The sequence below is a fragment of the Pollicipes pollicipes genome, unplaced genomic scaffold, assembly GCF_011947565.3.
Source record: "Pollicipes pollicipes isolate AB1234 unplaced genomic scaffold, Ppol_2.1 Scaffold_6138;HRSCAF=7277_pilon_pilon_pilon, whole genome shotgun sequence".
In the NCBI taxonomy this organism is placed as follows: domain Eukaryota; kingdom Metazoa; phylum Arthropoda; class Thecostraca; order Pollicipedomorpha; family Pollicipedidae; genus Pollicipes; species Pollicipes pollicipes.
Window position 1 is genome coordinate 14,759,724 of NW_023596818.1, and position 68,265 is coordinate 14,827,988.

Genomic DNA, 68,265 nt, shown 5'->3' on the forward strand with positions numbered 1-68,265 from the left:
CCCCCCCCCCGTTTCCAGAGCACTTGCACTTAGCACCGCACACTGAACTCTCTGCTGTCTCTGCCCTGGGCACAAGGTGTTCCTATCTCCAGTGTCAGTCTTCACAAAACGATGAAGCGATTTGTGCGTATTCAAGACTATTGCTATCACATCCATATTATGTCAAATTGTATGAGCATTACAGTTTCCTCGGTATTATGCCTGCAGTCTGGCTTACGCGGTCGCGGCGATCGGTTGCTTTGGCCGATCATTCCACGATTCATTGGCCGCGAATGATCATCAGCTGATCATTCGCGCTATCTTCTTTCGTGTCAACCTACCTGTTCTCAAGCGCGTGACTGAAGATGTTCTAATTGGTCGGGCGGGGAAGTCAAGCAAAGAGCAAGCAAATATGGAAGGAAGGAAGCGTTGTTGCCTGACATGGTTGCAACTATCGGCATAATAAGGACTGCCTTTCCACGTAACATCATTGTCGATAGCAATGCAATGATAATATAGCGTGTAAGACACAGAGAAACTAGGCTCTTCCGTATGCTTTGTCGTCATAAACGCACAACATTACACGTGCAAAAGGCGTACCACCACCAAGCACATATTTCTGAACATTGCATCATATGAATTCACACATTTCCGCTCAAATTTATGGGTGGTAGGTGTCACTCGTTATAAAACTTGGTGCATAACTCAGCTGGACATAACGTAGGCCAGACTTTTTTGAAAAGAAACAAACAAACGCTCAAAAGTCTGCCGCGTTCACCGATGCATGCATCGGAGAAAACCTGCCGCCGACGCTCACGAGAATACATTATGTACCTGAGCATATGTGTGACAGTGTATTCGGGACATCATTTGTGAAAGGTTAATTCCTTCGTATCTTCGCATAGCCTGTCATGGGGTCAGTCAACGGAGACGCGCCTACTGGACGTAATTGTGTATAACAAATCCGATTGACTTGAGCTACGATGGCCTTTTACGCTAGGTCGGTACTAGACCACTTCTTGATGCTAAGTCTGATGCAAGGCATAGTCACATGCTCATTGAGTAGCGAAATTTATTTGCATACATATATACTTGACACGTCTGTTTAGAGAGTGGATCTGAATGTTCCAATCAGTTAGGCTGGTTTGATAAGCACCAAGGTGATGTGAGAATGTTTTCTACCATTTTCCTCTGGTTTCATTGTTCTGTTTTTGCCAAAAAATATTCAGTTTGGTTTAGTGGGAAAGACCAATAGCTCGATGCATTTTGTTCCTCCCTCCCCGCCCGTCCTCCAGGAAAAAGCACCGTAATATAGGCCCTCAGAAATGAGTCACACGGATAAGAACAAAGCAATAACAATGTGCCAATGTCAAATGCATGACTCTTTAGTAGCACGTGCCTTAACTTTGTTCGGCCACCTTATGATCGTTTCGGGTTGCTGTAGTGAGATGGCCAATCGTCGCTCACAGGCAATACTGGTGAAAATAATTTCCGTCTGCCAAAGGCTGTGACAGCACTTAACGCCATTTTGCCGGAACACTGAAAGTCGAGAAGAAAAGAACGACAGTTGGGATTAGCCTCGCTGCTACGCATGCGCGAGCGGTGCGAGTCTGTAGACCAGGGGTCATTGGTATTGTTGCTTTGATTATCTTCGGTTTATCATCTAGGATATGTGTATTCCTATGACTTGCGATCTGCGTTCATATGCTCTTGTCCATTACGAGTGTGTAGACCCGGGGGCGCAGCCAGAGTATACGACGGAGGCGGGACAACCATAATTTGCGGAGTGAGGTAATTTTTTCGAGCGAGTCCCGGCTCCATCAATAGTGACCACGCACTACGAACAACAGACTCCACAATCGCTTATAAGTACAGCACCTAGCGTATTAATCAGCTATCGATGTTGTTTTTCCCTGTGCCTTAGAAATTTGTATCAGCCGCTTACCGTATATAATCGCTTGGCTATTCGCTTGTCTTGTTACTATGTACGTCGGTGCATGCGTTGGCAGCGATCGCGGCCGCTGCCTCCCACAAGCGCGTCTGCCGCAAGAGCTTACGGCATGGTGTGGTGATACCGGCGCTCAAAATACACTAGACGGTGTGAAAGCTGTCCATGATTATTTTTCCGTGCGAGAGAGCTCTTGATGTAGATAAAAGGAGATGTCTCTGAAGTGCTGTAGTGATGCCTATATCAAAGGCACAAAATAACACGTATCTCTCACATCCTTTGCTGTTGTTTTCGTGCAATGTGTGCGTGAAGGGATATAGCGATTTATGCTCTTTGACAGATAGGTAGTTTTGGCGACTGGCTGAGCACTTCCTATAACGACGTGCTGTTCCGGGAGGGCTGCCGCTCTCAACTTTCATTTGCGTGGCAACACAAATTCGGGTCATAGGGTGGAAAAGAAGGGTTGGATAAATACCCCAAGAACATTCCAAACAGAAGTGGGTGCAATTAAGCTATGGAGTGTGTGACCCCAGGGCCTGCGCGTGATGCGCGTAGCATTTTCCTGCTGCGTTGATCCTCCTCTGTGTCGTCATTAAGCAAAGCATGCTGTCAGCCCCCGTCGCACGCTTAAACTGCATTCAGCTGTGGCTGAGCTGGCGGGCAAGGCTGTGAGAAGACCAGCAAGTTTGACGACTTCAGGGATGCGTTCCCACGCGTTGTACCTCACGTTGCGAAGAACGGACTGGCTGGATTGATTTGTCGCATTTGAAAATGGTAAGAGCCTTCTGCTTCCTTGCCACCCGGCAGCACTGCATCTGAGCGCTTCCGTAGGATCAGTACGCAGCTTCTATTGACCAGAAATAAGAATGTCAAGAGCTTGAAAAGAGGGAAGAAATGAATGAGAGGGGATTCTTCAGCTGCATGGGTGAAAAGCAGCAGCTGCGTGTTAAAGCATAATGGAGTTAATCAGAAATACATTTGACGTCCACACCGATAGCTCAGCTGGTTAGATCGCCTACCCTCCGATCCACCCACCTGTGGCAGGGTGGGTTCGAGTCGCTATAGGTACTCATTACCTTGACATGCACGGCCTGCGGACCTTGCCAGTGGCCCCGCTAAAGGTCAGTTGACGTCAGGTGGCAGGACGGAGTGTTGCTTGTCTTGCGGCACGGTAATATTGCGCCACCAAGCTCTGCCGTTGACCTGAAATGGCACGATCCGTGGTTGGCGATCCTCACATAACAAGCACCACTAATGAGAGTGAGCTACGATCCCAGAAATCCATCTTTTCAGAAATGGGCACATTAAATCTTTTAAAAGTATGCTTTTCATGGGAAACATGGGTTAAAATGTGCTGGACTCGTGGAGGGGGATTTGTAACCCTTATAAGTTTTCCAGCGCATCCCGAAAATGGAACCACGCAATGACCGCAAAATTTTGGACACCATTTTCTCAGGCACGTAGTCTAAATCCTGCCTGATGGGGTCAAATGCCTAAAAGGGAAGGACACTAAGGTCACAACCAAGAAGCAATGCTGCTGTCAGATTGACACAAGTGGTTTTATATAGAGTCATATCTACCCTGCAAATTTAGTGTCACTAGTCATCTAGGTTGTTGATGCCAGGGAGTTCAAACTGACATTGGTCAGTGATTTTCCATTCGCTATGCTGTTATTCGCATAATTTATCTTTCGGTACGCTGATTTTGGGCTTTCAACAAGTTGTTCGTCTCCAAAATAGCATGCCGTCAATACGCATTTCACCTTTCAGCCGTTTGTCTTTTGGACAAGAAGAAAAAGGCATTGCAACAAAATAGATACTCGGGTGTTTCACATTTTGTGGAATAGCACTATCCTCCTAAAATCATTCGGCAATTTGTGTTAGAACCAGGGCTAGGCCGGCTCGTTGGAGGGAGAAGTAAAGGGGGGGGGGGGGGGCGATATCACGTCGAGCGGGGTTTACAAGAAGTCCCCAATTTTGTCATGATGGTTTTCGATGTGAAATTGAACAAAGACTGTGCAAATTGAGGGGCCTATTGAATCGAACGTGATATAGAATATTGAAAATGAGCTTGTCGTGGTAGGCAAAATGAATCTAATGTTGGTGGTAATAGTTTAGAACATCTAGATTTCACTACTCAGGGCGGCCGTTTGGTTACATGATACGGAATTCCGATGGAAAATGGTGCTATTTTTTCCGGGCTTTCATTGTTAACGATTTTCAAAATTTGATCCACACCCTTTGGAAGGATGAATTTCTGGGATCAGCGCTCACGCTAAGCAGTGGTTGTTGTGTGAGCCCTGTCCCCCACCATCCGATCGCGCAATTCCAGGCAACGGCAGAATTTAGTGGCGAAAGTTTAACATGCCGCAATGGTCGGCACGGTCCGACCTGCCCTCTGACGTCACCTGATCTTTAGCGCGACCACTGCCACCGGCCGCAGGCCATACCTGTCAAGTGCAAATAGCGAGCGCCCTACAGCGACTCGAACCCACCTTGCCATGGGTGGATGGACCGGAATGCAAGCTCTCTAACCAACTGAGCCACCGGGACGGACTTCGGCGTATTTCTGTTATTGACGTCATCACTGACAGAAAATGGCTTGGCACAGAAGGTCGATAATGCAGTTCGCTCATCGCGAAGGTGAACGGGATAACGTTATACACTAAGTTGTGTCCAGATCAGAAATGTTTGGCATATGAAATTGTGCCTTTATTGGGAAAAGCGGAATAAGGACGAAGAGAATGGCAAAAAAACTTATTGAGGCTTTAGTCTCTCCCCACTTGACTGTGTGGGGAAGCTGCAGCAATGCTCAGCGGCATCAAAAGGTGACCAGCCACTGTGTGTGTATCGTGAAAGGTAAACATTGCTATGACCAGGTTTCACCCATCCTACCTGAGTTTAAGTAGCAAATAAATTGTTGAGCTTTTAATTGAACGTGTCCTGGCGGCAATGCATAGAATGCGCACGTCTCGCTCACCAATATCTTTGAAAGTGCGTGTGCTGTCGCGTCATGCAGTGCCAGCCCGTGTTACGTGTGGAACTACCGATGGCCTTCTGGAGCTGCCGAGGATGTGCACGGAGACAGCCGGCCCAGGCTCTGCTTTCCAGGCTGCGTCCGTGTGGAACAGGTTTCCTACAGCGGTACAGGAATCGGCAGCGGCGTCTTCGATGCATAACTCGAATACTGACTTGACATGGGCTTTGCCAACTGGTAGGATTGTCTGCCAGGCAAGGTCAGTCAAGTCATACCAGGTCTCATTTGATGAGCGTTAGAGGTCGGTGGTCGTTGTGGTGAACAGACATCCAAACCAAGGACTCCAATAAGAGGTAAAAGATATATGCTCCTAAGAAATAATTTCCTTCCCAGCGGGATAATTTTCACAAACAACTGGAAGGTATGTCAAGCTTGCGTGGAACAAAGCTCGCCTCTTTTATAGTGTTACCTCAAATGGCGTCAACAACATTTCTCGACTCCTTATTTGACGCGCCCTTGCTATGTTTTACCCCGGAATGATGCCTATCAGGATCGTTATTATGCAAAACTGCAAATAAGTACTCTCCTTGTTATTTCAGACATCGACCCTCGAAATACAATAAACTTTCATTGAGCTAACCCGAACAACACCTGACCTGGAGGTCTGCGACGCTGCGTGTGTGATGCAGGCCAGTGCCTCCTGTAGCCTTGGACGGGGTGTCCTGTGTATACCTGTGTTTCCCCTGCCGCTGTATGTCCTTCAGCCAAGCGCCGACCTGCGTCTTGTCGGTTCTGAATCACGGGTCGAGCCACGTTTGCAGATGGATATCTCTGGCGAATATCTCCCGCCCCCCCCCCCCCCCCCCCAACCGTCAAGGTCCTGTCGCTGAAGAAGCCTGGGATCGCGCGGACTTCCCCTCTCGGCCCCGGCCTGCGCCTCAGACAAAAGGCGTTCTACCTCGCCTCCCCCCCCCCCCCCTCCAAACGTCAAGGTCCTGCCGCTGAAGAAGCCTGGGATCGCGCGGACTTCCCTTCTCGGTCCCGGCCTGCGCCTCAGACAAGAGGCGTTCTACCGCATACAAATTGATGGCCGTCCGCGGCTCGAACCGGCGGGCCGACGTTTTTCATTGTGACGTAATAGAGCACCCTCGGGCTTTGGTCCGGCGGGCCGGGGTTGGGCGGGGATATACCGCTCGTGAATAAAGGCAGTCTTGTTCGATTATATAACCCGACCCGTGGGTTCTCCATTCTCCAGAGAGCAGACTAGATCTGACCAGAGGACACCCTCAGTGCGACTGGGATGAGACTGGTAAGTTGGAAGTGCATATTGCGCAATGAACAATCACGTAATGCCACGTGTGTGACTGTGTGACCTGCCCTGGCAAGCCCAGGTCGTGTGTTGTCTGTTGCGGGCTCACTTTATTTAGTCTGATGCTGTCTCTGAGGCCCTAATGGTAGGTTTCCAGCTTCCAGGCTACATAACAACATTCAAATTTTCCACCATATCATCTCCCGAGTTGTATTCCCTTGCGCACCCACGCAACACAGTCCGAGGTATGCATTCGACATCGCATCATGGTGTTACAGACGCTGCTGTTTGCGCTGCTGGTCGCTGGCCTGGCGGTAAGCTGGGCCCAGGAGCCTGTGTCTGTTGAAGATGATGCTGATGTGGCTGTTTCTGCCGCCGAAGATCTTCAGGGCGCTGACCTGGCCAGTGATGAGTCGCGCTTCTACGGACACTACTGGCGTCCGCGCTACCACAGGTACCCACAGGCATATCATGCAGTGACACGCCCCGTGTCAGGTGTCGGGACCAGTGGTCAGCTTTCGAGGAGAACGCGGCACGCTTGATCTTCTAAAGAGACGACTTTAGTATTGAGAAATATACCGAAGGCAAGAATTGGTGAATTCAGATGTGATTAACGAACCGCACACATGTTCGTAGAAGATATTTTTATCAACTACATGCTCATAACTGATCATCAGAGCCACCAATCTACTGTTACCAAAGCGAGCTATCGTACTTCCTGGGGCACACGTGGTGATCAACATCTGTCATAGATTAAGCAATTATGTCAAAGGTGACACAATTTCAGAGTTTCGCTCTTCTCACCATGCTTGCACTTGGGCACCATGATACAATTTACTGGTGAATAAACCAGGTAACAACCGTTACAATTACAGGCGGAGTTTAAGAGACTTGGGTTTGGTCTAGGATTCGATGTGTTCAGTTACATAATGTTCTCAGCCAAGATGCAAATCGGCACGGTTTCAGAACGCGCCATTCCACGGAAACCGCACGGGCTTGTATATCCAACCACTTCTAACTGCCAACGACCGCGGAGACATGCCATCGTTCTGTTTGCTTGGTTTAAGCAAATCATTCGTCCTGAAAGGCCACGCCAAAATACCGCCAAAGCTACGACTGCATAATACCGATGCGTCTTGGTTTTCAGCTTACTTCAAAAACCACACTCAAGTGAGTGTGAGAATATCTGACCGTTTTGGGAAAAGCAAACTCTCTTCTAAACTGCTTAACCGCATGGAAGTTTTTTCAGAAATGCGCGCTAGGCCCCCTATTCCACTACACACTCACGAATGGCCTTCGCAGAGGGTGCAGTCGTTTTGCAGTGTACGGACGGCACCCGAATTCTAGTGAGTGACATAAAACGCCAGTCGATACGCAGATGGAGCACGTCCTGGTCTCTCCCGGTGTATAGTTTTGCGCGAACAGTCTCAAAGTAAATGCTGAGAAGACACAGTTAATGTTGCTTGGAAGCCACAAAATATACGCAAGTCCCCTTCCCACGAAATTTCCACTGTAAATTCTTGTGAGCATGAGTTATCCCCTTTTTCGGAGGCGAAAAAATCTAGCACTAGTGTCTCAACTGGAATCCTTACGATTCTGTTTTCTGGCCGCTGCTTTGGAACCCTCTCTGATCTATCACATCTTAGGAACTACTTGCCCCCTAGTGGGGTCTCCACGCTGATGAGCGATTTGGTCCTCTCGCAAATGCGATACTGTTGTTTGATTGGTGAGAATGACACTCAAAAATATATCTAGGCTCCAAAAAGGTCATCAAATCTGCAAGCAAAAGTTATAATTGGGCGCATAAAGTTTGATCACGTTTCGGATCTGCTGGAGAAAATCGGCTGGCTCTCTGCGGACCGCCTTGTCAAATATCACATGCTAACGCTTCTTCACAAGGTGCTACGTTCTGGTGAGCTGGAAGCATGAGAACTTACGCTGGCCCGTGAATTCTGGGAGGTATCTCAGACCCGGGGTCAACATTTCTTCCTCCCTAGGCCACCCACTGAGATGGGAAGGAGGCGCTTGTGTTGCCGAGCTGCCACCCGGTAAAGCCCCCTTCCCCGTGACCTGATACGGCTCCCTGATGCGGGGTTGCCCGTGCACCGAAGCGCCACCTACTACACCGACGCCCACCCTGACCACGGAATGGTCCGAGCCGTGCGTGCACGCGCAAACGCCTGTGTCTGTCTGCATGCTTGTGAGCTGTGTGTGTGTGTGTGTGTGTGTGTGTGTGTGTGTGTGTGTGTGTGTGTGTGTGTGTGTGTGTGTGTGTGTGTGTGTGTGTGTGTGTGTGTGTGTGTGTGTGTGTGTGTGTGTGTGTGTGTGTGTGTGTGTGTGTGTGTGTGTGTGTGTGTGTTTGTGGCCAGTGACGCCTTGTTTTATTGCTGTGACAATAGGCTTGAATAGCCACGAGCCCATTGTGGACAGTCCAAATACACATGTACGGCCATGCCTGTGTGTGTGTTTTGCACGCTGTCTGACCCATGCGTCGTTGCAGGCGCCGCTACTGGAGGCCTCGTTTCCACTACTGGTGAGGCGGTTGGTGCGATCTTCCCCGCCGAAGCGGGCCGGGACGGTTCCGTCCAACCGCCGGACAGCGCGTCTCATCCAGGACCCAAGCGTGGCGCGTGATGTTGGCGTTCCGCTGAGAGACGCTGCTCTCTCATCGGTATGTTCGGTGTAACTCCGATTCAGTGTTCATTGCATTGGTACCTTCTTCGTCAGTTTTACGCGCTGGGCATTATTGTTGGTCGTACTGGTACCGTGATATGATCGCGGTACCAGGATGTGTGATCTCCGCCATAGTCATCGCTCCAACCAGAATACAACTTACATGACCGCCACAACTTTTCATAAAATTTCCAGTAGTCGAAAACGGCCTGACCTGACTGGCCTTGTCAGCGGAGATCAGAGCCCCGGCGCTGGCCAAGCGTGGTCGGATTGGAGCACCGTCACTGTGGCTCGGAACGGCGGGGAGGAGAGCGGGTGCCCCGTCACGGTTGGCTGCCGGCTTGTCACAGGAGCCTGGCGCGTGTGCGTGGCGCAGCGAGAGAGAGAGAGAGAGAGGGGAGAGAGAGAGAGAGAGAGAGAGAGGGAGAGAGAGAGAGAGAGGAGAGAGAGAGAGAGAGAGAGAGAGAGAGAGAGAGAGAGAGAGAGAGAGAGAGAGAGAGAGAGAGAGCGGGAGAGAGAGAGAGGGAGAGAGAGAGAGCGGGAGAGAGAGAGAGGGAGAGAGAGAGGGAGAGAGAGAGAGAGAGAGAGAGAGAGAGTAGAGAGAGAGAGAGAGAGAGAGAGAGAGAGAGAGAGAGAGAGAGAGAGCGGGAGAGGAGAGAGGAGAGGAGAGAGAGAGAGAGAGAGAGAGAGAGAGAACGATACCGCTGGCAAGATAATTGTGTATAATCAGGTCTGGCGCGGAAGTCTTGTTGTAGAGTGTCGCTTCGAAAGGACAGGCGGCATCCCCGCCAAGTCGGGGATCAGTTGCTAATCTATGCATAGGTAGGGATGGGATGCAAATCTTGCGAGCTAATAAATGACACCATGAATAGCGTAGTTACCATGAAGGATTCATTATCATAGAATGGCATCCAATAAAACTAAATGTGAAATTTCTGCGTTCAGTATGATGATCAAATCTGTTGCTAAAACGAAACACCATCGCCCCATCATGCCGGCCAGCGTGTCGGCGTCTGACCAGCGGTGCACAGCAGGGAGGGGGGAAGTTGCCCCCACTGCTATCTGTAAACAGGGTCGTAAGGGCATGTTTTGCACCCTCCAATTTTGGGAGGCCTCTTTTCCCAAACTTAAGTTGTAATAGCTGCACGTAGATTACCTAAATTCTGAGCAACGAAGCCTCATTATTGAGATAGAGGTACTAGACCGGGTTAAAAAACCTTTTCTGCATCAAGAGGCCCGTTTTCTGGATTATAAAATCTCAGCAGCCTTTTAACAGGTAGCAGCCTTTTGTTGGCTGCGAGCTCCAAGCTGTTCGGAAGTCCGCCGAATCGCACTGGGCTTGGGCCAGTGCTGTGACGGGTGCTGTAGATTCGACGCGCCTGGTCGTGATAGCGGGCCGGTGACCTGACTGAAATGGGCCGGTATGGTCAGTGTCCTGCTGTGACAGTTCAATGACCTCGAATCTTTCTCGGAGACTTGCTATCTGCACTCTGCATAGCTTGTCACCGAGGCACGAGTCCGGCAATCAAACGGTGGCCAAACATGACGGAAAAGACATCACTGCTCGGGACAACGGGTACCTTGAGCTTCACCGTGTGTGGCGTGCGCGACCGTGTCATATGTGATTACGACCATCTCTCAAATGTGCCGAAAATCGAAAGTGTCTCATACAGTGTAATTGTGTGTCTTTGCTCACGAGGAAAGAAGGGGAAAATCTCGCATTTGCGAACAATTTGCAAGAAAAACTAAAAAGGTGATTGCTTTACTGTGTACAAGCGCAAAACTGATCAACAAATGTCCTTCGGATTTCATTGGATTTCATGCTGCTTAGGCCTTGGATGGGGGACGTTTACTAATTAACCCTGCATTTTGATATACTGACTGCACTTCCAGTTCCTCCATCCTAACGCCATATATGCGGTACTCCGCTTGGTGCTGCACAAAACACATTGCTAAGCCCGATGTCTGCGACGACGAGTGCTGAGTGTAATGCTAAAAGTGTTACCTTTACTTTTACCGAGTGTCACCTTCCACGAACATCATGTATAAACATTAGACGAATGTTTCAACCACTCAGACTCACCTGACATCCAATGCACAGTACTGTCCTGAGAGCTGTCCTGACCTAAACATTCACGGATAAGCCGGAAGGTTTCGGTAGCCGGTATTGATATTGAGGATGGGAAAAACTCGCCAGCGGGGATCAGTGTTCCTAGAACGAATATGAGTAGACGCTAATTTCGAAACGTGCAGAATTTGAATAACTTTACCTAAACGAAGCCCTAAGACAACGTATGTGATTTCGTTTTGGACGAAGATTATGGGTGTGCAGCGACACTTATAGTTGGTAGATATATGTTTAGTACAAACATTTTGATTGGATGGTTTCTGAGATCAGAGCTCACGCTAAGAAGCGCTTGTTGTGTGAACCATTGCGCCATCATCTGATCTTGAAATTTGGGTTAAACGACAGAATTTTGTGGCGAAAGTTGAATGTGCCTTAATGTCCAGCACAGTCCGCCCCACCCTCTGACCTCATCGAGCCTCGAGGGGCTGCTTCCACTGTCAGGGCAAATAACAAGAGCCTGACGAGACTCGAACCCACCCCGCCACGACTCAGTGAATCGGAAGACAGGTGTTCTGAGCAGCTGCGCTATTAGATCGGACACTGGCACATGGAATCCCAGACGCCAGTTAAATACGCCGGGATCCCTCTGGTTAATTCAAACTACCTGGCTAGTCTATGGAGTAAGTCTGACTGAGAGACCGACTGAGAGACTGACGTCGTGCAAAGAGTGACGGACGTTTGTGCCACTATTGCTGAAAGTTGTAAGTGTATTGCCCTTGAGCGATGGCAAGTAGGCAGCCTGTGTATGTCGAATATGGTAGCGATGTATCCTGGCCACGTTCTTCCCTGCGGTATCTTGTTTACCCTAAGTGAAAGAAATGACTTTGCACGGCCATCGTGATGACATTTAATGTATCCCAGCCTGTCCCGGCTCAAAACGCTTGAGCACTTGATCTGCCAATTCCTCCGATCACAAATGTCCCGTCCCTTACTAAATTTAGGTACATTTCTGCCCCTTCCGTTGTATACATTTCAGGACAAGCGTAGCAAAAGCGTGTCGGTACGTTTGAACATGCACACCTCCGCCGTTCAAAGACAAACAGGTCTAGGAGCGATTATAACGCAGCACGTCTGCCTTTTTGCCTTTGGACGGCAGACTTGGCATCGCCTTATCGCGGATATCCAAGGCCTCCAACATGTTCTCAATCATTGGATCGGCGCTTTTATTATCCATAGATCATTCCGAGGATCCCGCTTTCCGGGCTCGGGGTCGTTGACCCTGGAATCCAAAATGCATGATTCCGCGTAGTAACAGAGAGCACCAAGCTCAGCCAACAAGCCTTCCCAACCAGAGTGACCGTTGCTCGACCGGCCAGGTCACAATCCTTCCAGATCACAACTCAGATGTGTCTGGGAGATTGCAACTCGATCTGTTTGGCCCGGGCATTGCTGAGGAGCTGCAACGGCAGGCCAGCAGCTGGTAGCGTTCCTACATGTCGCCTTCAAGCTGCGGTCGCTGAGGAGAACCGGTTCCGCGCGCGTGCCAGCGGTCTTTCGCGAACGCTCCCTGCTTGCGAGCAGAAGCGTTGCAAGATGCTGTTACAAGATGCCGGTCAAACTGTGCTGGCGTCAACCATGCAATGTTTTTGGTTGCCGCCCTTGTCCATACATCCCACATTCTTCGGTGCCACCCTGGAACAGTCTCCAGCTGCGGTCCTGCACGCGCCGTCTGCAGCCAAGCCGAGGATAATGCCCGATCTGCAACTAGCGATTACACGCCGAGCGGGCAAAAATTCTGGCCCAGAGACATCGGCTTTGTGGGCATGGCTGGAACTGGGATATAAACCCCGGTCGTCGGCTGCGGCACCCACTCAGAGACAGGGGACCAGTTGTGACCTGCCGGCTGCTGCACCCCTGCGCCATGAAACTGGTGAGTCTTCTCCATGAGAACACTCAGAATGCTCGGCAGGCTGTTAGATTTAAACGTTGCACAATTCATGTTCTGTGCTGGCAGATTTACATCGGTGGTATTGCAGGTATTACCTTGTATTTTAGAGGGAATGCTCCACATGTGATGGTACTGAAACGATCGTCAGTTTTGACCAGATAAGCTCATCTATAACTGTAAATGATCTTTTGAGTGGATAGGACTGCTCTTGACAACACAATTTCTCTTTTTCAGTAAATCATAATCGCGGTCAATCCTTGATGCGTCTTTGTTTGATTGCGTCATGGAACGTTTGCATGACAGCACTCACTCGAGGTTCTCCAATTGTCCGAGAGGTGGCCCGCGGCAGAGCTGGATATATGTGGAGCCGAATGTCGTCAGGTGCTTGTGCTTCGGTCCTTTCTCGTGGAGTTCTTGCAAATTTATCGGTGACTTTAAGGTGCTTAGTTGTATTCTCATACTCGGTCATGGCGCTACTCTTTGATGATTGGATTACAAGTCTTTTTCCGTAACAACTAGGAAGAATGTATAACGTCTTGTACTATGTGACGAAACAGGTTCCAACAGTGGTGCTCACCAGGCTTTCGTCAGTCGGTTCGGTGACCGAATACCCATCCGACACGACATCGGCAAGTGGTTTGCTCCTTTTGCGGCTCTCAGCCAAGGAGTCCTTTTTCGCATCGTCGATTTCGTCACTTTTCCGTTCGCACTAGCTCCAAACACACCTCTTCGCTTAGTTTTTGTTGTTCTCTTCTCGCTCCCCTAATATGGGGAAGCGAACCAAACGTAAGAAGGATGATACTGACACGGACTCGAACTCGGCCTCTGACCTCGACAATGCTCTGGACGTAGACGACGGAAGCGTCGTCAGCCCCGCTTTTGCTGCCGCTTCACCTGATGACCCTCGCGCGCCCCAGGCCATGACCGTTGATACGCACACTTCCACCGCGGTGGGTGGACAGCAGACTTCGTCTCCGTCCAACGCCCCCAGTTCCGACCCTCGCTCGTCTTTGACCACTCCGGTGCCCGCTCGCCATGATGCTGACCCTCGCTCGACAACGACCAGTGTTCGCCAGCCCTCTGAGCCAATCCTGGATCCTCTCGGATCGTACGTTGTCGTCCAACCTTGTGATGAAAATGTGTCGTTTCGAAAGATTAACGTTTTTTGGCCATCAAAGCAAATCAAGGCTATCTGCGGTCCATGCGAACTCAAGATTGAAGCGCCAGCAAACGGATCACTCATCATCAAAACAACCACTCGCGCGCAAACCAAGGCCCTACTCAAAACAGCTGAATTTTGCGGCAAACAAGTCAAAGTCTCGCTGCACCATGCCAGAAACACCAGCAAGGGCACCATCTTCGCGCCTGAGCTCCGCTTCATGACGGAGGACGAGATCCTAGCGGAGCTCAGAGATGAGCAAGTTTGCCATGTCCGTCGGCTGACGACTTTCAGAGATGGTCAGCGTCACGACACCAGCCTGCTTGTTATCACCTTTGGTACCACCCGACTTCCAGATTCGCTCACCGCTGGTTACCTTCGTTATAAAGTAAGAGTATTCATTCCAAATCCACTCAGGTGTTTTAAATGTCAACGGTTCGGACACGGCAGCAAGTACTGCAAACAGAGTGCCAGATGCTTGAAGTGCGGCGAGACTCCTCACGAGGGATCTGCCTGCACATCACCCCAGAAATGCCTGAGCTGTGGAAGTGCTGATCACGCCGCCAACTCTTCTCAGTGTCCCACGTGGAAAAAAGAAAAAGAAATTTGTTCTGAAAAGGCAAAGACAGGTGTGTCGTACCCCGAAGCACGGCGCACCGTTGAAACTAAAATGTCGTCGCAGCCCAGCAAAACATATGCCCAAGTAGCAAAAGCCACGATGGCCACATGTGCAACACAGACCGACCCTATCACCCATCTGCCTCCTCTGAAACTTCTCAACCCTCGCCCCTCGGTTTCAGTTGAATCAACTACGCAGACCCAGACGAAAAATGCCGTTGAGTCGCCCTTGGCTGGACGTTCGGATGCCCAGGCGCCCGTGCACCCCTGTCCCCAGGTCGGCCGGCGTTCCAGCCCGCCGGCTGTGAGTGATTCACGCGCGGGTCAGGCCGTCCGGCGTTCTAGCCCCCCGGCTATGAACAGTCGGCGGCCCGGACCCTCTGGCCACCACACAAACATCACCTCCCCTTCCCCCACCACAACACCTGTCGAAACACGCCCGAACGAAGACCGCCGGTCCCGTCCACCGGTGAGGGTGGCGATGGGACGGCCTAGGTCTGTTTCGTTCGGGCGATTCCCATCAACCGGTGGGAATGGATCCCTTCATCACTAAATGTCTTTCATCTTACAGTGGAATTGTCGCGGTCTCATTTCAAAATGGTCCGAAATGAAAGCACTTTTTGCCGTACTAACTCCAATCATCATTGCCGTACAGGAAACATGGTTTCGTCCCACCGACACATATAACTTTAAAATGCCAAATTACTCGTTATATCGCTATGACACGATGGACGGTGAGCGTCGCCAAGGTGGGGTGGCGCTGTACATCAGTCAAAAATTAACACACACGCCACTCACTCTTAACACACCTCTTCAGGCTGTTGCAAGTTCAGTTCGACTGCATGGCCGTACCATCGATATATGCTCAATATACATTACACCAAATTATAATAATACGGAGCTCTTACGGCAACTTGACCAACTCGTTGCTCAATTTCAAAACCCTTTTCTCATCCTCGGCGATCTCAACGCTCACAGTCCAGCTTGGAGTAACGGCACCCAAGCCGTTAATCGCCGAGGACATTTGGTTGAAGATTTTATTGATACACACAACTTAGTCCTGTTAAACAAAGGCAATAATACTTATCACCACTTACCCACTGGTACAGAAACAGCCATCGACCTGTCGCTGTGCTCTCCCTCAATAGCAACGTACTTTGATTGGACTGTTGAGGGAGATATACACGACAGCGACCATTTTCCAATTAAACTTTACACCACTTTTGACGCAACCGCTGACGAAGTTTTGCGATCCATACCCCGCTGGAATTTACGAAAAGCAGACTGGGCCAAATTTCAAGAACTTTGTTATGTGAACCGTGACTGTTATGAATCACCAGAGCAGGGTGTTGGCCTTATTACACATATTATTCATGCTGCAGCAACCGCGACAATTCCACTAACTAAAACGCCATCACGCCGCATCCCAGTACCATGGTGGACGACCGAAGTTAAGAACGCTATTGCGCGTCGGAAACGTGCTTTCCGCTGCTTTCGTCGCCACCATGATGTACCTCATCTTCTTGCCCGAAATTATGAGCGTGCTCGAACCAGACGAATTATAAGGAGTGCCAAACGTCATTCTTGGCAAGCATACATCCAGCAGTTCACTGCTGCTACTCCCCTAAGCCAACTATGGGGACTGGTTCGGGCACTTTCCGGAAAACGCACCTCTATTTCATTGCCCACTTTACGCATTAATAACCAAATCATTTCGGCAACACCTCTTATCACCAATGCTCTTGCTGAAAGTCTTTCTCAGTGTAGCTCATCCGGAAATTACCGACCAGGATTTGTGGAAACTGCGCAAGCCCGTTTTCGTTTACATACTGATTGTTTTGTTTCCGATAACACCGAAGACTATAATTTACCATTTTCATTTCTAGAACTACAAAAGGCTATAAAATCCGCCGGCAACACCTCAGTTGGTCATGATCAGTTACACTATTCTTTTTTTCGTAATCTTTCAGAAGATATGCTTCGTTTTATATTGGCAGTTTTTAATGATTTGTGGTCAACCCATGTCTTTCCTGACGCCTGGAAAGACACCATCATTATTCCACTTGCAAAGCCAGGAAAAGACACCAAAGATCCATCAAATTATCGTCCCATTGCACTTACCAGCTGTCTAGGAAAACTTTTTGAGCGGATGGTGGTGAAGCGAATCTCTTGGATTGTAGAACGAGACTGCCTGCTTACAAAAAATCAATGTGGTTTCCGACACGATCGTAGCACAATAGACAATGTCATCAGACTTGAAACTGACATCAGACGTTCCTATAAACATCGACACAACACAACTGCTGTATTCCTGGATATTAGCCGAGCCTACGACATGGTCTTTAAACCTGCACTAATTTTCAAGCTCCATCAGTTAGGGTTTAAAGGCCATTTGGCACATTATCTTATTGGGTTTCTTTCCGGCATCAGACCATTTCGTGTGAGATGCAGATCCGCCGTTTCCGACACTCACCATCTAGAGAACGGCCTTCCACAAGGAAGCTGTATCTCACCGATTCTTTTCAATTTTATGATAAACGATTTATTTGACTCATTACCATCGGGCATTTCCTCTTCACTTTTTGCGGATGATAGCGCCATCTGGTGCTCAGACACTGAATATGACCATTCGCTGCCACGGCTCCAAGTCGCCCTAAACAAGGTGCAGCAGTGGTCAGAGCGATACGGGTTCCGCTTCTCCGCTCCCAAATCTGCAGTTATGATTTTCGGCAAAAATATGCGTGGTACTCCCAATTTTCGGCTTCGACTAGATGGACACCACATTCCTTTCGTTTCGTCTTTCAAATTTCTTGGCATCGTACTTGACCCCAGATTATCGATGCGACAGCACGTGGAGCATGTTCGCTCCAAATGCCTAAAAAGACTAAATTTATTTAGATGCATTTCCGGGTCAACATACGGTGCCGACCGCCAATCGTTATTACGTCTATACAGATCCTTAGTTCTTCCCATCATTGAATATGGCTCCGTGGTATATGCAGGAGGCAGCCAACACACTCTCAAACCACTATCCACCATACAAAATATGTTTTTGCGAGTTGCCCAAGGAGCTCTGCGTACTTCCCCGATTTCAGCGCTTGAAGTGGACGCGCATGTTATGCCTCTTGCCCTCCGACGAATGGAACACACATTGAGATACATCACAAAAGTGCGACAAAATCCCAGTCACCCAGCATTTAAATCCATACATGTCTTACCTCACATTCACCATAACTACGTAGGACCGGCAGAACGTCGCTCGGGACTTACAATAGCATCTCGAACCACTATCTACTGTACCACTCTTCAGTTTACTTTACCGCCTTCTTCCATGCCACCTGTTTTAATAGTACCACCATGGCAGTTAACCCCTCGGAAAGTTATGCTTCTTTTTGATGATCCCAAACGCATTTTCACAACAAGTTATGTTCAACAAACATTTAATCGTCTAATTTTCAACAATCAAAATAGCAGCTTTATTTACACCGATGGCTCCAAGGCCAATAACCACACCGGATGTGCAGTTATTTGCACTGAACATTGCCATAAAAACTGTCGGTTACCGGATGGCACCTCAGTATATTTGGCTGAATTATTTGCTCTTTTCCTTGCATTGCAACACATTCAACAACACACCCACAAAACGAAGACAATAGTGATTTGTTCGGATTCAAAGACAGCTGTGCAATCTCTTATTGACCCAGACTTCACACACCACCTCCTTGTTAAAATCGTCAATCTCTATCATATATTACATACACAGGATATGAATATCAAATTTCTATGGATTCCAGGACATACAGGCATCATGGGCAATGAACGGGCTGACCAACTAGCCAAGGAAGCTTTGACAAACCAACACATCATGGAGATCCCTGCTGATCATGCATCTACAAAACATTCCATTCGCACAATGACAAAACAATTTTGGCAACAACAATGGACCGATACTACCAGAACACAACTTCATGATATCAAACCAGACATTACACATTGGCCATCAACGCATCGTAAAGACCGTCTGGAGGAGAAGGTGCTAGCCCGTTTACGAATCGGACACACTACACTCACACATAGTTACATATACTTACGTCAACCTCGTCCTCACTGTCAGCCGTGCGATCATCCACTTTCGGTTAAACATATTGTTATTGAGTGCACAAAATATCAACAGCACCGCAAAGATATGCAGGCTTTCTGTCGTAACCAAAATATCGAGTTTTCTTTAAAAAACGTCCTTGGCGATGACCATCCTGAACTGCTTAACATTGTCTTTAACTTTCTCAGACTTGCCGGTTTGCTTCAAGCTTTGTAAATGTCAATAAACGTACACTTTTCCTCACATACATAATTACACCAATTTAAAATAACATCATCCAGGCGTGAAATGGTCTGAACAGGCCGAAACGCCTCAAACAAATAAATGAAATGAAATGAAAAAAACAGTGGTGCTCAAGCGGATGTGCAGTGCATACCGCGCAGGAGAATCCGTGCACGGGATTAGGCACGGCGGCTAGTTCACCAGGCGCATGTAGGCCTGTCCACCGTTATCCATTCTTCTTCATACTATATCCCTAAAATGATCATGTCTCGTCGAAAGGTCTGAAAAGAACCCAAACAACCAGTCGTGGCAAAGTTTTACATAGCTTTCACCACGTTGGCTGAGAGCAAATTGACGGTCATGATATCTTCAAGTCGTCCTCACGGACGCCATATATGAATGACCAGACAATTACATGTTTCACTTTAGCTTGAACGCTGCATGGCCAGTGGAATGGCAAGATTTGAATGACGTTATCTTGGTGTCATGTAAGCCTGGGTAGCCTTGAAACTGTACGCGCGAAAAAGTCTACGCATCTTTGCGAGCGTATAGCTCAGAGGCTGTGAACTGCACCGAATGGTATTCAAGATGGCTATCCCGGTTCAACGCCGCATACAGATGTAGAAACTCCCTCAAAGTTGTTCTTGGTGCTCTCATAGTCATGTTACTGGTCTCCAAATGAATCATTTCATTGTCGTCTTGTGAAAGCTGGTTTGAATAGGTGCCATCTTCGAGATATGTATTTGGAAAACTTATGAATTAAAATATGTGAGGCTCCACTACAATTTCGTGCAAAATTGTTTGGTCAAGTCTTGCAACAATGAGGCAGCTGAAGCGGAGAAAAATCCTTAAGTTGCATTTAAGCGTAAAATACAACAAAAAGCTGCAATCTACAAACCTTCATCCCTCATTTATGTGCGAGCATGTCTTGCGCCCGCGCATATCTCGCGGGGGGGAGGGAGCTGAACAAACCAACTGAATGGGAAACTACACTCTGAACCAATGCAGACCAGAAACGCGCCTACAGACTTTGTAAAGGAGTTAGTAAAATCAGGAATCAGGGTCTCGTGTTTGTGAGAGGCGTGAGCCAGGACATCGAGAACCAGGCACCTGTCTGGTTGAGCATAATTCGCCACGTGAAGGATTTCCCCAGATCATTTTCGTGTCTGACCAGCCCCTGCCACATTCCAGACGCTGCTGCTCGCGCTGACCGCTGCCGGTCTGGTGCTGGTCTTTGCCGCGGATGATGTTCCTGTTGCCTCTGAGGAGGATTCCGAGGTGACCGCGCCTGCCGCTGAGGATAAGGACGGCGCGGACCAGGACGGTGCTGAGACCTTGCTCCTGCTGAAGCACCTGTTCAGGCCTCGGTATCATTTTCACTACGGGTAAGCATTTGCATCGAGCTGAGTGCGCTTTTTGGGCTATCACTGTCTGTGGAACGTTCTGCTGTATGGACGTTCCGAACTATGCTCCGAGTAGGTGGCTACTTTCAAACACCGGGTTGCCGGTGGCGTGGCTCAGACATGACAAGGCAGATAAACTAAATCCCTTGATATCAACTAAGTGTCTCGAGCTATGTCATAAGGCGCTGCTTATGCAACATACCCACGTATGCGATGTATATGGTATGCGATGCGGGTCTTAGCACCAGTGCCCTCGTTTCGTAGCCCCGTGTAGGATGTCGGTCTGGTATTGGCCTTCGCTTCAAGCAGGCTAGTGGTTAGCTCGTACCAGCGAGAAGTAAGCTCGCACCAGCTGCTAGTTAGCTCGTACCAGCTAGCGCTTACTGTACCTGTTGGTGTCATCTGCGTTCTAACGTCGTACTCCGTTGCTCCACAGGCCTCACTTCAATCCGTACCCGTACGCTCCTTACAGCTACCCTGGCTATTACCATCACACATGGTGACAGTCAGCGAGCAAGGCGATCTGACATCACGTGACGCGTGACGCGATCATCAACTCTCCACCGTTGCGTTGGGAACGATCCGACGTTGTAGTGGTTCTGTTGTCTCTTGCGCATTGTTCAATGCGTATCCTGGGCATTTATGCATGTGGACTTTCAACGATGCGAATACATGTGTTTGGCTGCGATGAACGTGTTTGGATAGGGAAATGGAATACGGCTCACGGTTTCCTGGTTCAAACCACACATCTGCCAGCTGGATCATTCAGATGAGGCATTAGGATTATTTGACTTGCTGTTGTTTATGTCACGAAGACAGGACCTGTGATGACTATAGACGATTTTGGTTTCATTCTGCTGATGCTATGAGCCGAAAGGTGTGTTACCCCGACAGCAGCTGCCCGTGGCGTCGTCAGGGGGCTTTTGGAGTAGTGTCCTCCCCCTCCCTCCCTGGAGGTTACCTCCCTCCCCTCGAGGCCGAAGACCCCAGCACCTTTTAGTAGCTAACGCCCGTAGGGTCTTAAAGCATAAAAGCAGAGCTTCTCGGCGCTAACATAGGACCTCGAGCCCCGAGAATATAAACGTTTCCGAGTTCAAAAACAGGACCACATGTGTGAGGAAGCATGGGACTCCTTGGCCGAAGCAACCGCACATCACCAGCATTGGTTCGCTCATAGGTGAAATTATGACTTCCTCACTCACCACTACAGTCTCGCACACCACAGAAGAGCTGACGAATACTGGAGAATGAGTGGTGAATGCATGCGGGGCAAGCGCATTAAATTAACCAACGCATTCCAACATTATTGCAAGCCGCGAGCCGGCGTTCAGCAATTATAACGGTTCGTGCAGCAGCGCGTGCAGGACAACTCAAAATCTAAAATGAAAAAGCATGACAGCGCGATGTACGCGCACGAAATGTCTTGGGTATTGTACAAGTACATCACAGCTTTGCTTGACGAGTCTGCCTCGGTGTTTGAAATGTTGACATTTGTGCATACGCCTGCAAGTGAACGTCAAAATTGATACGGGCACCGTTCCCGGCGACCCTCCCTCTTGAACATACCACCCGGGACATTAGCATTGCAAGCGGTGCAATCCTGGAAAAAAGACATTTATTGTCCCTGTGCTGAATAATACATATTCCGACCTTTCCAAAGTTAACGCTCAAATTTAGAGCAACACGGATTAACAATAGAGTTGGTGCCACACCACAGATGCGTCGCATGACTGAAGTCACAGGCGCCACAGTTGGGCGTTTCCCGTGTCCTATTTCAAACCCGAAACGCCGTTCCTGGACAGGTGCGCCGGCTCACAGCTCGCTCCGCCCGGCTCACAGCTCGCTCCGGCCGGCTCACAGCTCGCTCCGGCCGGTTCGCAGCTCACTCCGGCCGGCTCACAGCTCGCTCCGGCCGGCTCACAGCTCACTCCGCCCGGCTCACAGCTCGCTCCGGCCGGTTCGCAGCCCATTCCGGCCGGCTCACAGCTCGCTCCGTCCGGCTCACAGCTCACTCCGGCCGGCTCACAGCTCGCTCCGGCCGGCTCACAGCTCACTCCGGCCGGCTCACAGCTCACTCCGCCGGACTCACAGCTCGTCCCCGCGCTTCCTCCTCGCCCGATCCCTCGCGGGCCTGCGTAAGCTCCCAGTCGGTCGTCAGCTGGCGCAGGATGGCGGCGTACTGCTCACTGCCGTGCTCCGCTTGGGCCAGCGCCGGCGCTCGAGCCTGCACGGCTGCGTACCAGGCGCGCACGGCCGCGTAAGGCCGCAGGTCGACGAGCAGCGCGCGGGCCTGCGCCACGCTCGTCGCCAGCCCCAGGTCGGCTAGCGATAGCGCCGCGCCGGTGACGAACGTCGCACGCTGCAGCTGCGTCTCCAGCACGCCCAGCGCCTCGTGGATAGCAGGCAGGGCGGCGGCCGCCGGACGACCGGCGCGGCGCTCCACCACCGGCAGGTGGTAGCCCTTGAGCCGCTGCCAGAGACAGGTCAGGTCGAACAGCAGCCAGCGGTGGCAGGAGGCGCGCGCGCGCGGCTCCGGCGGGTAGAGCGCGAGGCCGCGCGGCCCAGCTCGCTCGGCGAGGTACGTCATGATGGCCCGGCTCTCGGTCAAGATGAAGCCATCCGGCTCCACCAGCACCGGCAACTGGTGCAGCGGGTTCACACCCAGGAAGCTCCCCGTCATTTGCTCGTTTTTCATGACGTCGACCCGCACCAGCTGAAGCTCAGTCTCCATGTTCAGGTAGCTTGCCGTCAGCAGCACCGCCTGGCATGGCGGCGGGACGGGATCCCAGTACAGTTTCATCTTCGTCCCGTTAGATGGGTCTGTATTCGCATGGTCGCGGGACATGCTGCCGAGTGTTGCGGGTGGGCGAATCTGCCTGACGATCTCACAGGAATTTACGATATTTTGGGCTCACCGATCAAAAAAACAGACACATAGACCAATTCTGAACACAGTTTCCCGAAGAACACCGCAAGTCCAGCGCCTCCCAGTCGTCGAACCCACCCGCCCGACTTTCTCACGCCGCCACAGATCCAACGCTGCACTCCCGCCCGTCTGAATGCCCTTGACCTTGAGGTGCCGGCCAGCCGCGGGATGTCTTCTCTAAAAGGTTTGCTGCGATTGTGTAAGGGAAGTCAGGTTTGAGAAAGTAGCAAGGGTCCATGTGATACTATTTTTTTAAATTCATATTCTACCTTTTACAGTTGTTGGAAAGCAGCGGTGTGCAATTCGCCGGGTGTAAATTGTTAAGTTACGTGGACTGTAGGGTAAGCGCCGCGAGAAATGTGCTTAGGCTGGCATGAATTCTTTGAATACAGAAGATTAAACCACACTGGATGCGAATTAAACAACGCACCATGACATGGATCCATCTAGAATCTTAGAGACAGAACCGACATTGATCGTAAAATCGAAGTCCGAACTAGATATCGCCATGCGCCTCACGGCGTTGTGTTATCGATTTACACACACGGGCATTTTTTAATTGTTCATTCTCTCCATGTGCGATTCGCTCAACCTGCCTTAAATATATGAAGCTCCTGTTCTTGAGTTATTAGCACATACACCATAGTCTCTGGGAAAGGATTACAGCGTAAAGGAAAGTATTTATGGCAATCGCTTTTCTTGGTAAGTTGCAGCTTGAGTACAAACACAATGACAGTGCGCTACAGACGATTGATGGCGCCATTAAATACGCAAAACCGCGTTGGTATCCAGGGCCGTGTATACTGCACGTTTTAGGTACAGCCTCTGGGGACATCGGTGAGGTTGCGATTGGGGATTGGTGGCTGTTGCTGTTGCTGAAAGTTGCTGCTGTTGCTGCTGAAATTGCCGCCGGAGGTGCGGAAGCCTTGCCTTTAAAAGTGTGGTTGATTTGAATGATTGCTGAATGGAACTCATCGTGGAATACCAATGAATGAAATTCAATCGGCATTCCCCTGAGGGCCCCACGGTTAGTGTTAGGGCGGTCACTGTCACGCCCACCACACTCAATTTTCCACTCATATTGCTCACCATGCTTGCATCCATACTGGTGTGCTGTCAGATGTAGTGAGAGTGGGAGGTGCAAACAGATATTCTGGTGCAATGTGTTGAATCTGGTGTTAGCCTTTTTCATCCATCTGTGTTCACTCTTGTGTTTGTAGGTTAGCTAAAAGGAAGGTTTCTCTTGGATTTTATTCATTAAAAACAGTTTCATCATCTATGTTTTTCAATAATGATTGCTGTAAAAACTTGATGTTTCCCAATGATGAATGGCCACAGGGTAAGATTGTACTTGGTTCAGAAGTTCTGTTCTGGAACTTTTAAAAGCTGAGGTAAAATTTTGAAGGGAGATAGAAGTTGATGGCAAAATATTTAAGTGTAAATAATTTTCACTAAACATGGAAAATATGTTGGGTAGGAAGGCATCTCCCTACATCTTAATACCACACATTCTTTCAACATTGTCAGGGGTTTAGTCTCCTATTAATTTGGGGGCTCTAACCCCATCCCTTGAGACTTGGGCTCCACCATCTCTTCTACAGCTTTATGAAAGAAGTGTGCCCAAATATATGAGGAAACTCAGTTATTGGGATAGTTTTGTAGATAGGTTGTCATTTTTACTGCTTTTCCACTTATAGAAATATATATGTATATATACAAACATATATATATATATATATATATATATATATATATATATTCTCAAGCCTTCTATCTTTTGGAACATATTGTTTACTCCCCTCCAGATGAATGTAAAAAATTATCTCACCTTCCTGCTTCTGTATGATGCACCCCTGGGATTGTCGGGTTTCATATTCACCTGCCAACAGTGGCACTCACTGGTTGTGGAACTGGACCACTTTCCCATATATGTAACAGTCCATATAATTCCTGCTCCAGCAAACACAGAAGAGACCTACACATATTCTAGGGATTATTCAAAACCAAATGCTTTGCTCCTCACCAGCCTTTTTTTAGACTCATGGAGCACATGTCTTGAGCAACAATGTGATACAGCAACTGACTTGGATGATTTTGGAAGCTAAAACAATATTTCAAAGTGTGCAAGAATTGTTCAAATTTAATGTTGTGTTCAAAATTGCAAAGCAAAAATGGGATTATAACTGGTATAGATGGGGGTATAAACCTAGCATGGTAATAGCATAGATAGATGACAGGAAGTAAATTTTTACAGCATGAAGTACAATAATTAGTCACAAAAATGTACCCCTCCTAACGCCACTTGCAGGCATATCAGTGTTGAAACCAATTGAAACATTCATAATTTAGTCATCTTGCACCCAAAGTTTGTGGATCAACAAAATGACCTGGTTGATGTATCTCAAACATCACACTAAGGCTTCAAATAGAAGGCACCTTCATCTCAGCTACAATATATAGTGCATGTCTGAGCAACATTGATGATTCAGTGGTTGCCCACCATTTACAAAAAAAAACTGCCCACTTGCAGACAATTCGTCGGACTTAAGTGCTGCCAAGATCTCCTCTCCATACCATATAGTACGTTGGTATGGCTTCCCCGGCGAAGCGTGTGGTAAATCCAGCGGAATTGAGTAGCTGAGCGAGATGTGCCGTGGTGGTGATCTCAGTTACGCATTCCTGTCTGCCTTTTGCGGACAAGGTGCTGCGATTTAACCTTTGCCTTCGCGTCTTTCAGGTCTACATCTGCATTTCACTGATGTGATACACATGATACCGATGATGGGGAGATAGTCTGACCATTGTTCATCATCCCCCGTGCGCATCCGGGAGCACCCGTAGCAGAAGTGACATGTTCCCGCCTTCACCTGGCAGTGCCACGCCATGTCTTGGTACCTCGCGCGGCGGGACGCGTGCCGTGAGGACACTGAGTACGCCGCGGCCCGCGCGCTCCTGCAGCTCAGCTGGCAGGAGCGGCAGGCGGGCGACGGTCCGCAGATGACGCTGGACGAGCTCGACCGACTGAAGCTGCGACTGCCGGACACGGTCGAGCAGCCGCTGCGGGCGCGCCTGCAGACCGCGCTGGCTGAGCGCCGCCTGCTGGAGGTCGCACGCGGGCCCGGCGGACCTTCCCAGCTGCTGGCTCTGCTCGAGCAGCGCTGCGTGAGCGGCGCCGAGCGGGTTGCCCTCGTACGCGGCATGAAGGCGATCTTCGAGGATGCGAGTGGGCCGGGACCCTCGGCCGGAGCGTCCGCCCGTGCCGGCCGCGGTTCTGGACGTGCTCCGCCCGCTGTCCAATGGCGTACGCCCTGCAACTGGCTTGCGAGCTGGGGCAGCCTGTGGGCCTCCTCGAGGACGCGCGGCCCGGCTCGGACGCCGTCGTCCGGCTCCTCACTCACTACTTCGACGGCCGGGGAGCAGCGGGCCGACGCGGTGGCGGAGTTGAGCGACGCTGTGAGGAGGGTGGGACTCGACAGTGTGGCCGACCGCCTCGGCGCCCTTCGTCGACCCCGGAGGAGTTCCGGACGCGGTAGTGACCACGCTGGGTGTCGCCCGGCTTCAGTCTTTTGCTGTAGAAGACTGTCTGAAGGCCGTCTTCTATGGTCGCCGTTGGCATTGCTTCCGGTGGTGGTGCTGATCGTGACCCCCGTCGTGACCGCGATGCGTTTGATCGAGGGATGACTTCCGTCTCTGCACCAAGTAGTTTTGGGTTTATTAGGTAGAAGCGCTTGTTTTGAACGTATGGGAATTGGTGGTAAGACCTAGCTCAGGAACAATACGCGCCTCATGGTTCAGGTTCCGGTCTCCTCGTCCATTGGACCATTGTTCGTATATGTCGTACATTTGTTGAAACGTTTAGTTGTATAGCTGTATAGGTGCCCCAACTGTATAGTCGTCCGAGCTCAAACTAGTCTGTGCCAAGGTCGCCGGTTCTGTTCTTCACTCCCCCAGAGAATGATTCGGTAGGGACCGCCGTCGGTCAAACGAACCGCCGCCATGACACTGCTGGGATGGTGCAGTATCTCATGTAACTCATCCGGCTAAGTGTACGGAGCTGCGGGGTGTATTAGGATTTACTAAAATTGAGTCTGCAACTTGGTCTGTACCGAAAGCAGCAGGACTGAATGCACTGACACTGTGCATCGAACTGGCATACATGCTGTGATGTAAATTAAGTGAAATAGATATCCACATCCATATCTAGGTCAGATTTTGCCGCAGGACGCAAAAACCAGTACAGAGGCGGCTCCATAGCAATGTCATGCAACTAATTTTCCTCGGATGAGGTCAGGTTTTACAGTTTTGATATTCTCTATTTAACTGTAGTTCACACTGGTGTGTTGATTTAAAAAATGTCATCAATATGCAATAAAAATAAGACATGGAACTGATGGAGCCCATTTGTTTGTGACATGAAACTGACGGAGCCCATATGTTTGTGACATGAAACTGATGGAGCCCATATGTTTGTGACATGCAAAACTTCACGATCGGCGTGAAGAGTGCGGAAAACAAACCTTCGGTAGGTTGATATTGCAACTCTACTTGGCCGCAAATCAGCGCAAATCCTATCCAGAGGCAGTTAATATACATTTCAGGCGCTACCGAAATAGACTTATTGGACATAGACTTGCAGGAAAGACCATGACCGAGGACCGGGGGCGAGCGGATCGCACAGGCGTTGACCTGACTGGGCAGGTCAGTTCCGTACAGTGCTGCCGGGCGGGCAGATCACTGACCAACGCGGTCAGCAAAGCAGATGACGGTTCCTATGCAATCTTCAGTCACGCAACGTAGCAGAAAACAAAGCAACGAAGAATTATTGAGCAATGGTATAGCTATAAGTTGTTTTCACAAACCGTGAGACGTCACAGCGTCGGCTCACCGTTGGAATGGGCAACGCACCTGTCAGGGGCGCGGCAGCCGGTGCAGCATGTTAACACCCTGATCAAGGTGTGGTTCGGACCGTGTGTCTGCCGTGACTTCTGGCCGAGCCACTTCCGCTCTACACCCCAAGCGGTGCAAAAATGTACGTGCAACTAGTTGGCAGTAGTGACATGGCGAACACCTAATTAATTCGCACCTCGTGTCCAAGGTGATGGTGGCGATGTCACGTAAGTGTGTGAAGGGATTTCACGCGTCGGCCAGTGACCCGCACCCCAAACGATACCGTTGCAGCCGCATGAGTAGGGCTGTCTGTGAGCGGGGCATACTCGCACTCCTCTAAAGCTATTCCGTGCTGAGCTCGGGTGACAACTTCCCGGGCCGCTCGCACACTTGAGTCGCCGCTGACCCGGACGGGGTCTGGCGTCGCTTTACTCAGATACTGCAGAGATGACGTCACGCATTCATCTGCCTCCGCCCCGTCGGAAGTACAGACGGGATCAGGCCCCGACCAGCGCCCCAACAATGAGCGTCCACCAGGGAGCCTACACAAGGCGTCGAACCGCACTCGTTGTATTCCAGTGGTGAAGCACGCAACAATGCCTGACATCCGCATCCGCACCCGGCACTCACTCGGCTCCTCTTCAGAACCTCATCTCACCACATGAACGCGTGTCTTTTCGCGGAGGGCACCTTCGCGTCCGGCCGCCGCCGCCGCCTCACGCGCTGTTCTCACAGTTGCCGCGCAGCCGCTTGTCGCGCCGGACCTTGTCCAGGTCGACGTCCGGGTACTTCTCGCGCAGCAGGTCGTCGTCCAGGTCTGGGAACCTCTTCAGCAGGCCGATGACGTGCCGGTGCTGACGCCTGCCGGCAGCGAGTGTCACTCGTGAGGTCGCCACCGGCTGTCGGGACACCGCCCCGCGCGGCTCCAACGGCGCGCACGCGGCTTCTCGAGACCCCACCGGGACTCGTGAGTGGTAACTGCTGGGCCCTGTCATGCTGTTTGTCAATATGATTCGCTGCGGTCTATGGTGGTTGGCTACGGTCTATGGTGGTCTAAAGCACCAAGAGTGGTGCCGTCCCTAGCTCGGTGAGCCGCCCTCTTCCGAACCCAGCACAGGTGTCAGGTCCGAGACTGGAGGAGATGCCTTTTCGGTAAAAGGCGGGGGAGGACCGGACCCCGTCCCCGGCCTCTCCGGCTAAACCCTGAATCAGCAAACGGAATCCTCCCACTTCTTCGGGTTGCACCATAATTCGGCTGCTTGGGGCAGGACCTCAGCTCCTCTTTTTTATTCTTTTTTATAAATTTATCCCGAATGGTTTGTATGGGTGACTTCGGATTCAGAGTACCTGCTAAGCATAGCTTGATGCCTGTACCCCGAACCCACCACCCAAGCGTGCCGTCCAGTTCAACAGCTAATTTTGTCTCTGCCCTTTCGCCAGACAGGAATGCGGAGGGTTTTACGTGCCGCACAATGCTACGACACGGCCGCCTCTGGTCTGGGTTGAACTTCGTTGGCCAGCTGCCAGCTGGCCTTTCCATTTCAGTCGGGTCAAACAATGCGCCCACTCTGGGACTCGTACCCAGTGCCGCTGGATTACGAGTCCAGCACCTTTCCCCAAGACCCTTTACTGAAAAGGTCAAAGGCTAAGGCCTTCGGATTGCCACCGCTACCAGAGGGCCCATCCAATGCACCCTAGGGGAGAGAAGGGCATCACCATCAGTGACGACATTCTAACTCCCACGCACCTGGCCTGCCTGTTGGCCTCGGTGCGCTCCGCCTCGCGCCGCAGCTTCAGGAAGTTAGCCACGTCGCGGTTGACGTATGGCCGCGCCGGCCGCACCCGGTTCTCCTCCGTCTCCGGCTCCACATGCTCCTCCAGCGGCCGGTCCGTCAGGATACCTGCCGCGGGGCGCGGCGCGACGTGAGCTGAGCGGGAGCGCCCGGACAACGCACGCGAAGATCCCACGAAGGCGTCGTTTTGACTGGCCATTGCGTCCGCGCTGTGGTCGGTGTTCATTCAGACAAGCGAGGTGGGCCACGAGCGGCAGCGCCGGCTACCGCGACCACGTGAAGCGATATTTCGTCCACACTGTCCGTCCGTCTCGCGGCCCTTCCGACCACGCGGCGATGGCCAGAGCGTGCCCGTCACGTACCGAACTGGTTCCTCTCGTGGCGCACCGGGCGGCAGCCATCCTCGGCCTCCGACACCTCCAGCTGCCAGTAGGCCTTGTTGCGCTCCTTCACCACCAGCTCCAGGTTCTGCATGCTCTCGTTCACCTGGCGACACGCTTCACGCGTCACGAAGCGGCAGTGCATGCCGCTCCCGCGTTCCGTGGCGTTTACCGGAATATGTCACTACTAAGAGCCACTGAAAGATAATAACCTGAACCGTGACAGAACAAGGGGCGAAGGCCTGCTTACCCCCTTGTGGGTGCATCACACTGCAAGTAAATTCTAAAAATGTCTTGTGGAGGTGAATAAAGAATAAAACATCCCAAACATGCAGCACATACGTACTGTCTCTGTTTCTAACATACAGTTCCATTCACACCTTATCGATACGTTCCGGGTTAGGAAACAGCTCCTTCTCCGTCTTTTCGTAGAAGTGCTCTGCTGTCAGCAGCATGTTCCGCTCCTTCAGCAGCACGTACCTGAAAGAGACATACCTCGCGGTTAAAAAGACCTAAAAATGGTTACTCAGTACACAATGGTTACATACAACTATACATATGTCCATCGCTGCGAACCATATTTCACCATCATGTGATATATTTTAACAACGTCACGCATTTGGTATCAGAACTGTACGTCAGCGCGATCAACTGCCAGAGGTCACCAAAGCATGCTCTGACATCACAATATGGGTCTCGCCCATTGGCCACGTGCCAGCGGTTTCATCCGAATGGCACAGCGCAGAGCCGCGCCGATCCCAGCAGTGGGAAGAACTTCAGCCTGACGCAATGGTACCATCTATGTAAGCCAGGTCAAAAGATTGCGCTGCTGTCTACGGAAAGAATCGGTCCTTGTCCTTTTTTGGTCAAACTTTGTCTCTTAAAATCGCAGCGGGTACGTGGTGAAATCTTAGGCAATGCAATCGACCGAGAGCTTGGCGGGATTGCCAACTGATAACAAGCGGCAAGAACAGGCTTGACGCTCACAAATGCGAAATTTCGGGGGACTTATACTTCTGTTACTCTTACGGTTGAATGACGGCGTCAAGACCTGCACCGACCTTGATGGCGGTCGGTGCAGGGACCGTCAAGTCTGTCATGTCGGATTACCGCCCACTGTCACAACGGTGTAGACCCTAGCGTATCAGCGCCATCTCGCGGCAAGCGAAAAACGTCATGTAATGGAGGCGTGTCGCCGCGTGGCATGCCCGAACTGAGGCTTGCTGTTGACATCTACGAGCTTGTGATGTTTGCCATGCAATTCCACGCACGCGAAAATCGGCGCCGATGTCACATGACAATGTTGACATCACGACGTGGGTTCGATTTTTACTGAAGTGCATTTATCCGACAAGAACGAAAACATTTACTGAGGACAGTCATCCAAGGTTTTGCATGGCATAGCAAACATCCCCATTGTCTGTTATTTGCCAACAGTTTGGGGCAGAATGATTTCACATTCGGATGACCTGTGTAAAGCGCTAGTACACAACCAACAGAGCATGCTCAGAAAAGGCTCTTGAGCCGCTCCATTCCAGTCAAAAGCCACAGGCTTTCGACCCAAGTCCATTTGAACAAAGAGGACGATTAACTTTACTTTGAAAACGTGCACGATGTCGCGGACCCCAGTCGTGAAACCCACGACGCACCACAGTTTGTGCAGGTCCTGGTTACTCTTCAGCCTCAGCTCCTCCGCCTTCCACGCCCGTCCGACTCGGACCTCGTCCGCGCCCCAATTCTTCTCGTCGTCAAAAAACTCCATCAAATCTCTCCTGCATGTCGATGTGTACACCAGCCTGCAAACGTCAGTTTCATACCTGCGTTGCAATGTCTAGAGGTCAAACACTGATACCAACAAAAACTTTGCCATGATTATGACTGCATGCTCAACTGAAAGTGGCACAACAAATGTGAAATCGATGTTTGCTGACAACCTGCTGTGACAATTTGCCACAGCAAGATGAAATACTTGGAAGCAGCCCCATGTCAGTTGGACAGATCTGTTTCACAATCCAGGCATACCTGACATGAAGTTGGCAGCATAATTAAGAGGTCTGTGCAGCTTGCCCTTGTCAGCCCAGCAATATATCGAGCACATCCAAGTACAGAACACATATGCCCTGCACGTGTAACAGGTTCAACACCTACCCAAAAGTGTTTCATTGCACCTGGGATGCTAGTGTTGAACTTACTGAATCGGGAGAATCACGATGGGATTCAAATATGGGCATATACCAGTGCGTGCCTAATGCTTTGCCATACCTGCACTGCCAAAGAAAAACATCTAAATTTGACAGTAGCTGACAGGAAGTGAAGTAAAACCATGTGTGTAAGTCTGACTTCTTTTAATTCACATACTATGGGAAACATCTGTAAAACAGTGCCATGAGAAAAGGCTGAAACTTACCTACGCCACATACGAGACGACGAGGATACCGGGAGCAGCAGCTGATGTGCTGTTGTTGAAAATGTGATGGGCGCCTGACCGCCTGCAGATCGTCAGCTTGAAAACGACCTCAGGCATCGACTTAGTGACGAGTATGAACACATCCTGACAGCACCCCAATCAATCCACAGGCATCAAGATCCTATGCCACAGCTCACAGATGACAAGCCTGGAATGGCAAGAAGGCTGTTAATGACCATGTGGCACACAATCATATTTTGCATATTTATTCTCCCATGACAGAACAAGCAACAGCAAAAAGGCTGTTAACAACCACATGGCACAGTGTGCCAGGCACACAAGCATATCCTGCATATCTATTCTCTGATGAGAATGGGAGAATAAATATGGGAGAACATGAGAAAATGAGTGTCACCTTACAAATGGCTGGGCAGGACAGCTCAAAGGAGCAGTGGGGGAGGGTATCCTCCCTTTATGGAATGACACCAGCCCACCAACTACATTGGTCTCAAATGTGCAACATCTCCCAGCCTATTTGCCTTTGAAGTCACTGACCAAACTTGTTCCAACATCATATCATAATAACAAATATTTTAGCTTCAGTGGTCCAGCCCAATATGGGCAGTCAGCAGCACTTTATGCAGGCTTATATTGCTGTAGTCATAAATTGTGCTGCCTTGTGATCTGCAGCATAAAGAAGTACTGCTATCAGTGTTTCATAAATTTTATCCTATTTATTAAGCACATCCTAAGTACTTTCCATGCTTGTGCTGTTCTCTCACCATAGTATGTTGTTCATTACCATTTTGGCACCCAGACTGCCAGTTATCAGAGCTGCTTTAAATGCCAATGCAAGTAAATATACACTACCTTTGCAATACTGCAGAGCTATGAAAAAATGAAGATAGTATACAGTGATAGGTGCACCACCCCAAAGCAAGTAATCATGGCACCCAAGGTGAAATGAACTGTGATGAATGACAGAGATTGTGACAATTTATCAGTGTATTGGATCTTTATAAATATGAAGGCAATGCAAAGTTTTTGGCAATCTCTCCTAACATTCCTCCATAATGGACAGATTTGTATAGCTAAATGTCTCCTATCCCATTTTAGCCAGGGTATAGTATTAGCATGCACCTTGGAACCTACTATGGCCCTACTGTGTTGGTTGAGTGCTATTGCTGTCACCACCCACATTGCTGTTATTAAATCACACCATCACTAGTGGAAGATATTTAAACAGCGATCTTTTGGCATTCATACACACTCATGAAACAGCACCAGCTGAATGATGACTATAACAGGACATTTCTAACCAATTTGTTTGCGTAGGATATTGCTGAGAGGTCTTAGTTCCATCTTACAGCAATGTGACATATCTGTGCTGTTAGGCAAGTGTCTCTGGTCAATGCATTTTGAATTACTAGGCAGAGCCATAACATAGTATTGTTTAGGACTGAAATATTATTTCATGATCTAACAGGGGGCAAGAGAGACAAGTTCCCTGACCCCACCGACATTAGACGTCCGGGCTTTTGAGAATGAAGTAAACAACCATCGTTTCTAACACTAATTCCGTCAGTCGGCAAGTTTACTGGAATATATTATGTTGAATTGACATTGAATTACCGAAAGTAGTTACCCGGCTGTAATTCGCGCCACACATAAGACAAGCACCATAGCTACTGGCCACGCGTGGCAAACGAAATTATTTGTATCTATTCGTTTTCGTTACTTCGTGAAACTTCAGCTGGTTCAATATTCACAAAATGCATCTCAACTATCCCACACCGCTAGCAGCCAGCGGAGCCAACATTACGGTTCAGGTGGTCAATTGGTCTTCAATGCGTCATTATTGGACGACCGTCTACCACAATATTGACTGTGATGAACCTAGTGTGTAAATCTAAAGATGAGCTTTTCATGGCCTATATGCCATATACAATAACAAATTAAACAATTAAATATCTTTTTTTGCGAAAAAAAGACTATTATGTACTTTAATATTTTATAAACTCAAAAAAAATCATAAAAGAATATAATATTCTGAGCACATATGGCGTTTTGTTCCACACAAAACTGGACCACTGGTGCCTGCCGTGGTTGGAACGTCGTTGCCGCATTGTGAATCGTCCGTACTGCCGTCACCTGGTCCCACAGAAACGAAGCGGTCCGCCAAGGTATCTTGGATTAAGACTCATTTCATTGCCGTCTTAGTGTTGGTGCTGACTGACTGCTGTGTTATGCATGGAAGCGATGTGGACTCAGTAACCCTGTTGTTGGTGGGCTTCGTCAGTGTGTCGTCTGAAATTCCACCACTTCTTGCTGTTGGTGACGAAAGTATGTTGTGTTTTAGCTTTATGAAATGAGCTAACAATTTCTGTTCTTAGTGCACCATTGAAAGGTTCAGCAAAGTTCCGTAGGAAATGCCACGTTGCTGCTTAGACTTGGTCTAGGACATGATTAGGTACCAACAATTGGAACTGAACAAACTGAAAAATACTTCATGGTACAACAGTGTGGGCATTGAGGTTAACTTCTCACTGCAGGCATGGACTCAAGCTGTATGGCCAGTGTTAAAGCATGGTGCCTTAGCTTGCAGCATATTGAAAACCATTGTTTTTAGGAAATTGGAATGTGTGCAGACTATGATAAACTCAGAAATACTTTGAAAATTCACCCTAAGCTAAACCTCATCATATTTGAAAATTCAGCTTAAGCTATACCTAATCATATTTATTACATACATGTGTCAGATTCAGCACATTGTTATGAAGTTAGGCAGCACAGTGGGTGGATGTCTTTGGAGCTAGGTGGGGTATATATCAAGCAGTTCAAGTACTGTGATTTGCAGACTTAACAATGCAGGAGAAGTGCCATTTGCTCACAAAGTGTGTTGGCTCATGAATTCTGAGGTCATTTCACAGGCTGATGTAATTGGTATAGCTTGTATGCATGATGAGAATAGAATGCCTGGATGAGCTATTCAGGAACTGAATATAGTGGTTTCAGAATTGTGTATGTCTGGCCTCTCTCCATCCATAAAAGTTCAATAAAAACTGAGATAGGGGGATGAAGGTGAAAGTGAGATAGGTGAGTAAAGGTAAAAGCATAATAAAAGGGTGGAGGTAGAAGATAAATATTGTGTGCTATCATATGCCAATATCTGTGCAAAATTCAACAAGAAGGCAGCCTTCAACATGCCAGATTGTTTGGCTGTGTTGCAGATCTCCAGTAGCCATGCCATCGAGCCGCGATGCGAGGCGAGATCGCCGTCGCAGCGAGGACTCCGACCAACAGAGCAGGAGGCGGCCGGCCGCCGACCGCAGCAGGGACAGGTCCGGCCGCAGCAGGGACAGGTCCGGCCGCAGCCGGGACAGGTCTGGCCGCCGCAGCGCCAGTCCCGAGCGCAACACCAACTGGCACTGGAAGCGCGGCCAAAAGAGCGACTCCGACGAGCCAGAGGGCCGAGACCGGCGCTCGGGCAGGGACGGGCGCCGTCCCGTCTCGGTTCGCGACGGCCGGCGGGACAACAGAGGCGGCTCCGGCGGGGCGCGCGGCAGGGACAGGCGCGCCAGCGGGGACCGGGTTCGGCCACGGCCCGGCAGGCGGGGCGGCAGCACCGACTCGGACGAGCGGCACAGCCGGGACCGACGCGCCGGCGAAGGGAAGAGGAAAGCTCGGGAGCGGAAGCGAAGTGCGAGCAGTGATTCGGACGAGGGGCACAAGAAAGACAGGCCCAGTGTTGGAAAACGGGACAAAAAGCGAGATGATTCCAGTGATTCGGATGATTCATCGGGTTCAGAAAAGGCCACAGTTAGGAAAGGTAACAAGGGCCAAGTTTCGACTAAAGATCAACGTCATGACACTGATTCCGATGACTCAGAAAGCTCGACTGACGCAGAGAAAAGCAAACGCCACAAAAAGAAACACCATAGGCGTAAACACGACGAAAGCAGTTATTCTGACGATGCAGACAAGCACAAAAAAGGCGAGAACAAAGATCACGGCAAAGACAGGCATCAAAAGAAAAGTCGAGACACAAGTAGTGATTCAGAAAGCGCGGGAAGCAAAAGCAAGATTGACAAAAGAAAGAAGAAAAGTAAAGACCAACGTCGCAGCAAAAAGCAGGATCAAAGCAGCGATTCCGAAGAGGCACAAGCTGCGGACAGAAGTGCGAGTCGAAAGCGGACTAAACAAAAAAAGCGTGACAAAGCTCGAGACAGCAGCAGTAATTTAGAAGACGCACAGTCTAACAGGAAGGACAACAAAATAAAACCCAGCCGAACCTCCCAGCCGAGCAAGAGACAAAGCGACAGCAGCAGCAGCAGTTCGGACGATTCCGGCGCCGCGCGCCAGAGCGGCGACGGCGGGCGCGGCGGCGATAGACCGGAGAACACGGGGCGCGACCTGGCCGGCGGTCGGAGCGGCAGCCTGGGCGGCGACGGGGACCGACGGCGTCCGGAGGGTCGCAGCCGGCAGGTGCGGGGTGGAGGCGACGTCGGGCGAGACGAGCGGCGGGACGAGCCGCGACGCTCTCCCGAGCAGGGGTCGAGCCGCCGCCGGCGCGGCGACGTAGAGGGCAGGAGCGGGCGGGATCGAGACAGGAGCGGACACGACCGGGACAGGAGTGGACACGACCGGGACAGGGGCGGACATGATCGCGACAGGAGCTGGCACGGACGGGACAGGGGTGGACATGACCGGGACAGGAGCAGGTATGACCGGGACAGGAGTGGACATGACCGGGACAGGAGCGAACGTGACCGGGACAGGAGCGAACGTGACCGGGACAGGAGCCGAACGGACCGGGATAGGATTCGGGACGATCGGGACAGAAGCCGTTCCGACCGGGACAGGAGTGGGGCCGACCGGGAGAAGAGAAAATCCGGTGGGGACAGAGCCAAAGCTGACCGAAACGGGAGCGACGCCGACCAAGACAAGAGCACAGCCGACCGGGGCAGTAGTCGGACTGACCGAGACAAGAGCAAAGCGGGCGGGGATAGGGACGTAGCCGAGCGGGACAGGAGCAGAGCTGGCAAAGACGGGGATGGAGCCGACCGGGACAGGAGTAGAGCTGACAAAGACGGGGACGGAGCCGACCGGGACAGGAGCGGAGCTGACAGGGATAAGAGCCGGGCCGACCGAGACAAGAGCGACAGTGAGGAGGGCGGGAGCGAGGCGGACCGGGGCTCGGCTGAGAGGACGCGCCAAGGGGAAGCCGACCGGTCAGTGCCGGGCAGAGATGAAGCCCCGACGGAGGCTGCTAGCGGGGAAGACGATTCGGACAGCGACTCAGATGCGGAGGAGAAGAGTCCTGAACAGCAAGCCGCCGCTGAGAAAACGTGCGCTTCGGGCAAGGTCAGTGATGACGTTGGGAATTGAAAGACGCACGTATTGTGTTTTCTGTTTGGTTGTTAGGTATTGGTTCGCGTGCAAGTTGAGTGTGTGTTTTGTGGTGGTTAGATTCACTCATTGAGGTGGGAAGATAGCATCTAATCCAAAAACAGATGGATTTCACGAATTCAATGTGACAAGTATGCTCAACAATCTTTAAAACGTCTTTGTAATACATGCTGTGGGGCAGCAGCATGGTTCACGTTCCTGCATCCTCGGTATTTGGCCCTTGTGTGAACAGCTTGTGTGTTACCGATCTTTTATGTACCATTTATAGTAAGCTACTTCTGTACAGCCTTCTAGTGGCTTTTCTACACCCAGCGCAGGGCCAGTCTCGTCACACTGACGTGGTTGCATTGGTTATTACCCAACATGTAAGCTAAATTCTAGGAACTGTTCAGTGATGTTTAGGCATGATTTATGGGTTGAGTAGGTGAGTTGGAACTGGATGGCCGGGGACGGCGACCTCCCCTTGGGCTGTTCGTTGCCATGGTTGTTGATGTAATTGAGTTGGCTGCAATCCGATGGTATTCAATGTTGGTATGGGTCAGGCTTCTTGGTTCCCCTTCGGGCCCCTCTTACTTCGAGCCCACCACGTTCGCAGCTGCCTCGCGTATGGATCGAGGTACTGCGACTGCCAGAGGGTCTCGGTGTTGTGTTATCGGACGGTCGTATGATACCTCTACCCGATGTGAATTAATTCGTTTTTAATAGCACCTGCAACTTTGTTAGTCAGACGTGACGTCCTAAATGCACTGTCATGTTCTCAGTCGTCGGAGTCCTCGGAGGACGAGAGGAAAGAGTCGGAAGAGGCTGCGATGAAGCTTGCGCACGCCGCTTCGGGAAGCGGCGACGAGGCGGCGGCGAAGCGGCCGCATCGCGAGGCCAGCGAGTCGGGCGAGGTGTCTGACGACTCGGAGTCGGGCGGAGCCGGCGGCGCGGCCACCGGCGAGCGGCCGCCGCCGGAGGAGACCCGGGGCCGCGACGCTCGGGAGGAGCGGCGGCCGGCGGCCGACAGCCGTCAGGGGAGCCGGGCCGACCGTCGTCGCGCCGGGGCGCCGGACGAGGGCGGCGGGCGGCCGCGTGCGGAGCGGGTCGGCTCGCGCTACTGGCGGGATGAATCCCCGCCGCCGCCGCCGCCGCCGCCGCGCCGACGCTCGCCGCCCGCGCGCGACGTGGCCAGCCCGAAACGGGCCAGGGGGGACGCCTCGCCGCCACCGCCGCCTCCGCCGCCGCCGCCGAAGCCGGAGGATCTGCTGGCGACGAGGACGGGCGGCGCGTACATCCCGCCGGCTAAGCTGCGGATGATGCAGGCGCAGATCACTGACAAGAGCAGGTGTGGGGACCATCGCCGGACTCGTTTTGCCGAGCACATGCGCGCGTCACTCTTGCTAATGTAACGTGGAGTTTTGCGCTCGTGGTTCGTGAGGCTCTTGTTTTTGTACTCTATGTGGAGTTAGATAATGTGGTGCTGGTTCTGTAGCACGTCAGCTAGGCTGCAAGACGTCATTCACGGATTCTGAGGAAAACTGTCAGTATCTTTAGCCTTACCCTATACTGTAATATCTCCCTTTTCTGCGTCCACTTTACTGGAAGGCTTTAACCATTGAAACGCTTTAACCTGCGAAGTCATAAAATTTGTGACATTCGCCAACGTTGACGTGGACGTTAGACCCTGGCCAATCAGAACAGCGTCTCAGACCCGGACACGTGTGTACCCGCTCCTTCTCCTGCAGCGCCGCGTTCCAGCGACTGGCCTGGGAGGCGCTCAAGAAGTCGCTGAACGGCCTCATCAACAAGGTGAACGTCTCCAACATCAGCATCATCGTGCGTGAGCTGTTCGCCGAGAACATCGTGCGTGGCCGCGGCCTGTTGTGCCGCTCCGTGCAGCAGGCGCAGACGGCCTCGCCCACCTTCACGCACGTGTACGCCGCCTTCGTGGCCATCATCAACTCCAAGGTGCACCTTCGGGGCTGCCACTGTAGCAGCGATGAGGCAGACGGGCGCGGGTGCTGGGCGGAGAGGGAGTGAGTGGTGCTGGGTGGTGTGTTTGCGTCTGTTTCGCCTCACGTTTGCGATCAGGATATTTGACTGGAGTGTTCGTCCACTACCTTGGTGTCCGGTGTCATGGTGTCTCACTCAGCACAGTGGACAGAGGCTGCTTTGTCATAGCCAACTCGCTCACACCATGCTGCGAAAACCAGCCCGCATAGCGCCAAGGGACATGGCCACATGTCACCTCAAATCACCTGCGCACGACTACTGGTCGAACCAAACGCGTTATCCTCATCGAGCACGGTTGGACGCGGTCAGTCGCTTGTCCCGCTGGCGGGAGATGAGGAGCGTTGTCCGGCCGTGACGAGTCGGGTGGCGGCCGCCTGGTGCTGCGCCGCCGCCGGTCCCGGACCCGCTGACGTCCTGTGGCGCCTCAGTTCCCGCAGATCGGCGAGCTGCTCCTGCACCGGCTCATCCTGCAGTTCAAGCGCGGCTTCAAGCGCAACGACAAGACACTCTGCATGTCGGCCACCCGCTTCATCGCCCACCTTATCAACCAGCAAGTGGTGAGTGTCGCCCCTGGCGCGTGGACGACCGTTTGGCCCGCCGGGCGCAACATGACCTGAAGCTCCAGTGTTGGGACCGTCTCCCAAGGCGCGCATTGCGTTGGGAGGGGTTACGTGTTGCTTGTTTTCTGGTTGTCTGTTCCCGCGTTGTCTGTGCCATTGTTGCGCTGCAGCTTTGATATGAACGTCGTTTTGAAGCGGTCTACGCTGTGCTCGAATGTCCAGTTGTCTGCGATGGCATGCTCGCTTGTTGTCGACTGGCGGACGTATACCCCTGTACTCAAACGCGGTCAACGATGGTGTCAACTCGTGACGAAATGCATCACTTGTTGATTAATTACCGCGCCCCAGATGAAGCACACCACCGACCGGTCCACACCGCTACGCTGATACATGATCGCGGGGGAAGGGCTCCAGTTGACACCCCTTCCTCTCCGGTCTGGCGCCTCCCCCGCTCTGGGAGCCTCCGCCGCTGACGTCTGCATGTCGTCAGGCGCACGAGGTGCTGTCACTAGAGATGCTGACGTTGATGCTGGAGACGCCGACGGACGACTCGGTAGAAGTGGCCATCTCCTTCCTGCAAGAGGTCGGCCAGAAGCTGACCGAGCTGTCGCCGCGCGGCATCAACGCCATCTTCGAGCGGCTGCGCCACATTCTGCACGAGGCGCAGCTCGACAAGCGCGTGCAGTACATGATCGAGGTGCTGTTCGCCGTGCGCAAGGACAACTTCAAGGCGCACCCGGGCTTGCTGGACGAGCTGGACCTGGTGGAGGAGGAGGACCAGTTCACGCATCTCGTGACGCTGGACGAGGTCACCAACGCCCAGGACATCCTCAGTGAGTGGCGTCTCACCGTCGGCAAGGTGCACCGCCGCCGCCGAGCGGCGAGTGCTGCCGGTGTCAGCTGAGCCTTGCCTCTGTCAGCGGCTGATGCCGAACAGTTTGTAGTTGTCTTTTGCTTGCCTGTCTGCACATCGTGACAGGCCATGAACTAAGCTGTCAAAATTCACACAGTGGTCAGGGAACAGGGTCGAATGCAAGGGAAGGGATGTGAAAGTACAGGTGAAAGTTACCGGATCAGGTTGGGAATGACGATGAAGGGTGTACAGAGGATACGCTTTTGGCTAGCTTGGTTTATCAGCTACAGCATTTAGCCATCCGTACAGAGGAAACTGTGTGTGGATCGAAATTTGTACTCTGTAATACGCTAGCTCGACTACACAAATTGTGAGGTGTGCAGTTATGTGGCATTGCTGCCAGTGCCCATGCGCCCCCTTTGGCTTCACCTTTGCACTCCCAACATAGCGAGGTGTATTCAATTTCGGTCACCTCCAATTCACAGTATCGATTAAGACCGCTGACGGGCTGTACACTCCCACGCACTCGGATACTAGACCTTGTGGTGTGAACAGCAGCTGCTCTGACCCACCGCAGCACGGAATAGCCACCGGCCGCCTCATCCCTGATGTTATCTCCCTCGCCATTGAACAGCCCGGCAGCTGACAGGGTCGCCGCTCTTCTCCACTCCCCCCCCCCTCCCCCCATCTCCCGGTGCATCATTAGCGCCCCCCCCCCCCCTCCCCGACGGCTGACCGGTGACGCCCCCCCCCCCCTGCAGACGTGTTCCAGTTGGACACAGAGTACGAGGCCAACGAGGAGAAGTACGCCACCATCAAAGCCCAGGTGCTTGGCGAGTCGGACGGCTCGGAGGATGGCAGCGGCTCGGACGACGAGGATGACGAGGACGCCGACAGCGATCAGGAGCAGGGTGAGAACTCCCACAGCTATCCTCATCCCATATTTCCCCCCTCCCCCCCCCCCCCCATTCGGTCGTGTGTGTCATTGGGACTTTACGACGCACTCAGCTGATGAGGCTATATGGCGTCACCTGCCTCTCACCCTGGCGGGAAGGGCGGGCACCGCGGGAATCGAACCCCGTACCTCTGGTTTCCCAGACGCACGGTGGTGCCCCTACACTGCCGCCCCCCCCCCCCCCCCTTCTCCTGTTCGGTCAGTGATTTGTGTCGTTACTCAGGTTTCCGGGCACTGCGAATCGGATGTACTCGGAAGCGTTTCAATCCGCGGTGTATGTGCTCCAAACTTGAAATGGGGTTGGAAAACTTCTGTTACGTGAGAGCATGTTGCATTGGTATGTGGCCAACGAAGTCACCGGCCAATGGCGTGTCATGAACTTGCACGTGTGTATAAAACCATGCGCTGGCCCGCTAACATGTGGTATGCGTCTCATTGCACGTACGCGGGTTTCGGCTTTTGCACTTTGAAAGAAAGCGAGATCCCTTCAAATAGTACTCAACAGCTCTATAGCAAGCCACGCATGCCTTCCCTGCCCACCGCCGTAAGTTGCCGACGTCGTTCGCAGATGACACGGCGCCCATCATCGACAACACCGAGACGAACATGCTGGCGCTGCGCCGCACCATCTACCTCACCATTAAGTCCAGCCTGGACTTCGAGGAGACGGCGCACAAGCTGCTCAAGCTGAACCTGAAGCCGGGCCAGGAGGTGGAGCTGTGCCACATGGTGCTGGACTGCTGCGCGCAGGAGCGCACGTACGAGAAGTTCTTCGGCCTGCTGGCGCAGGTAGGGCTGCTGGAGGCGTGGGTGAGGTACGGGTGGGGGAGTGTCGCGATCGGAGACAGGTTAGTACTATACATAGGTCGGTAAGGAGACTGGTTAATCAGCGAATAGCGGTATAGCCAGGCGGGAGATGACGGCGTACTGGGAACGAGATGTAAGGAAGTGGTATTCAGTCGTTGGGAACAAAATGGGAGGAAGCGGTCTTGAGTGCGGTATTAAGTGAGTAGTTATTTGGGTTTACGGGCACCACGACAAGGTGCCCTTGGTATGAACATCCCCGGTGAAGATCAGTGTACATAATGTACCAGGATTGACATGAAGGCGGTGCTGCGCCTGTCCGGAGTTGTGACTGTTGTTTCAATCACCGTCTGCTGACGGCTCCGTGCGTGACTGGCGTCGCGTCATATTTCCATGGGGAGACCGGGGTAAGAAATGACGAATCCATCGCCCGGGGGGATGTTTCACTGGTCCTATCGGTCAACCAGTGCGATCGTGTGTAGCGTAAGTGGTGATAGTGGTGATGACAGCGGTGATTCGAAGCGTAATCGATCATCTTAAGCAAGGTAAACACCTAGAATGTTGTAAAGAAACGGTTGACAATTGGTTAATGCAGGCTCGCGCGGGGATATACAAAAGCGATATTTTGTGTCGAATTTGTTTACTAGAAATAGGCATGAAACCTTTTGTTTGTAAAAGCTGCTTTGATAACCGTGGTTTCATCAACAGTCATTAGTTCCATTCAAATGCGCATGTTAGGACACAATTCAGTGACCATTGTCCAACTGTCAACCCAAGTAAACCTTAAGTATTGCAGACGCCGTCTCGTATATCTGCCATGATATCAGAGCCTGTCTGGTCCCGTCGAACCCGATAACTTAACCGATGTAAGACTCGGTTTTACAAGGAACAGGGATCTTACACTAGACGTGGGACGCAAACTTCCGTAGGCGTGCTGACACCAGAAGCGTTTTCTTTCAACGATTAGCTCGCCTTTTAGTCTTAAGAATATTCCCCTGCCAGCTCGTGAAAGTCAGTATAAAATGTCGCGGTCTACCGATGCCGAAGCTAGGTATTTAGTGTGAATCTCTAAAGTCCGTGATCGCCAGCGAAGCTAAATCTGCCTCCCTTGGCAGCGGTTCTGCAACATCAACCGCAAGTACCAGGACCCGTTCGAGCAGATCCTGCGGGACACGTACGACACGGTGCACCGACTTGAAGCCAGCAAGCTGCGGAACGTGGCCAAGCTGTTCGCACACCTTCTGTACACGGACGCCATCTCGTGGGGCGTGCTCTCCCACATCCGGCTCAACGAGGAGGAAACCACCAGCTCCAGCAGGATCTTCATCAAGATCTTGTTCCAGGAGCTCTCCGAGTACATGGGCCTCCCCAAGCTGAACGATCGTATCAAAGACGGGTAAGAATGGGCCTCCCTAAGCTGAACGATCGTATCAGGGACGGGTAAGAATGGGCCTCCCTAAGCTGAACGATCGTATCAAGGACGGCTAAGAATGGGCCTCCCTAAGCTGAACGATCGTATCAACGACGGGTAAGAATGCGGAATGGCTCTGGTCTGGACCGCTGATAATGATGATGGGTGAGGGATGACGATGGCTTCGTTAGTCTCATGGCAGTGGTGGATTATTGTGATTAATAGGGATGGAGGCTGGCCGAATGCATGCACAGTGGTGCTTCAATGTTGTGGGAACACGCACTTTGTGCCATAGGTATGTTTTTCACATGTGTCATAGGAAATGAGGCTGGTCCTACTTTTTTCTGTTTTCTTCGTGTGATTTTCGTTATCCGCATCAGGACGATGAACGAGAATGGGTGACAGTAAGTGCATGGGATGCTCGCAGTAGCGATTGCGTAAGCACAGATATTGATCATCGTGGCTCATATGCCCACATTGTCCGCGCTTGTTCCAGGACTTTGGCCGATGCGTTCGAGGGCATCTTCCCCCGAGACGACCCCAAGAACACGCGCTTCTCCATCAACTTCTTCACGTCCATCGGCTTGGGCGGCCTAACGTGAGTCGGAGCTGGATGCGACACGGCGAGCACGGCCTGTCGGGTCGCTCATCCAGCCCAGTGACGTCGGTCGGCTTGGTATTCGATCGGCGCTAATGACTTTTGTTACTGGACATCACTGGTGGCGGCCGGCGGCGCATTCTGAATCGCCTGGATCTGGTACCACCGTGGTGGTATCGGTATTCGTCGAGCTGCCGTCGCTACACAAATAGCGGAGCATTTGAGTCGGCCTGAGAACTGTTCTTTCGCCGTGATCATACTGAAGCCAACGCTTGGAATGCTTGACAGAAGGGACCTAGTTAGTTGTGCCTCCACTTCATGCATCGCCTGGTGTGTATGTTTTATTTGCGGAAAACACAGCATGTCGTTCCTAATCGGCTCTAACTTCTGTCAAAACTATAGACTTTCGCAAATGCCGGTGTTGTGATATGCGTGTCAACGAAGTGCCGCCGCGCCTTATCAGTCGTCCCATTGGTCTGTCCGACTGACCCCGGCTGACCCGGCTGACCCTCGCTGACCCGCAGTGACGATCTGCGCGAGCACCTGAAGTCGCAGCCGAAGCCGACAGCGGTGGTGGCTCCGATCGTCAAGGACGGCAAGTCGTCCAGCGAGAGCAGCGAGAGCAGCAGCTCCAGCTCCTCCGACAGCAGCTCCAGCTCAGGTGGGTGCTGTCTAGGCGTAGGTCCGGCTCAGGTGAGCGCTGCAGCCGCCGTCAGCTGCGGGACGAGTGGAAGCACCGAGTCGGGGCCGTGATCGTTGGCGAAGCCAGAGAAACAGTGGCAGCGGTCAGCGAACCCAGGAGTTCTGCCTCCCCCTTAGCCCCTCCTGTTCGCCCCAAGACTGGTCCTGGGAGACCTCTCTGACGGCGTATGTCCATCAAGAGACACGAGTGGCGCACTCCTGCTGCCTTAGGAGCTGTCCCCGCCTCTTAACCCTTCCTTTCCCGCCCCAGAGGGTGGCTGGGAGACCTCTCTGAACGGCGGTTGTCCGTCGAGAACACAGTGGCGCCACTCCTCCGGCTGCCAGGAGCTGCCCTTCCCTCTTACCCTTCCTGTCCGCCCCAGAGGGTGGCTGGGAGATCTCTCTGACGGCGGTGTCCGTCGAGAACACAGTGGCGCACTCCTGCCCAGGAGCTGCCCCTCTCTTACCCTTCCTGTCCGCCCCAGAGGGTGGCTGGGAGATCTCTGACGGCGGTGTCCGTCGAGAACACAGTGGCGCACTCCTGCTGCCAGGAGCTGCCCCTCCTCTTACCCTTCCTGTCCGCCCCAGAGGGTGGCTGGGAGACCTCTCTGACGGCGGTGTCCGTCGAGAACACAGTGGCGCACTCCTGCTGCCAGGAGCTGCCCCTCCTCTTACCCTTCCTGTCCGCCCCAGAGGGTGGCTGGGAGACCTCTCTGACGGCGGTGTCCGTCGAGAACACAGTGGCAGGCGCCCGCCAGGCATGAGTCGGGCAGAGTTCGGCGGGCAGTGGAGGCTCCAGAGACGGTGGCTCTTAGGCACGTGGGCACGCCGGCTCCGGCCTGTGTCGCGGGGCTGCACGGACATAACCGACAAGGTCGTCGTCTAATGTGCACTCTGTTTCCGGCGTGGTCACCGTCCCACATGCTCGACGGTGTCCCTGTCCGACTTTTCTTTCGTCGCCATCGGCTCGTGCGCTTGAATCAACTCGCCATATTGGTGGCCGGGTCGTCGTTAGCCGCGTCTCACTAGGCTTATCTCGCCCCAATGTGTCCGACGCGAGCTGTGCCCGGTCTGTCTGGCTGGTCTCGAGTGTGGTATGGCGAACGTGGCTTGGTTTGTTGCGCCTGACGCGTGGTGACCCGTGTGTGACAAGACCTGCGTCTCACCCGGCGCCTGGTGTGACCTTCGTGTGATTTGGGTCTCGCCCGGCGTCTGGCGTGACCTTCGTGTGACCTGCGTCTCACCCGGCGTCTGGTGTGACCTTGTGACCTGGGTCTCACCCGGCGTCTAGCGTGACCCTCGGGTGACTTGCGTCGCACCCGACGTCTGGCGTGACCTGCGTGTGACCCGGCCGGCGCTCGCCGCAGACTCGTCCGAGAGCTCCGACAGCTCGGAGGAGGAGCGGCGCCGGCGCAAGCGCAAGAAGAAGAAGGCCAAGTCCTCCGAGTCCGACAGGCGGAGGAAGCGACGCAAGACCAAGAGCCGCCGCGAGTCGTCCCCCGTCGCCTCCTCCTCGGCGCGGAGGCGGTAGTGTCGGCCGCGAGGGCAGTCTGTTCACAGTTGAGGGCGGTAGACACTTCAGGGGGGGGGGGGGGGGAAGGGGCTGTCGGGTCGGGCACTCCATGTCATCGCTTGGGACCAAGCCACAATTTCGCCGCATGCTGGTCCATAAGGTAGCGGGGTTGCACGTCGACTGCGTTGGTTCATGCCGGCGTCGCACATGGGACGATGATGTGCTGTTCATGCGAGACGAAGGCGGTTCAAGCACGGCTCATGTTGGCTTCTGGTGCGCTGCGAGTGGACGATGTCGAAGGCTTGCCAGACAGACTGCTGGGAACGGCGATGCCCCCCACTTATGAAGGTGACATCGAAGAAGTTAACGGTGGGCTGTTTCGTCGGCTCTAAGGACGCTCGTGCTTGAAATCGTTATGCATTGTTCATCACTAAAAGCTTCATCCAATAAAGCAGCAGATGTCATAGCTGTATGTTCTGTTATTATGATATATTGACACCAGGCGTGTGACTGTTCGCGATCCCGTCAACAGCGAACATGTGACGTCATGAAGCCGGACGAGTCCCTTCGTTCTGTCCGCGTCGAGCTGGCGAAGGCCGCAGAGGTGGCCGTTGAGTGACGCCTGATCTTATTGCTAGCAGATTCGTATGCAGCGGCAAGAACAGTCCCAAGTCGTGTTTCCAATGGTACCCAGTCTTTACTGCGTCTGTGGTCAAATGAGATTTATTGTATTAGAGTGATAAGCATCACTTCCGACCTCGGTCAACCAGTCAATGTTGAGCCTGGAGACCACATCAAATGTGTGCAGAAATGACTGCGACGCGGGGTCGGGACTGCGGCGTCTCAGGAGCGGCGTGGCCGCTGATCTTGGCGAGCCCGCTGTTGACCCGGGATCTCATTGGCTGTCGATTGCCGCCGGTGTGTAAATCACGTCCATGCCAACAGTTCCGGAGCTCGTAAGAGCGTTCCAGGTCTCCGGGGCCGCGCTTGTCAGATCATTTGTCAGCTGGCCGGCTTGGACGGCGTAGAAGACGCGAGGGAAGGCTCGTGTCTGCGCGGGATGTGCTTTAGGCAGGCTACAACAGCAGCTGATGCCACCGTTGCGATGCCACGTCTACCTGGCGTTTGATTTATCCTCTCATCGGCATCGCAAGAGGCGAGAATCAAACGCCGTAGGCCACCGCGGATCAGGACCAACGAATCCTTCACTCGGAACGTCCACGACCCAAGTCTGCCCTCTGGTGTCCACCAATCCGTTTTATAGCTGATGCCGGGAGCGTTCCTGGGCCCAGGCGTCACACCTGGACACGGGCGGGACGCCACCTGCCACTAGTCAACACACCTGGATGCGTTCTGCGACAGTGCCAGTCGTCACCTTCCCATCACGCATCATCACGCCACCACGTGACCCGAGGCTGATGGCCTGCCCCGTCCTGTACTCGCTGTGACAGTGTCGCCTCGAGCCCCAGGGGTCACGTAGGGTGGGCATGGAACACGCTTGCTCTGGCTTCTGCCTGCAGCGCCGTCTGCCACGAAGTTTTCTAATCTGGAAGGGCCCGGAACAGCGACTGGCGGCGTGAAGGCAGCAGTATTTGTCTGATACTTTTTTGTTGATGATGCTGTTGCTGCAGGTGCTGTCCTACACCCTGACAGTCTTGTACAAACCATCACATCTTTGGTGGTCCGCACCTGCTTGTCATGGACCATGGGCCACCTGCGATTATGACCTCAAACACCAAACATACGCTTATGTCTGCCATGGTCCATGGACACGACGCCCCTTCACTGTGCGGTCCGCCCTGTGTTCGAAGCCTCCCCATGATTTGAAGCTGCAGGCTCGTGTCGTGACACGGTCAATGGGATCGACTTGACCCATCAACCTGCAGACGGTCGTGGGGGAACCAGTACCAGAACGCATTAAGTCTATTCCGTGCAGCTGTGCTGCAAAATGCAACCGCATTGATCGCGCAAACCCAGGGTCGCACTCAGGCACAAATTACGGTGTGGTTAAGCGTGCACGATAAGCCCATTAAGCTCCCAGCCTCCAGAAACCCATTGAAATCAAGAAAAAAAAACGTTCAAACCATTTGATTGTGTTGCCTAAGCTACACTTCTCAACTTCGGGTCTATTTAGTTGAAACACTACAAATAGGCGAATTATGCCATCCGGAGAAAATGATACCAATCGTTGGAGCTCCAACAAGCCACTGTTTGGCATACTTCTTCGTGATTTTAACATTGCGCAGCTATGTCTACATCTGCCTTCATACTTAGTCAACGTCATGTCACGGTCGCCCGAACCAGCAATTCGGTAACAAACTGAAATCATTTGTGCGTCACCTTCAAGCGAAATGCGTCGGAAACGCCGTATCCTCTTTCTTACGTGCCCCATGCGCCGAGGCTTTGGCCCGCATTTCTCACACCTGATCCTGCCTTTTCCACTAAACGTCGCTCATCTCAGCGCCGACAGGTTGAACGCGACGTCCTGCGCACAACTTAAACCCGTGGCTTGCGCCGAGCGTCTGGCGCCCGAGGCCTCCACCCGCCACCCCCGCCCGGCCACGGCCAGTCTCGTGTTTCCTTGTGACGGCGCGTGGAGCTGGTGCCACTTGACGCTCTGGTCTGAACCGGCGTCCGGCGACTAATTTTATCCCGCTGCAGGGGCGGATCCAGCCGTCAAAAACGCGGCCGCCGGGGTCCACGGAAACTGCGCGCATGCGTACGACTTTCAGAACTGGGAATTGATCCAGGTTAACGAGCTTGCTTTCTCGGTGATTCCTCCCGAACAAAACTGCCCCGTCAGCGACACACGGTCCCCGAGCCCTCCGTCTTCGCCGCCCTGGCGTCGCCCCTTGTTGGCGACCGAGGCGCGTGCCATTGTGCCGGGGGCGCCGTCCTGGGCCGGGGTCCGCTGGCGGCGACCCGCACCCGTGCAGGTGGCGCGTGAGTTGCCGCCTCACTGCTGGCGGCGGCCGGGGCCTGGTTGCGTGGCGAGGAGCTTGTCCGCGAAACGGTGAGTAGGTAACAGCTGTCGCCTCGATAGACGTCTCGTTGTTTGTTGGGCCCGCCGGGGGACTGTTCTGATGACGGACCAGCTCGTGAAATTACTAGTGCCCCAAACGTGGTGGGCGCCGCAGAAAACCGTGCCATGAGTGCTTGCAGGGGAGAAACTTAAAGTAACTATTTCAACAAGAGCGTAGTCGACAGGTTTGAAAGTGTCAAGTAATGGGGGGTTAGTAAATCGTGCTTTTTTTCGGTAAGTAAAGGGCTGCGATCGCTGTTACACCACGTAGTTCGATCGGTTAAAAAACATTCGCTCGTAACCGCACATATTAGATGAGTCAACTTTTTTTACTACGGCAAATCTCGTTTAACAAGTTTTTCACGACGGCTCAAAAAATACGTTATAGAAACGCAACTGCTTGGCGCTGGAACCATGGCTTAGAGGGATGAGTACCTTAGCTTTCTGAAAAACTACCATCGGCCCTGTGGGTGTTGCTTGAAAAAGATAACCAAAAATGGCTATCGTGCCCCTTCCCTCAGTCTGTGAACACGCGATTGGTGCTCACCCAAGAGTGAAGCGGGCTCTGACGCGTTGTTCGCCGAAGCTGCCAATCAGACAGGCAGGTACACATCCCATCTGACGCTGGGACCACGAGTGTTTGGCAGTGCACCAGGTACGACACTACGATATTGGTGAAGTTAGTAGTCACCACGTCCGTGTCATCACGTGACCGACCGTGTCTCACGTGCCGTCTGGTTCCAGGCCAGAGCCGCGGCCCGAGGCGCAGCTCCCGACACGGTCCAAAGCGCACCGGCTTGCCTTCAGCCTGACTCTCAGCCCGCAGCGCAGCGGCTGCCGCCCACCCGCGGCCCCTCGCCGCGACCTGACAGTGGCGCCGGCACGGCCGTTGGAGCGCGTCTGCAGCACGCCCTCTGGCGGTGATGTCGTCCACGTGCGCCCGTTGCGGCGGCCCAGCCCAGCTGCGCTGCGCCGCCTGCTCGGTGCCCTACTACTGCACCCGACAGTGCCAGAGGGCTGACTGGCAACACCACCGCGCCGCGTGTCAGGCGCTGACGGTGCGTGAGGCGCCCTGGCGTCGGTCGCTTCACGGTGGCAGCGCGCAACCTCGCTGCCGGCCAGCTGCTGCTGAACGAGGCGCCTCTGGCCTCGGGTCCGCAGCTCGAGGCGGAGCCGCAGTGCCTCAGCTGCGGCCGGCTGCTGGAGGCGCGCGCCGCCGCCTGCGCGCGCTGCCGCTGGCCAATGTGCGGCGAGAGCTGCGCCGCCAGCGCCGCGCACGCCGCCGAGTGCGCTGTGCTGGCGCGCGACGCCGGCGACCGACCGAAAGCCGGATCGAAGCCGTCGGCGCGCTACGACTGCATCCTGCCGCTGCGGCTGCTGCTCCTGCGCGACCAGCCGCGCATCTGGGATAAGCTGACGCGGCTAGAGACGCATGTGGAGCAGCGGCGCGACACTGCGATCTACCGCGACAACCAGTGCCACGTGGTGGACTACCTGCGCCAGCGGTGCGCCGTCGACGCCGACGAGGAGCTGCTGCACAGGCTCTGCGGCGTGCTCGACGTCAATGCCTTTTCGCTGCGGCCGAAGCCTGGCTTCGGACGGCGCCGCGGCCTGTTCGCACGCACCTCGCTGCTAAACCACTCATGCGTCTCCAACACACAGCTGAGCCTGGACGGCGAGGTGATGCAGGTGCGCGCTTCATTGCCGATCCTGAGCGGCAACGAGGTCACGGCCGCCTACATCAGCGCATACGACCCGACCGCACGCCGCCATGACTTCCTCCGGAACGGCAAGTACTTCCAGTGCGGGTGCGAGCGCTGCCGCGACCCCAGCGAGCTGGAGACCCACTTCGGCAGCCACCGCTGCGGCAGCTGCCGCGAGCTGGTGATGTCCACGGACCCGCTGTCGCCGGACGCCGTCTGGCGCTGCTCCGGCTGCGGCCGCGAGCAGCCCGCCTCCGAGGTGCGCCAGCTGAACGCGCGCCTGCAGGCCGAGCGTCAGGGCCTGGCCGAGGGCAGCGTGCAGGATCTCGAAGATTTCATAGGGCGTCACGGCGAGTTCCCACTCCACCCCGGCAACTACCACGTCGTGGCAGTCAAGCAGATGCTCGCGCAGATGTACGGCAACGCGCCCGGTCACCAGCTGGAGCAGCTTTCGAACGGCCGGCTCGTCGCCAAGGAGAAGTTCTGCCGCCAGATGATCGCGCTGACGGTGGTCTTCGAGCCGGGCCTGTCGCGAATGCGCGGCCTCCTCCTGCTGCAGCTGCACCACGCCGTGGTGACGCTCGCGCAGCGCCGGTTCGCGGAGAGCAAGATATCACCTACCCGGCTGCTCGAGAGTCTCGAGGAGGGCGGCCGCTTCGTGGCGGAGGCGATCAGCCTGCTGCGCCACGAGCCCGCGTCGACGCCTGAGGGTGGAGCCATGATGCAGATGGCGCGCGACACGCTGCAGGGCTGCTTCGAGATGGCAGAACTGGTGCGCAGCTCCATCGGAAACTTTACGGCGGCGGGGTGAGGGGAGGACACTGCGGCAATGGCGGCATCAGCAGGACATGCGACGGCCGCTAGGCATAACGGGCAATCAATGCGCTAGCCCCCATCCTGATGCATGGTATCACTGGCGATCGTGATTGGTGCGCACGCACAGCCCTGGCCTGACTACCTCTGGTAACTTTTACGCAGATCACCGGTTCGGCGCATGCTCGTTTAATAAAGTTCTTGATGCGTCGACTAAGCGTATGCCATTGATGGGGATGAAACTACAACATGCGGTGGCATGTATGTCACTGATGGATTGCATGGCGGAGTCTTGGTTCAGAGGTGCGGTTTAACCCGCTCAATAAACGTGTCCTTTTGCTGCGAGGAGTTTTCTGGTTTGCGAGAGTAAGTTATACAGTTTTCTTAGATGTCAGAGGGCTCACAGCACTATCCGTTGCTAAGGTTGATATTGCTGAGGTTGTTTGTCCACATTCCTGGGCCATAGTCCACAGTACTGTAAATAATGGCATTGAATGCAGAACGAATGACGTTCTGATGATTGTTTCTTTGAATTCCTAACAACTGAACCAACCATACGAGGGCATCAATCTCCTTTTTAGGTGTAAACATTTGCCCGGATTTATTTAAGCGTGCTGGATAGATTCATACCTTCACCAATGCAATATCTGAGGTGACTTATTAAACACGCTAAATCACTCTTCCTTTTTTCATAAAATGGCATCAAAATATTTCACGACTATTGTATGCTGAAAATAGATGCTTGAAATAACCGTTTTGGTCTCTAACATCGGTACGGATAAATCCCAGGACCCAATGTCAGTCCGGATTTGCGGGTGACCTAACGTGATCCCATTCATCCTGACGTTACTGCGGTCGAGTCTCGCATTTAGTGCCTTTGTGCTTTTACTGCACAGACAGCAATCCAAGGATATAGGCAAGGTTGATGAAGGCTGTGAAGCTGAAAATGAGAATGACCGAAGAAAAAAAGTTAAGAATCAAAAGGTAGAAAAAGTGTTTTCTCAAATGACCCGGGAAAATGACGGCAGTTGACCTCCTCCCCCTCCCCCCAACAGCTGATCAAGTGTCAACAAAGCCGAACGGCCAAAACAAAGGCCGCGCGTCAACGCGGCAGAAACCGCCCGCTGTAGCTGGGATCTGCTGGAGCGGCAGTGCGTACTTGGCAACGGGAGGGGTGGGTGCTGTGAGCGTGTCTAGCGGTGGGTGAGTACATATGTTTTTCTCTTGTACTTACAGCGGAGAGGGGCTGAGGGTTGAAGTGCCCTATTCAGAGTTAAAAGGTTTGCTGGATAGGTGTCCTATGCATTTGCTTTGCCGACCGTGCAGGTGTCTACACAAAAAGCCGTTCTGCGTGCCGAGGTAGCCTAGCATTATTTTGGCGGGTCAGTTCTTAGCCAGCATGAAGAGGTCCACATGAATCAGAATGTGTCCATTACACGTGTAGTTTGGTCATGAACCATTGACATTTGACATTGACCATGTCAAGAGTCCTGATGCCTGTTGCTTTCACTCAGACGGTGTGTTTTTATTTACCTTCATGGCACATTCTAGATAAGCTTCACATGTATGAAATTGGTGTCTGGAAAAGCAGAATTAACTGTGACTACCTGATTGTACCATTCAAGTATGATGTGTACCTAGATGCAAAAATACCTTTTCTTCTTCTATTTGGTATATTTTTTCTGTACCATTCAAGTATGATGTGTAGCTAGATGCGAAGATGCCTTTTGTTCTTCTATTTGGTATGTTTTGTTCCGATTTTGGGTATTTTAATTGGGCATGCTCATGTTTGAAATGTTAGGTTCATGGATAATATCCCTCAAGAGTAAGATTAGTTATTTTACTGCTACTTGCCCCCTGGAGAACACACCTAAATGTGCCACATGTGACATAAATACCAATTTTATGACATAGCATTAGCATCAGTGCATATAATGATGCATAGAACATAAGAGGCACTAGGTGAAGTTAACACTCACTCAAACCTTTCAGCATGCTGCAACATCAGTGATAAAATATGACCATATCTTGGTTGAAGTAAGGCCAAGAGCACCTATTATCTGCTAGCCTTGTCCTAAAATTACTCCACTGAGCATGTTTTCTTGAAAGAAACCTGAGTGGAATCAATGAATAAATAAAACATCCAGTCTTAATATTGATCTATTTTTTATCACACTGCTTTCAGACAAGATGAAGACACCATATCTCATTCTATGCATATTTTTTCTTTGCTTGTCATTTTCTCTTGCCTTGAAAGATGAGGGTGAAGAAGATGTGAAGGCTGGCTCCACAAGACATCCTGTTATTCTTGGTAAGAATATGAGTGTGTGACCAAAAACTCATTAATTTGCATGTTATATCACTGCTGCCCATGACAGTTAATGCAGTGAAATATGCTCTCCACATGTGTTTCAGTAATTTTATGTTGACTTGTTTTATGTAGCTTTTATGTGATAATGCCTTCTCTATGTATCTGTTCTACTCCCATAGTTTTGTTTGGTATATAACCTGATGGCTGTGATAAGATGGGTAACTGCAGAGAGAACTATCCAACCCTTAGCTTTCTGTGCCTAGCCCTAGTGATATGTTCTGTTCTATGCTGAGCAGCCTTTTTAGGGATTATCAAATCAAACCCTCTGATATCCTATTGTTTCAGTTCCTGGTGATGGAGGCTCAAAGCTTATGGCCAAGCTTAACAAGTCAGCAGGACCCCACTACTGGTGCTATCAACACACCTCATCATACTACCTTCTGTGGCTTAATCTGGATGTGCTTGTCAGCAAGTTTATGGATTGCTTTGTAAGTAAATATTAACATGATATGGCCCTGAAACATTTGTTGGAACTGGGTGCAACTATTACAGGCTATCTGTTAAGATGCAGTATTACTTGTGGTACTAATCAGTGGCTCATGTGACATCTGTTTGGTGTGATGCCATTTTTCTATCATGTGCTGGTATAAGTTTAACCTCAGATAATCTTTCTGCAAATTCCCTGGTGTTATTTACTGGAAATTGCCACCTACATCTTGCAGTCATGTGGCAGCTGTGCCTCCACCAGTGGTTGAAAAATTAGGTGCTGGCCTAGGATCCTCTCAAAAGAACTTCTACCAGATGTATTTCTATATATTGTACATGCATCACTGTATGGACTATGTCCTTCTCTAACCAATGATGGACAGTTCAAATGCCTTCTCCCTTCTGCACCCCCCACCCCCACCGCCACCCCGCTCTGCACAATGCGTATGTCTTCCTTCATGTGCAGTCTCAGCAACGTCACCATTTGCGTGCTCAGATCGACAACATGCGCCTCCACTACAACCATACGGACCGGCGGACGTACAACACCCCAGGCGTGGATATAATGGTACCTGACTTTGGCACGACCAAAGCCATCGAGAACCTCAGCGACTGGAACTACTGGTTCGGCGGCTACACCAAGTACTTCTTCAACCTGGTTGACCTGCTAGTCAAGAATCTGAACTATACGCGGGGCCAGGACCTGTTCGGCGCCCCCTACGACTTCCGGAAGGCTCCGAGTGAGTGGGCGGGGAGAGGTGGACTGGGGGAGGCCCAAAGCCTGAGCATGCTGGGAGTGGCTCGGCACCGATGTCGGTGGGTGGGGCGTTTACAAAGTGTCCCTGTAAATCAGAAATATTTGATCGCACTTTGGTCAATTCAAAAGAGTTCTCAGTAACGCGAATGGAAGCTGGACGCGGTGTAATCTTGCTGCTGTCTCTCAAACATTCGCCCCGCGGCACTTGGGTTACCTCTTCCCTTACCCTCCTTTCTGACCCCTCCCCTCCCGGGCGGCGCTCCTGTGGCATGACGTCAGCACCATGTGACACGTCTGGACCGTGTTGCGCAAATCCTTGCTTATGTAATGGGCCGGGTGGCGCACGAGGCTCGGCCACTTGTCGCCGCCGTGGCTCGGCCGGCGGCGCAGTGTAGCTTCCGGTTCGTAGCAGTGTAGGTTCGTCCGTCTACCGACCATCGCCTCATATGATGTGCCAGCGCGGTTGCATGCGTCGACTCGGAACAGATGAACTGGCGGTCCTGAAGGTCGCGGGGTCTGCCCGTTCTGGTCAGCGGACCAAGCGTCGCTAATGTTTACAACGTGCGCAGGGGGCGTGCGCGCCCCACATTCTCGGGCCCGCGTATGGATGTTGGAGATGGTGTAAACACGCCGTAACGTCATGTGACGGTAATCTTCCCCATGAAGATACGGCACGTTTGGAAAGGCGTCTTCTTTAGGCCGACGACCACTTAATATGCTCCAATGAGCAAGCGCAATGCTGTACCCCAAATAGTAAAATCGGTAAGTACTGATTACAGGATCGCCACCAGAACTGTCTCTCACGAATCCTTGTCTTTGTGTCCTGTGTCAGCATCAAGATGGGGGGCGACCCCGTGCCACTCGACATGCCGTCCAGATGTGTCAGTGTCTAGTGTCCCTGGATGGGTGTCTCAGGGGGAGGGGCACCCGCGGTGACACGCCCCCGGCTCCAGCCAATGGCGCCCTCCCGGCAGTCACGCCACCCTGCCTCGTCTGGGCCGCCAGCGGGATGTCAGCCGCTGTTTGCGACCGATGCGGTGACGTCACGAGTGCTAAATGTGACGGCGGCAGGTTGTTTGTATGGAGACTTGTTGGCCATCGAGAAACACATAGGCGCCGCTTCGGGAAGCCGGCCTTAGAGTACGAAAATATGCTGGATTTGGAATGTGTAGTCCGGAGAAAGTCTGGAGAGAGTGAGGTATGGGTGAGGCGGCGGGGACGCTGAATAGTCTGGAGATAATTAACTACACGTACATTTATCCTGGCTGTTAGTATGACGAATATTGGCACTTCCGGTGCAAACCGTAATGCTCCATCGCGACGATATCTGCTTTCTCAAAAGATCTCGTGCAGTAAATTCTGCGCCGATGTTGCGTTCCTTTGAGATAAGATGTAGACCACAACGTGTTTCTAAATTGCCCCGAAAGTTTTCTCTATTATTGCACCAGCTAGTTGCATACGAGGGTAGGAAGACGTTAGCTGTATTTAATATGTACGGTTGACAGGGCCTAGCGTTAGGAGCGTATAGGCTTCCGCCCCGTTGCCAAACTACTTTCTCTTAACGCCCAAAACCCGAACGGTGCGTGTGATGATCAGAGATGAGTTTAATGTATTTGGATCAAGGCCTCGGGATGTCTTGGGCTCAGTAAGTAACTACGGTTCCACCAGTCGCTATCTGAGATGTTCATGTTTCATGTGATCGGGGGTATCAGATATTCTGACCCGATTGGCGCTGTGCGGACCGAATTGCGCACTGACGTGGTCGCGCGCGTGACGGCAGCTGAGTCATCTCTCGGGTGGCGGCGTCACATTTCGCCGTGTCGTGGCGGTTGTCGCCGCGAGATCTCCCTTCCGGGCGAAACCGCGCCACGGGATAGTGGATACCCATCGGTGCTCCGTGAATCTGTCAGCGGGTGGTAAATCGGGCTGGCCGGCTGCCGTGAGATTGGCTGGCTCTGGCAAACTGAGAAATTGGGGGATGTATAGGCGCCTGCGGGATGTTATTCTTGTTAGGATGAGCTGCTGGTATTGACAGGCCAGCAAACGTGTATATTGATTGAATGCACTCACCCATGGTTGAGCTTAGTGGCCGTTGCTCCAACAGCTGCGTTTCCTGTTATTTTTGGAGTGAACACATTTAGTTGGGCATTCCTGCTTTATGCTCTCGCATGGTTGGCATGGATTGACAAAATGTGTGATGAACACCTGAAGTCCAGATTGTTGGCGTGCACTGCTTAACCCTTACCGGCTAGCTCCTCAACTGTCAAGGCGACTAGCGCAACCCGATCGACTTTTGACCAGGAGCATGGCGAAATTTTTACTAAAGGGGGCAAATTGTTCTTATATTTTGTACAAAAATGAACCAATGTTGCGAATTCTTTCACCGAAATCATTGTGTCAACCGCCTCACACGATCATTTTTCCGCAGTCACCTACACACCCGCTCAAAACTTCACCTCACTCCACTTCACTTCACTTCACTTTACTTCACTTCACTTCACTTCTCTTCACTTCACTTCACTTCACCTCACCTCACCTCACCTCACCTCACCAGCCTCACCTCACCTCACCTCACCTCACCTCACCTCACCTCACCTCACCTCACCTCACCTCACCTCACCTCACCAGCCTCACCTCACCTCACCTCACCTCACCTCACCTCACCTCACCTGGCCTCCGTCTCTCCCACCCGCAGACGAGATGGACGTCTTCTTCTCGAACTTGACGCGGCTGGCGGAGCAGGCGTACTACGCCAACAACAACACGCGCGTGGTGCTGGTGTCGCACAGCTACGGCTGCGTGCTCACCCTGCACTGGCTGCACCGGCGGACGGAAGCCTGGAAGGCCAAGTTCATCGAGCACTTCGTGTCGCTGGCCGGGCCGTACGCCGGCACGGCGCTCTCGTACGAGGTGTACGCCGCAGGTACGCTGGAGAGGGGGGGGGGGGGGGAGCGCGGTCGCGACAAGGAGCTGTGCTGTGAGCGCGAGGAAGCTCGAGTCTAGGGGAGTTCAGGTCTAGGCCATCACGCGTCACGTCAAGGGAATGCTCTCTTATGACGTTTTATGGCCTATGACCGGCGGAGCATTGTGGACGCTCCATTTTGGTTTTTTGAATCGTGCCATGTGTCCAACCGTGTCGTATTTACTTAAAACGGTATATGCGTGGTGAATTGCCTAAAGTGCCCGAAAGAGTCATTGTGCGTTCGAAACTGTGCGTCACGTTTTTTCTGGCAATGTGTGCAATGGTAGAGCCCTACGCAATCCAGACATTTGTGCTTCTTCGGTGCTCCTGTGTCATCTTGAAGTTGCACATGCCAGACCGTAAATGCAGCTTGTATTTACGAAAGGCACCTCGGTCACCGGTGTGTCCTCAAGCTCCACTCGTCGCAACACGAAATGCGTGAAAAAAAACAGAACGGGCTCAGGGGTCTTCCCAAGCATCGATATTTTTTTTATTTTTTTGTCCGCGACCTCACTGGACCATTTGTGTAAAGGATCACGTCGTGTCGCTACGTGGAAGACGCCGCTTATCATTTTTACTATGTTCGCAACGCGGGAACGACCGCCTACGAAGCGTGTTGACGTTGGCGATAGCCAAGGCTGACGATCCACGAGATAACCCCAGAGCTGTTATCTGCTCCGCGCGACGCAGCGGGCGGTTACGGGCAGATCTCGGTGGACCCTGCCTTGGGACCCGCGCGGGGAGTCCCCCGGTACATGTGAACAGCAGGGGAGCGGGTGGGGTAGGGTTTATTTCTGTGTAAGTGGACCCTGCCGTCGGACCCGCGCGCGGAGTCATCTGATAGACGTGAACAGCAGGGGTCAGGGACTCGCCTACGTGGTGTTATGGTCGACGAACCGACATCCGGTTTGTTGGAAGGAGATCCGGTGCTCGCCGCCCGTGGTGCTCGCGGCGCGTTCCAAGCGTGTCTGGGTGGGACGGGTCTGTCCATCGGCTCTGTCCACCGGGAGAGGGATGACCCGACCCACTGTCTCACACCCGCCGTTTCCAGCCCGTGTTTGGAACGCGACTGGACTGGGCGAGAGGGAGGCTGGTTGGCGCGCTGAGCCGTGGGTGAGTGACCCGCGGCGTGCCCCCAGGCTACAACCTGGACGTGTGGGAGCTGGACGGCAAGCGTCTGCGCTCAGAGCAGCGCACCAGCCCCAGTCTGGCCTTCCTCTCGCCCAACCCGCTCGCCTGGGCCAAGGACAGGGTGTTCCTCACCACGCCCGCCGCCAACTATACTGTCGATAACGTGCAGCAGTTCTTCAGGTGGGTGATACCATGAGCAGCGTGGAAGTATTCTTCAGGTGGGGGCCTCTCGGCGTGCGGGTTCCAAGTTCACGTGACGGTGGTGATGACAGATTTGTTGGAGTTGGTAAGCTTATGTTTGATGTGGTTGGGTGTGACAGGCTTGTTCTCTCCACCTCCGAGCTATGAAGCTGATAGTACCGAATGTATTGGGTAGTCTTATAAGTATTGTATTTATAAGTATTGTATTGTGTAAGGAACATCGATGTCGTCACTAACCGAACGGTTTCTCGATCGTTCTAAATTTTGCCTTGTGTTTGGACGCCTGCTTTGGGCAAATGGTGCTGCTCCCACCACCACTGGGGTTTGAGTGAGGTATCCTTTGTGTTTCGTTTGTCGGGGCAGTCGCATCTGACGTGACATCATGTCCCGCAGAGACATCAACTTCACGGACGGCTGGGAGATGCGCAAGGACACGATGAACCTGCTGGACATTTCCAAGCCTCCAGGCGTCAGCATGTACTGCGTGTACGGGAACGGGACGGCCACGACTGAAACGTAGGTCGTTTGCGATGAGTTTGTTCTAGCCGTCTGTCTAAGCTGTGAGTGAACAGTTGACAGCGGACGTGAAAGTCACGTGTGTTCCAAGGCGCCGAGATGTTCTTGTCTTGGTGATTAACATTGCTGGCATTCTGGTTGCGTCTTACTCTGTGTGGGTGGCCTATGAGGCCGTGTGGAAATAGGGAGCCATGTTTATGTGCGGGTTCTGAGTGTGGTGCTTGCCATTAACGTGTGCTGCTGATCGATGTCAGACTGGACCGTTCCCTGTTGTTGCCAGTCCCGTTAAGATGTTATGCATCTCACGTTACTCTCACCCGTTTGCCTTTCTGTGCCAATCCGTTCCGAACGTTGTCCTCACCCCTCAGGACCCTATCCACCCTTCTCCCTTCAGAGTGAATGACCGAGGCGTTGAACATCTGCGTCTTGGCCACAAAACTCACGACTGATTTGTGGCGCATGGTTGTCTCACGATCTTGAACCGTCCTCCAGCCCCGCCCAGACTTTGTACTTCCACGCTGCGTGCGCCGCTTCGTCACCAGCCCCGTAATGCCGCGCGTCGGCCCGCGGTTAACGCTCGCCGTCCGGCGGCAGGGTGGTGTACAAGGACTTAAAGAGCTTCCCGGACACCCCCGACCACGTGGTGCGCGGCGCCGGCGACGGCACGGTAAACCTGCACAGCCTGCGCTGGTGCGAGAGCTGGCGCGGCCGCCAGCCGCAGCCGCTCGTCAGCCGCCTCTACCCGCACGCCGACCACATGGGCCTCGTCACCAACTACACGATAGCGGAGGACCTCGTGAAGTACGTGGCGGAGATCAACGTCGGCAGGGAGGCCAACCGGCTCTGACGAGACGCGGAGGGGCTGGCGGACGAGTGGAGTGCCCGGGGGACCGGTGGAGTCGGGTGGAGGGGGTGTCGGACGGGCTGGCATCAGGTCAGTGCCGGTGTGAGGTGGGTGTAGACTGCTCCAAGCGGACTGGGGCAGCTGGTCCGAAAGTGGTAAAGCCGTCAGTCAGGCTAGGCTGCTGAGCACGAAGTGAGATGTCCGGTTAGGCGGTTAGGGACTGTGTGAGGCGGCAGGGTATGTTGTATACAAACTGGCTCGGTCACGACTCCAGCACGAAAGGTGTGAACGCGAGGAGCAGAGGCGTCTGGCCGGGTTGGGTCTGCGACGGCACCCGCCATGGAGAGGGGTCACCGAACCTGCTGTTGCGGGCTCTGTCCGTCAGAGGTGAGCTTTTGGGGAAGACGGCGGAGGGGGTGTCGCCGCGGTCACGTGGGATTGGTGCGAGGGACCGAACTGCCTCTGCTCGAGTCCACCCGGGCCCCCCAGCTGGCGCGAGATTGATCCTGGTCGCGAATAACTCACCACGTGTTCGAACTCGGAGGGGCTTTGAGACTAAGCCAAGGGAAGGACTTCTCATTCACTGGTATCCATGCACAAGGAAGGTTTGGTCGGTCCTGGACGGGGCCAAAATGCTGGGCTGTTCGAAGGCATTGACACGGCCCCTGCGTTTCGCGTCGTTCTACCTGAGAGCGGCGGGCTTAGTCTGGTGTTCGTGCAGCCTTTTTAGTGCACTGCTAGCTAGGATACGATGCGTTTGGGAATGCACCTACTTTGTACGTAGCGTAATAATGTGTGCAACAAGGAATAATACTGTGTGCAACAGGGCTACGTGCAGTCCCATGGTCAGTGTTGGTGGTGTATTGGTGGAGAGGGCTGATATATAATGCATGCGTCACATCACCGGTCCCATATATGTTTCATTTGTACACGGGTTTTCGTTGGGTCTGCGAGAAGAATAGTGCAGTTCATATTTGGCACTTCGCTGCTCATTATTTTATCCAATGACAGTCTTATACCAGTCGTTTAGGTTGCGCTTGCCTTTTTGCATGGGCTAAACGCATCTGGGTGCCATAACATCACAGTTGGCATCTATCACATCTGCCAAAACAGGGAACGCAGTCGTCGCTGTTGCTGCGTAGTTGGGTTACCTGTTGTTTCATCTCTTCAAGACCCTCCCAGCTGGCGTACCTCGGTTTTGCTGGATCCATGTGTTAGTTGGTGCCTTTTACGTCGCTGTAAATATGACCCAAATCAAACTAGCATTGCTTACCCATGCAGCTTCTATTTAAGTTTGTAACTTAGTTCCCAGGAAAGAACATATCAGGTCTAGATTCTCTGCAAGCCTTGGACAGGAGGAGAGCGGGTTCCTCGCGAGTCATGCTTGAGAACTGATGGGCTTTTTAATCTAAGTGGACTCGCGGAATCCAACGTCAACTCTGACAGAACGGTGCATGCTCTGTCAGTGCATATGTCAACTCATTAACTTTTGAATTACTACAGTCCATTAGCATCCCCTGACATGTGTTATGTTCATCAATGTATCTGCAAGCGTGTTTTTATCTGAGTGGCCATCGAGCCCGGTCCTCCTAGCGTTCGAGCAGCGACGGGAGAGGAGGATGCCAGTGAGATTGTCACGTGCAGCCTCCTGGAGGAATGGCTCTGAAAACATCGATGACTTGTCGCTGAAGCACGCGTATCTAAATGTCCGATCAGCGGCGGCTTTTGCATGTGTCTTGCCAATCTCGCTACCACAGACTGCCGAGCGTGAATGACTGGATCGAATCGTCGGCCTTCGGGCTGACAGCTCGCTGCCGTCGCACCATATGCTAACGGGTCGTGTCAAACGAGGCATTGTAAGCGCTGTCGGTCCACTCGACAATCAGTGCTGTCGCCTGGTGGACGGGGAGTTTGTCCGATGTGTGGAAGCCCGCCACATGGCTGCCGTGCGAACGCGTGCACCCCAAGATTGCGTGGTTCTCGCGGTGGGGCGAGCGGCTTGACTCTGGGCAACACTAGCGCCGCCTAGCGAGTCGCCGGGCGTCTGCTTGTCAGCTGACTGCGCGCTGTTGCGGCCGCGCAGGCTGCCGCGTGCTCCACTGGAAAGACATCGGCCCTGCCTGTCCGCTGTCAGCTCGTGCGTGACAGAGCGGATAGGTGTGGCCAGCCTGTACTCGTGAAGTGTGCAGTGTCCAATGCTCGAGGTCTTGGTGTCTTTCAAGCGCATGTGAATACAGCGGTGACATGCGGGTTTCCTTCGTTCCGAGAAATGGCCGAAGGCAGGCAGGTGGAGAATACTCGGATTAGGTCATGGGTTGTGAATGCCGTAGTCAACACGACGTCTGATGACAGCAGCAGGTCTGAGTGGCCATTAGCGTAAAGACGGTGGCTGACGGAACTGAATCATCACTGCATTTCATAAGTGAGTTTCGCTCGCTAGTGGACAGGGCATTTATTGACTTACCTCCGCGAGGCACACCAGACGCTCTACGGCTTGACCGAAGCTCCGAATGGGAGCATATCTGTCATACGTAAATATGGATCCCACCGAGGACGGCAATGGGAAGCGGCGGCTGCGGTGGTGATCCAGCGGCGGCTGCGGTGGTGATCCAGCGGCGGCTGCGGTGGTGATCCAGCGGCGGCTGCGATGGTGATCCAGCGGCGGCTGCGGTGGTGATCCAGCGGCGGCTGCGGTGGCGATCCAGCGGCGGCTGCGGTGGTGATCCAGCGGCGGCTGCGGTGGCGATCCTTCCGCATTTGGAGACGTGACCAGCTGTCAAGCAGAAATCACTTGGGGCGAACCTACGGAGGCTGCTTCAGCAGCTCGATGTTGCCTGCCAAAGTTTCAGTCACAACCAGGCACGATGATCAGGGGCGCTGTGGTGAAGACTGAACCTGCCGTGCGTTTGAATGAATGAACTGATATGAATGAGTGAACCGACAGTCCGGGACGGGCTTGGCGGTGGCGGGAGAGAAAAGTTAGCGGTTTTTTCATCATGTTACGATTACGAACGATAAGATGGACTGGCCCGTAGGTCATACCGATATTCTAAGCTTCTGGTCCATCGTCAGTCAGTGATCTTCCATTATCAGAAACTGCCTTGGGTCACATATCTTATGTGAGCGGATCAAGGTGTACCGCGGGTCTCCCAGAGCGTGGTAAGCCCACGCGCCCGCCCCACCCACTTCAAACTCCCGCACCTACCTACACACATTTGACTCGGAAAAACTGCTGTTGTCATCAGCTGTTAAAAGCTCGTGAATCTCACACGCATCTTGTTCTGCAGTGTCATGCACATCATGACTGAACGCCGCAAACCAACGTTGAAACAAAAGCAACATCGGTCGTTATGTAAAATAGGAAAAAAGAGCTAAATGGTGCTGTATCTCTTAAACTAAGCAAGATACCACTTTAAAATATTCTGTGTGGAGTGAAAAGGATTGAATTGTAACTTAAATTTCAGAAGCTCGTGCTGCTCTCGTCTCATCGCTTTTTCACAACAATGAAACGATGCTTCCTGTTTGAATGCACATTGTATTTCCAGGTGATACTGAAACGCAATCGCCATCTTTCAAGCGCTTCTAGTGGCATTTAGTCACCTACAACCAAAGCTTCGAAGACCTGATCTGTTCTGATCCCATGGCATGGGTTGGTGCCTCTTCAGGTCCGCTGGCCTCACCTGTAGCTCGCGAGCCATGTGTGAACAACGTCACTTTCCTCGAACATTCATTTTTTGACGCTGTTCAGCCTTGGCGTGAATGCACTCCGAAAGCCAAATAATGGTCTCCATCAGGTCATGTCTTGTTCTGGACCATCGCCATGATTCGACGCCAGGAAAAGCAAGCTTATGTTCAGGGCGGGGCAAGCTGCTGCTCGGGAGAGAGAGGGAAGGGGGGGGGGGGACAGGACTGTTGAAAAGAGAAGCCAACACTTCTCACAACAGAAACATCACTGACGCATGGAAGTCAATTAGTACGCATGTTGGAACGCATGGCTGCGAGGGGAAATAACCACAACCTCACTGGTGCAGTCCCTAACGCCCATCTCGAATCTGGATAGATTTGTTGTTGTCTGTTCCGTGGCCGATTGTGCACATCTGACAAATCACTCACAAATGTGTGTTGTCAGTGCTGCTTGTTGACTGGGGGTTAGAGATATGACAGGAACGGAACGATGGCTTGGTTAGGTTTTGAAGAGATGTTCCATTTCGCGACTATGTCATTATACAATACGCTTGTTGCGCGTCCTCGGCTATTTTAGGTCAATGTTTGCTTCGGTGTCATACCAAATGACTCATCGGACCTTGCAGCTTCCCGTCCCAACAAACACAAGGGAAAATGAAGGTGCGCTCAGGCAAAACGTAAATGCTCTCAGCCAGAGCTTAGGGCTTTCAGGACTGTCTTTCCTTCGTCATTGGTAGACCCTCGACCCTCAGCCGTGGTCCTGCTCCAGGATACGCCTCGCTCCCGCTCGCAGCTGAGAGTTCCATCTTCAGGAGCTGATTCCGTGAGACGTGAGCTCCCGAAGCGCGATCAGCCCTCCTCGCAAGCCTCCTCTCCATTTCCCCGACGCCTTCCGCGCAGAGAACGCCTGTCCCCCCCCCCCCCCCCCGTCGCCAAGCCCAGTCAAAGCCCAGCATCGGCGCCGGTGCTGCCGGTCTGCCGGGTCGGAGCGGCGGGCGGCAGCGGCGGGCCGCTAGAGCGGTTTGGCACTGGCCGCTCGGATTCCTTGGCCGTGGCGTTCTTGGCACGGCCGCCACCGGCCGGCGCCGAGCGGCTGGGCCCGGCCGGCAGTGACCCAGCCCGGCGGCGGGGACGGCAGCCCCATGGTGAGTCTGCAGTGAACGGAGAACGACCAGTGAATGGCCCATGGTGAGTCAGTTGGCAGTGAACGGCGACTGCAGCGCCATTGTGAGTCTATAGTGAAGAGAGTTAACTGATCCACGGTGAGTCAGCAGCGAACGGAGATGGCGCTACCTGACGGGCCAGCAGTGATCACAGACGGTGTCGTATGGTGAGTTTGCAGTGATCTGCGTTCCATGGTAAGTCTGAAGCGACCAGAGGTGACTTCCTATGGTATTCCTATGGCATGGTGACTTCCATGGTAAGTCTGCAGCGATCAGGGACGGGGTTCTATGGTACGTGCAGAGGTCAGAGACGGTGCCCTGTGGCAAGTCCGCAGCGATCAGAGACGACGTTCCATGGTAAGTCTGCAGTGATCAGAGACGTCCTGTAAGTCTGCAGCTATCAGAGACGGCGTCCCATGGTAGGCTTGCGGTGATCAGAGACGGCATCCAGTGATCGTATGGTAAGTCTGCGGTGATCAGAGGCGACGCCCTGAGTTAAGTCCGCAGTGATCACATACGGCGTCCTATGGTTCGTCTGCAGTGGTCGGAGGCGACGTCCTATGGTAAGTGTGCAGTGGTCAAAGACGGCTTCCGATTATAAGCCTGCAGCGATCGGAGATGGCGTCCTATGGTAAGTCTGCAATGATCAAATCGACGGCGGCTCATAGTAAGTCTGCACCCCGGCAATAGACCTTGTGACATAAGAATGCACTGTGGCCCAGCACGGTCATGGAGACAAAGGTCTCATGGTGAGCCTGCAGTGCCCAGTGACCCAGCATGTCGATGGAGACGGCAGCCTCGTGTTGGGCCTGCCGGGACACAGGACGAGTTTTCACCAGCTCCACCAGCTGTGGAGCCCCCAGTGACCCAGCATGCCGGCGGAGACGGCAGCCTCGTGTTGGGCCCGCCGGGACGCAGGACGAGTTTTCACCAGCTCCACCAGCTGTGGAGCCAGATGAATACCCGGTCGTCTGGCCACCGGCGCCCACGTCTGGTCACATGTTTGGGCTGCAATCCCTCGGCAGGCGTGACTCGTGACTCATGTTGGACGCCGAGGGCAGGGTAGTGACCCGAGAGTATCTCCGAGATGACGTATGA

The 68,265-nt window shown here is 52.8% G+C and overlaps 7 protein-coding genes and 1 long non-coding RNA gene across 13 annotated transcripts in view; 6 read left to right on the top strand and 2 right to left on the bottom strand.

Annotated features, from left to right (window-relative positions):
* The first annotated feature begins 6,160 nt into the window (after positions 1 to 6,160).
* On the top strand, positions 6,161 to 8,737 carry LOC119105802 (uncharacterized). The gene is made up of 3 exons (XR_005095073.1): positions 6,161 to 6,212; positions 6,491 to 6,666; positions 8,713 to 8,737. It is a non-coding gene; the product is annotated as an uncharacterized LOC119105802 (long non-coding RNA).
* A 13,736-nt stretch (positions 8,738 to 22,473) lies between these two features.
* On the bottom strand, positions 22,474 to 23,423 carry LOC119105341 (glutathione S-transferase 1). Its single transcript, XM_037228810.1, has 2 exons — positions 22,785 to 23,423; positions 22,474 to 22,724 (listed from the first exon to the last, which is right to left on the bottom strand). The coding sequence occupies exons 1-2, from the start codon at positions 23,245 to 23,247 to the stop codon at positions 22,474 to 22,476; spliced, it is 714 nt and encodes a 237-aa protein (XP_037084705.1). The 5' UTR covers positions 23,248 to 23,423.
* A 728-nt stretch (positions 23,424 to 24,151) lies between these two features.
* On the top strand, positions 24,152 to 27,723 carry LOC119106427 (uncharacterized). Its single transcript, XM_037230071.1, has 2 exons — positions 24,152 to 24,165; positions 26,203 to 27,723. Exon 2 carries the CDS (start codon positions 26,212 to 26,214, stop codon positions 27,007 to 27,009), a length of 798 nt encoding a protein of 265 aa, XP_037085966.1. The 5' UTR covers positions 24,152 to 24,165; positions 26,203 to 26,211; the 3' UTR covers positions 27,010 to 27,723.
* A 1,046-nt stretch (positions 27,724 to 28,769) lies between these two features.
* mRpL47 (mitochondrial ribosomal protein L47) lies at positions 28,770 to 34,608 on the bottom strand. Of its 4 annotated transcripts, none has more exons than XM_037229330.1 (7): positions 34,565 to 34,608; positions 32,796 to 33,003; positions 32,038 to 32,184; positions 30,769 to 30,868; positions 30,371 to 30,494; positions 29,963 to 30,116; positions 28,770 to 29,076 (listed from the first exon to the last, which is right to left on the bottom strand). In XM_037229330.1, the coding sequence occupies exons 2-7, from the start codon at positions 32,804 to 32,806 to the stop codon at positions 28,932 to 28,934; spliced, it is 681 nt and encodes a 226-aa protein (XP_037085225.1). In that variant the 5' UTR covers positions 32,807 to 33,003; positions 34,565 to 34,608; the 3' UTR covers positions 28,770 to 28,931. The 4 variants fall into 4 exon arrangements, with proteins under 4 accessions (XP_037085225.1, XP_037085222.1, XP_037085223.1 ...); XM_037229327.1 differs by having other exon boundaries at positions 34,441 to 34,606; XM_037229328.1 differs by having other exon boundaries at positions 34,428 to 34,606.
* A 1,262-nt stretch (positions 34,609 to 35,870) lies between these two features.
* LOC119105342 (pre-mRNA-splicing factor CWC22 homolog) lies at positions 35,871 to 47,621 on the top strand. Its single transcript, XM_037228811.1, has 12 exons — positions 35,871 to 35,882; positions 38,966 to 39,114; positions 39,379 to 39,531; positions 39,932 to 40,154; positions 40,628 to 40,756; positions 41,250 to 41,592; positions 42,374 to 42,523; positions 43,136 to 43,356; positions 44,487 to 44,767; positions 45,279 to 45,380; positions 45,905 to 46,041; positions 47,429 to 47,621. The coding sequence occupies exons 1-12, from the start codon at positions 35,871 to 35,873 to the stop codon at positions 47,590 to 47,592; spliced, it is 2,064 nt and encodes a 687-aa protein (XP_037084706.1). The 3' UTR covers positions 47,593 to 47,621.
* Positions 47,622 to 51,519: 3,898 nt separating this feature from the next.
* LOC119105343 (SET domain-containing protein SmydA-8) lies at positions 51,520 to 53,241 on the top strand. The gene is made up of 2 exons (XM_037228812.1): positions 51,520 to 51,602; positions 51,664 to 53,241. Exons 1-2 carry the CDS (start codon positions 51,520 to 51,522, stop codon positions 53,108 to 53,110), a joined length of 1,530 nt encoding a protein of 509 aa, XP_037084707.1. The 3' UTR covers positions 53,111 to 53,241.
* Positions 53,242 to 54,223: 982 nt separating this feature from the next.
* LOC119105807 (phospholipase A2 group XV) lies at positions 54,224 to 64,571 on the top strand. 3 transcript variants are annotated; one of them, XM_037229322.1, is made up of 8 exons: positions 54,224 to 54,315; positions 55,298 to 55,423; positions 55,769 to 55,911; positions 56,406 to 56,649; positions 59,362 to 59,589; positions 60,768 to 60,939; positions 61,354 to 61,476; positions 62,071 to 64,571. In XM_037229322.1, exons 2-8 carry the CDS (start codon positions 55,303 to 55,305, stop codon positions 62,321 to 62,323), a joined length of 1,284 nt encoding a protein of 427 aa, XP_037085217.1. In that variant the 5' UTR covers positions 54,224 to 54,315; positions 55,298 to 55,302; the 3' UTR covers positions 62,324 to 64,571. The 3 variants fall into 3 exon arrangements, with proteins under 3 accessions (XP_037085217.1, XP_037085218.1, XP_037085219.1); XM_037229323.1 differs by having other exon boundaries at positions 54,254 to 54,311; XM_037229324.1 differs by lacking the exon at positions 54,224 to 54,315 and adding an exon at positions 55,124 to 55,149.
* Positions 64,572 to 67,134: 2,563 nt separating this feature from the next.
* LOC119105806 (E3 ubiquitin-protein ligase lubel) overlaps positions 67,135 to 68,265 on the top strand; it is a 28,250-nt gene continuing 27,119 nt past the window's right edge. Inside the window, exon 1 of the mRNA XM_037229321.1 lies at positions 67,135 to 67,149. Within this exon, the coding sequence (XP_037085216.1) occupies positions 67,147 to 67,149 (3 nt within the window). The 5' untranslated portion in view covers positions 67,135 to 67,146. The remainder of the gene's footprint in view (positions 67,150 to 68,265) is intronic.

What these genes read in the sequence shown, in the direction of transcription:
- LOC119105341 (XM_037228810.1), bottom strand. Translation starts at nt 23,247, where the DNA reads ATGTCCCGCGACCATGCGAATACAGACCCATCTAACGGGACGAAGATG. An exon ending in TGCTATCCACGAGGCGCTGG is followed by an intron (nt 22,725 to 22,784) that starts GCGTGCTGGAGA and finishes CGCTATCGCTAG; the next exon opens with CCGACCTGGGGCTGGCGACG.
- LOC119106427 (XM_037230071.1), top strand. Translation starts at nt 26,212, where the DNA reads ATGTCTTGGTACCTCGCGCGGCGGGACGCGTGCCGTGAGGACACTGAG.
- mRpL47 (XM_037229330.1), bottom strand. An exon ending in ACCCGGAACGTATCGATAAG is followed by an intron (nt 30,495 to 30,768) that starts GTGTGAATGGAA and finishes GCGTGTCGCCAG; the next exon opens with GTGAACGAGAGCATGCAGAA. An exon ending in GAGGCCAACAGGCAGGCCAG is followed by an intron (nt 29,077 to 29,962) that starts GTGCGTGGGAGT and finishes CGCTGCCGGCAG; the next exon opens with GCGTCAGCACCGGCACGTCA.
- LOC119105342 (XM_037228811.1), top strand. An exon ending in GAGGTGTCTGACGACTCGGA is followed by an intron (nt 39,115 to 39,378) that starts GTCGGGCGGAGC and finishes CGACGTGGCCAG; the next exon opens with CCCGAAACGGGCCAGGGGGG. An exon ending in ACCTTATCAACCAGCAAGTG is followed by an intron (nt 40,757 to 41,249) that starts GTGAGTGTCGCC and finishes GCATGTCGTCAG; the next exon opens with GCGCACGAGGTGCTGTCACT.
- LOC119105343 (XM_037228812.1), top strand. Translation starts at nt 51,520, where the DNA reads ATGTCGTCCACGTGCGCCCGTTGCGGCGGCCCAGCCCAGCTGCGCTGC. An exon ending in CCCTACTACTGCACCCGACA is followed by an intron (nt 51,603 to 51,663) that starts GTGCCAGAGGGC and finishes ACGGTGCGTGAG; the next exon opens with GCGCCCTGGCGTCGGTCGCT.
- LOC119105807 (XM_037229322.1), top strand. Translation starts at nt 55,303, where the DNA reads ATGAAGACACCATATCTCATTCTATGCATATTTTTTCTTTGCTTGTCA. An exon ending in CGACTTCCGGAAGGCTCCGA is followed by an intron (nt 56,650 to 59,361) that starts GTGAGTGGGCGG and finishes TCCCACCCGCAG; the next exon opens with ACGAGATGGACGTCTTCTTC. An exon ending in AACGTGCAGCAGTTCTTCAG is followed by an intron (nt 60,940 to 61,353) that starts GTGGGTGATACC and finishes CATGTCCCGCAG; the next exon opens with AGACATCAACTTCACGGACG.